Raw genomic sequence first — 72,089 nt, forward strand, 5'->3', positions numbered from 1 at the left:
ATATCTGAATTGATCTAATACCAAAAATTAAATTTAGTATAATTGTTTTTTAAGATACATAAAACAAAACCAAATTTAATTGAATCAATGTATGATCATGCATAGTCAAAGTTTTCATAAAAATTAACCAAATGTAGTAAAAAAAAAAAGGAGAGTTTACTTAAAATATTGGTCTAAAATTCATAATTAAATAGTAAAGTTTATTTTATAAAAATATATTAGTATTATAAATATATATAATTAAGTATTTTTATATACTTATTATTTTCTTGAAAAAATAATAATTAAGTATAAATTAATAAGTAAATAACAATATAAAAATATATATTTACAAAATTAGCTATATTAATTCATTTATTTAAATAAAATAATAGTTTTTTTAATATATAAATTTAAATTACCGTTTTTTATTATTTTTTATATCGTAAAATTGAGTGAATTCATAAAATTGGATAAATTTAAAATTATAAAAGTTTATGTATTATAATTTAAAAGTGTCATCTAAAATTTTAAATTTTAAAAGTAGATGACTCAATTACTATTTAAAACTCTAATTTTAATCGTTGAGACTTGAACTTTTAATTGTGCTATATAGGGCTTTTAACTATCATATTTTACTTTTTAAAGTTTTTTCACAAACTAATAAATTTTCGCCTTCTTACTTCGTTTTCTTAATTAATTTATCATATATAATTTTTTTTAAATAGCATTTCTTTTTTCTTCAACTTTTCACATATTAAACATTTTTTAAGGCATTCAAACCATATTCAACGGATTTGAACACGTATATCTCGAAAAAATATTTATTCTAAATTACAAATACGTCTAAATTGTTATAAAGTATACAATGTTATGTCGTTATAAAATTACTAGCATAATGCATTTGCATTGCAAGGATAAATAAAAATCATATTTATAAAGTTGAAATAAACAATATTCACCTCTTTATGGTCGTCATCATCATTTTCATCGCCTTAATTATCTTCTTCGTCGTCAACATCTATGGTCTGAACATGATGGTGCTTTAATGTTTGGGACAACCTAGTGATCGTCTTCCTCGTCTCATTCATCGTTATTTTAGTTATTCATAAAAAAAAGATAGAAATTTGATAAGAAGAAATTTATTTAACATTTTTCTCATCAGCACCAACCTCTTCCTCTTCATCTTCTAAGTTTACTCTTTTTTCTCGGTTAACCAACAATATCCTTCCTTACCTAATAAACTCCTCATATTATTAATCTTGTAACCTTACTTTTGCACTCAATCATCTCAACAGTACCAACATTTTTTACCATCATTTTTGATAAACTGACCATCTCATCATATCATTAACCCTTTAACTCCACTTTTTCGGTAAACCAACAAATTCATTCATATATTTAGCGACAAGTATTTGTTGTTCTACAATGAGCACCTCACTATTAATCTCACTAATCTCGTGACTTTACTTCGAGTATTTTGTACCTCGACCATCTCATATCATTACAATGATCTCTTTACCAACACTTCAGCACACCGACCACCAATCAAATTAACCTCTCATCTCTTGAACTCACTTTTACACTTCGGTCAACCAATCATCTCAATCACATATTTAACCACCAATATTCTTTTTCTCAATAGACATCTTTTATTACTAATATTGTAACCTCGCACATGTATTTTATCCCTCATCAAATCAACCATAAAAATCTCAATTGACCTCTCCAGCTCGTGACTTCACACTTTTAGACGTCTCTTATCATTTGGCAAATCAACCACCAATATCAATCGATCTCTAATATCGTGGCCTCACACTTTAGTCAATCAACATCTCATTCACATATATTTTTAACTACCAATCACAATCGACCTTTAATCTCGTGATTTTATGATTCTTTGTTACCCGTCTCTTATCCTTCAACAAACTAATCACTAATCTCAATCTTACTAGTCTATTATCCATTGACAAACCAACCACTAATCTCATCTCGTACCTCATACTTTCACATGTTTTTAATCCCTCGGACCTCGACAAACCAACTACCAATCACAATTGTTCTCTAATATCGTGACCTCACACCTCGGTCAATGAACATCTCATTTATATATATATATATATATTTAACTAATAATCACAATCGACCTATAATCTCGCGACTTTACGATCTTTTTTTATCGGTCTGTACAAATAAAAATATAGGTCGATTTTATCCTTCAGCAAAACAACCACCAATCTCAATTTTACCGGTCTCTTATCCCTTAGTAAACCAACAATTAATCTCATTGACCTATCATCTTGTGACCTCATACTTTCACATGCTTCTAATCCTTCAACAAACCAACTATTAATCATAATTGACCTCAAATCTCGTGACCTCGTTACTTTCACACGTCTCTCATCTCTCGTTAAAACAACCACCAATCCCAATGAACATTTAAATCTCATGACATCACACTTTCACATGTCTCTTATCTATTGGCAAACCAACCACCAATCTCAATCACACTTTCACACGTCTCTCTTATCTATCGGCAAACCAATCACCGACTTAAATCGACTTAGGCATTTCTTTCCTCAAATTCGCAACTACCATCATCATTGTCATTTTGGTCTTTATACTTTTCATTCCCCATCATACCATCCGTCCACATATACCATCACACTTTCTCTTAAACTCGCGCTAGGTGGGATTCGAATTAGGCATGGAAAAATGTCGGGTTTTGGGGATTCGAATTGGACCCGATTCTGCCCGGAAAAAACGGGTCCATGATTGACCTGAATCTGGCTGATTTCGACTCGATGGGTATCCGACCCGACTCGGACCCGTTTTTTAAGAAAAGCCCCGAATTATTTTTTATTTCTTTTTAATTTATTTAATTTTTATCAATTAATATTTTAATATTTATTTTCGCTTCTTAGTAAAAAAATTCAATTAATTGACTTTTTGGTTAATTGTAATGCAAAATAATATGTATCGGGTGATATTTTACTTTTACTCGATATATTTTTAAGTTTCATTTCAACCCTAGATGACAAATTGTATCATTTGTAGGCATGAATTTTTAAGTATTGGGTAAATTGAACGAACGAAATCTGACTCGATTTCACCTTTAAAAAAATCGGGTATTTAAGTGAGCCGAAATTTTCTGTGAACCTGCTGAGATCCGGACCTGATATAAAAACTTATTTTTTTATAAAAGTTTTTTTGTTTAAAAAAATATATTTTATAAATTGGAACCAAATTTATATAAGAGCCTATTTGTTTTATAAAATTTTGAATTTTTTTGAATTATTAAATATTTTTCGACCCATAAATAAATAATTATTTTTAGTAAATAAATGATAGTTATTATAATATTTGATATTATTAAAAATGTTTAAATTAATGTCGTAAAATATTTAAATAAGAAGAATTATATCAATAATATTAAAATTATATTATTTTTAAAAGGTAATAAAAAAAATATTACTAACAAAACTTATATTTTGAATTATAAAAGTCTTGGAAAAATACAAAATTAAATATGATTTCATTTAATTATAAAATGTTAAACTTTCCATACATCTTTATTATTTTATTTAAAGATTGAAAAATTACAAATCTAATGAAATTATATCTTGAACTTAATGAATATAACTTATTTTTCAGTTTTTTCTCCCCATTACTGACAAGTGAAGACTCTATACATTTTTTTTTCCAACAATGGCAGTCTCTATCTTCTTTGAGCTGTAAGAACCGAAACAAATTAAGTAGGAACCGAAACAATTTCTGTAAATTAATTATCAGGTCTCGGTTCTTCTATCGGGTACCTGGAACCGAACAATTCCGACCCGAAATAGCCCTGAACCGAAATGCAAAAGAAATACTTGAACCGATCCGTTCGGTTTCACATCGAGGCGCAGCTCTCCTGCCTAACTCCATAATAACTCAATTATAAAGAAAAAAAATTATTTAGAGAGAAAAAGAAAATTTTAAGTGGATGAAATTTAAAATATATATATATATATACATATAATATGCATATAAGGAGGGGGGAGAAAATAAAAATAATAAAAATTAGAAGAGATAAAAGATTAATAATATTTATATAGGAGTGTTTAATGATTTATAAAATGTTTGTTTTTAATTATAGTGTGTTATTATATAAATAAAAGAAGTATTTAACATTTTATATATAAATATAAATATAAAATTTATTTATAATATAATATATATTTTTATATTATTAGTGAGAAAAAAATATATTTATATAAAATTAATAGTGAAAGAGAATATAATATATATATATATATATATATATATATAATTAAACCTTAATTAAAAAAGTTAATAAAAATTTAAAAATAATTTGAAGTTAAATATTATATTTATTTTACCCAAATTTAAATAAAAAAAATAAAATTATTTAATTATAATTTTAAAGATATATTATGTGTAATTTATGACTTAAAATAATTAAATAAATACTCCAAAATATTCAAAAATAAAATAAATGAACAATATTTTTTATGAAATTTTTGGTGAAGAGAAACCCATGAAAGGGTTAAAAATTCGATTTCAAATAACATTTTATATTCAAAATAAAATTGTTAATCTAGTGTGGCCGAAAATAATAAAATTCATTCCAGCAAGATTATAGGTTATTGGATCAGCGCTGAATTTTCATCCAAAGCTCAAGTGGACGCCACGCATCCGGATGTAACGAAATACGCGCGCACCTAGGGCCACACTAGATTGACTAACGGAACGTCAACCCGTTAGCCAAAAACACCCAGAGGCAAATGGAATGCCAAAATGACGCGTTTCGATTAAACAAAATGGTCGTGTCGTTTTACCCTTCTTCTTTAGGGGATCGTCAGAAAGGCGATCAATGTTGGCGTTTCTTCCAGAAACCTTATCTCCACCTACAACCATCCTTATCCCTCAAAAAATTAACTATGTGCACGTCTCTTCCTCGCCATCATTACCCCTAAGATAAGATTTCAAATATTATCTTAAATCGGATTGGCAAGACAAAACAGAAAGGGAGAAGAAGCATTTCGGAGGCCAAATTGAACTTGAATTTGATGACAATAGTCGACCTAGTTAAGCATATATACTCTCTAGGGGATCATCTTTCAATGAATAAAAACAATAATCACATATTTCGGTCTAATTCGAAGAATCGAGAATTCCAGCGAAACTAGATTTTTGTAAAAATCTTCTCCGGCGATTACAGCTTCAATCCAGGCTTTAAGAAAGCTTCCCATACATCACTTCAATTATTGGTATGCTTCTAGATCTACTATAATTCAAATTGTGATTGAAAATTGAATCTTTTCAAGTTTGATCTAGTTGATTATTTCCAGAGCTCAATTACATATTTTCTTTGTTTAGAATCACTTCCTAAATGATTTATAACTTTTGTTGAAATAAATTTGATCAAATCAACTAAAACGAATAAAATAATAATTTGGTTTAAAAATCTAGATTTTTTGAATTTGATGTTATTAAGCATTATGCTCGAATTTTGGTTCAAATAGTTGTCTAACATGTTTGTAAACATGTTAAGATGATTTATAAATCATTATATCAACATCCCGATCATGTTTAATCAACTGAAATTTTTAAAACAATGAGTTTGAATTTAAGTTTTAAAAGTTGTTACAGAGCTTGATTGATGTTCTTGTTTTGATTGTGTTCGACTATAATCATCATTTCAAATTTGTTGGAACAAGAATTAGGTCAAGAGATGACATAATTCAAAATATCTCAAATTTTGCCCTAAAAACGGTTTTAAGAAATTGATCATTGTAAGGATCGATTGATATTAGGGTTAGGGGTTTTAATCCCCGCAATCATATGAGTCATTTGCAACTTACAAATCATTATTCATGATTTGTATTAAAAGATATGACACCTACAATTTTTGACCTATTCAAGAACACTCGGTCCTCTTAGACCGAGGTTCTTAGTTTGGGACCGAGAACGAGGACAGAGGATCTTAGCCGAGACCGAGAAAACAGACTGGACCAAGACCAAGGACGATGTTCTAGAGTCAGGACCAAGACCTAGAACTGGTGTTCTTGAGTCTGGACCGAGACCAAGGACCAATGTTCTTGAGTTAGGACCGAGACCTAGGATCGGTGTTCTTGAGTCAGGACCGGTGTTCTTGGACAAGGACCGAGGATTCTAACCTCACTCTGACTTGAGACCGAGACTCTCAGGTCCACGGCCGAGGAAGCTGTTGGAATTTTAAACTAATTCATAAATTCCATTAATGAATGGAAATGAGAATTTGGGTAAATAAAATCAAATTAAATTCAAACGAAATTCACATGAAATTCAAACGTGAATTAAAGTAAAATTTGATCCAAATAATTAAATTATTTTGTTAATGATGTAATTAACATTTAATGGCTTGAAAAACAATTAACAAAATTAAACATATTTAATTTGATAATTGTTTTTCAAGCCATTAAATGTTAATTACATCATTAACAAAATAATTTAATTATTTGGATCAAATTTCACTTTAATTCACGTTTGAATTTCATGTGAATTTCGTTAGAATTTCATTTGATTTTATTTACCCAAATTCTCATTTCCATTCATTAATGGAATTTATGAATTAGTTTAAAATTCCAACAATCCCCCACATTAATGGAAATTGAAAGATTAACCCGGTGAAAGGTTCAATAGTTGAATTCTACATAGGATAGGTAGGTGTAACCCTTTGAACCTTCCCTTATGAAAGTATATAACTTTACTAGCCGATTAGTAGACTCGATGTCCTTGAACTATTCTGCCATTTGTGTAAACGATTACACACTTTCACATAAAATTCTCCCTGATACATGTCAAGCTCTCATGGTTGTGTCCATTTTGGCATGGAACACGTGCCTGGTTCTGTGAGAGGGTCTAGAATTGAGCCGTGCAATTCTTTCGAAGCGGCCCCACTTCTCCCTCACATAGGTGATCTCTTTTTTCACAAAGAATCATTAAAAACGATATGCTTATCCTCGTCAAAATATATATTGTTTCGTTATAGGATTAATCCTCAACAATAACTTTCCAAGTTAGTACAATTAGGTTGTCCCATTGAACCTAGTTCTTGGGATCTCCAGTCTGCATAGGTTGGGTTTTCCTTCATACCAACTTATAGTAGGCTGATGTCTCATAAGACTTCAAACTATCTCTCTATTCAATAATTTGATTAGTGGATCCACAATGTTATCTTTGACTTACATAGTCAAATTTGATAACTCCATTAGAGAGTATAGTCTAATGACATTATGTCTAAGACGTGTATGTCTAGACTTGTCATTGACTCTAAGTTTATCTAATTTCAAATTATTATTACAATAATTAGAAATTTCTGATAATCTTGGAATATCTTCTAATAAGAAGCATAGTCAGTCGTACATGCTTACCATTTAAACATTTTATTTTTTATGAAAATATTGTTTACTTGGCTAACTAGTAGACAAAATGTCTTTGAACTATTCTGCCTTCGTGTAAACGATTATATATTCTACATAAAAATATTTTATTTTTCGACATAAGTCAAAAATATAGATTATAACGTTTAATCTATCCATCATAAGTTTATTAGAAGATTTCCATACGTAGATTGCACTTTTAAGTGTAAACATATTCACTTTAAGACGTAAAGTCTTTCATTTAATAATATCAATATATCATTTGATAACAACATGATATTTCGTTTAGTGCAATTCATATCCTTTATGGATTTAATCATTTTTATCGTAATTTTCAACGATAAAAATATCGTACAAAAGACACGTAATGAAATAATTTTCATTGTCTTCATGATATATATAATTGTCACATCCACTTTTTAATAAAAGTATGATCAAATTTTCATATCATTATTATAAAATTTGTTATAAGTCATATTAAGACTTTATAAACTTTCTTTTTCATTTATTTCATAAAATTCTTTTGAAGACATTGGTTCTTCAAAATTTTATGAAAATAATGTCAAAATATGACACGTTTCTTGATTTCAAAATCCTCAATTCTAAAATATCGATTTGAACACCAACTTAGCAAATATAAACAAGACATTTCTTGTTATTTTATTTCTTTTTATAAAGTTGCGCAACTTTATCTTTTATAGAGAACATGTTTCTCTAACAACAAATTATTTTAACATTTATCATAATATACACAATAATTTTTGTGTTATAATCAATAAAAATATTTGCCCCCACATTCGTGTTGATATCCTTTTTAAATCACACACATTTGTATAATTTAAATCAATGATTTTCTAATCAAGAAATTGTCACACAATTCTTTTACAAATTTCTTTTGTTATACTTATATGAATAAGATAACTATATCATAAATAATTAATTGAATAAAATATAATTTCTATACAAGAGATTAGAATGTTTATTCATATATAAATCATTTTTCACATAATCTCCACATAAGAAATTTAATCAATTAAAATATTTATTTCAACACTTAATTTCTATAAAAGAAATTAGAATATTTAATCAAATAAATATTCACCATATCACATGATTTCTACAAAAGAAATCATAATGTTTCAAGCATCTTTGGCCAAAGCCGCTTAAACATTTATTTTCGGTTGCACGTTTGCATACCGCAATATCGGCACGTTTGCCACATTATTCTCAAATCAATCAAGACTTTCCTTGTAATTGTTTGATTTCAAGATTATCAAATTAAGTAAGTCTTAATGATGCAATTGAACAATGTATATCAAATATATTATATTAAACCAAAATTAATATATCCATATATATATGATATTATATATTATTGCTTCTTTCATTTTAGTCACCACAATGACAAAACAACTATAATATATATAGTCAATAACATAGAAACGTAATCAGATAAATAATATGTCATATATATTATTAAATAAATATATATACAACTTCATTTATCATTAAAAATACATGATAAATAATTAAAATATTAATTATTACACTTAATTAGAATGTTGATCATTTATCTTTAATCAAATATAAAACTAACTAATTATATAAATAAATATTCATGTCATCAATTATTCATTTCTTAATTAATTAGGTGACCTTTAATATTCTGTAACAAATCTTTGTCAATCAAAGAACACATGTGACAAATTTCAAAATTATCTATTAAAATAAAAATAGATAGAAAATAAATCTTAATTTATATATATATTTGTTATTTTTCAAGACAAGATTTCTAACAATCTTAAAACACTTTCATGTGCTAAGTTATTTAGTAGCTTTTGCCATCAAAAATCTTTGTCTTTGATGTTTCAGAAATACGAGTCACGATGTTGCAAAAGAGATGATGGCTCATTTCGACAAATTGAAATTATTCATCTTAATAACAAGAAGAATCGACTAATAAAGATAAGTATTTATTATACATGTATGATGTTAATTTTTAATATTTTTCTTGTATTATTAAAAGCTTAATTTTATAAGCTGATATATGTTTGACATATAAATTTTCTCAAGAAAAAAATTGTATATTCAATATACAAATGTTATCTTGAAAATAATTTAGAAAACAATAATTTGTTTTCCTTTTCATTAAAAGTTTGAGAGTTACTAGAATTATTATTATTAATAAATGAAAAGGTAACTAAAAGGTTAACTTATAATTTTCAAAATAAAATAAAATTTGTGGTTATATTTAATAGTAATTAAAATTAATTATAATTGAAACATATGGTTTCAGTTTTAAAATAATTAATTATAATATATGTACATTCTTAAATTAATTAAGCGTGATAATTAATAAGAATGTGATATGTTGATTATTAACGAAATATAGTCTATTTATATATGTACATATAAATTGTCTTATATATTTACCGTTTGATTATGATACTTAAGTTATCAATTTTGTTTGACAGAGTTTAAGTCAAAAATAAGAGAAAAATAAGTTTCTCTAAAGAGAAGACAAAAGGTCGTAAACAGTAATACAACAATAAAAGGGCGCATTGGCACAGTGGTTCAAAGTTCAGACGCAAGGGTGTGAGGAGGCGAAAGGTCCCTAGTTCGAATCCCATTTAGCCAATGATTTCTTTGACGGAACCATTCAAATTTGATGAGTTATAAAATGACACTAGTCATTTATGATGGAACCATTCAAATTTCTTTTATAGAAATTATTAGATGAATGGAGCCAATGATTTCTTTCATAAGAAATCTGATGTGTTATAAAATGACACTAGTCATTTATGTTGAAACCATTCCAATTTCTTGTGTAGAGAGATGAATGGATAGTCAATAACTTTTGATAGAAATCAGACTAGTTAAAATGACTTTAGTCATTGATGTTGAAACCATTCAAATTTCTTGTGTAGAAATTATGAGATGAATGGGTAGCCAATAATTTCTTGGTAGAAATCAGAATTTTAAAATGACTCTATATGTTGGAGATGAATGAGGTCGATAATGATTTCTTATAAAAAAAACATGATTTGTCTAAATGACATTAATTATGAATGTTGAAATCATTATAATTTCTTATGTAGAAATTATGAAATAAATTGAGTATAGAAATTTTAATTTCTTAAGATTAAATAAGTTGTTTGTGTTAGAATTTATTCTAATCATGCATTGAAAAAGACAATTATGTAAGTCGAAATATTTTCGCAAGAATTATCTCGGTGAGAATGATCCACCTAGATTTGTCACGTGGATTATTGTTCATAACACGATAATGTAATTACTTCGATTAAGACATGAGGTACATTTGTAGTTATGTTTTATTTGATTATATTGCTAAGTGATTATTTATATATATCATGCATATTAGCTAATAATATGATGATTCATGTTCTTTCATAATAAGTATGATTTAATGATGTAATTAACATTTAACGGCTTGAAAAACAATTATCAAATTAAATATGTTTAATTTTGTTAATTGTCATTGTAACCTTCATGATATTATTGCTATCAATTTATTAGCAAGAAAATCATGTAACGTGTATTTTCTATCGAACAGAAAATACAAAGGGCAATGAAGAGGCAATCAAGGTCAGCCGTTGGATCAAAGATTAATGGTTGATTTTATTTTTATGAAAGTTTAACTTTTCAACAATATAAAACCCCTCATCTCTAATCTCAAATTTTCACATTATCTTATATTTTTTCTCACACTAGAATTCCAAAAGTCTTCTTCATGTTTTGTGAGTGTTCTTCAAGTTCTTTGTTCGATTTTTCCGTTGAAACCCAGTGATAGTTCAGGTACTTTATCAAGCTCGTTGTGTAGTGATTTCGGTGCTGAATCACTGCTAGATTCGTTGTACCCTGGGAGACAGCCATATGTGATAAGCACATGCCTCGAATCAACAATTTATTCGGTGATATTGTTTTTCATATATTTTATTTATTTCATCTATTTGTAACATAATTTATATATATATTTCTGTTATTTTTCAAGACAAGATTTCTAACAGAAGCTAAACCTGGGATTGAGCCTCCCAGACCTAGTACCGAGCCTCCTAAGCCCCAGGACCGAGACTTTTGGTCCCTTGACCGAGTGTTTCGAGCCTTGTTGCAGACCACCTCGGTTTAAACTGAGCTCATCCGAGCCCAGATCGGTTAAAATGGACCCAAGCCCTAAAACTCCGGTCCTAAGGCTGTTTGGTTCCACTTTTCAAAATCTAAAATTATTTTTGTAAATTTGGAACCCCAATACATTTTTAAATAATCCCGAAATGTCAAAAAATGATATTTAAATATTTCCGGGATATTTTCTAACAAAATATTTTTACTAAGGCCCCGTTTGGAATTTATTTTTAAATTCTAATACTTTTTCTGATATTTTTCAGGGTTTTTACTCAGACTTATATCAACGTAATCGTAGGTACACTCTTTTAAATAATTTTGTACAATTATTTACGAAATCTAACAGATCATTATTTAGGACCCCCGTATTACTAATTATAGGAAATAAATGTTATAAATAAATCTTTCAATAGTCAGACTTTTACTTAAGAAATAAAACACTCTTTTGACGGGCGCAAAGGACATAACGCGAAAACTCTTTCCCGATCATAACCCAAAAATGAACCCCTTATAGAAACTCTGGCATAAAGTACGTTTATGCACGTACTTTTTACTGATCTAAAATCATTTGGCGACTCTATTTTCAAATAAATAATCTTTTAAATTAATTATATTTAATTAATTTAAACCGAATTTTAATTAAATTATTATTTTATCCCCAGATTATTAAAATTTGAATAAAATTAATTATTTTTATATAATTAATTTTTAAAAGCTCTTTCAATTTTTTTTAAAGTAATATTTTTTAAATGATGTCTTACATGTAAATCAAAGTTGAAACACATCGAACCTCGAGTCACATCGGGTCTCCCTCTTGTATTGTCATGGGTCATCCAAACACATGCTAAGCTACTCAGTAGACCACATCCGAGGTTCCAAATGTGTTGAGTACGTGTATCAAATCTCGAATTTTATATTTACACATTATTATATATATATATAATAAATATAAAATATTTCTTTATACAGTAGTCATTCAACCCAACTTTAACAAATTAAAATATATAATTCTCGAAAATAATACGAAAATAATATTTAATTTAAAAAAATATGTTTAAAACGTTTCTAAATAACATTTTATTTAAAAACGTGATAAATTATTTTTTAAAAATAAAAATAAGATAACACGATTTTGGCCATTTAACCTCAAATAGTTTAAATTTTGATAGTTCGAACTCACTTAGAACAATCGAAGTTCGAGATATATTTGGTGAAACTTACACAAATTCGAGCCTAAAATTGTAAAAATAAATTCAAAATTTTAACATTTTTGACGAACTAGCCACTCTTAACCCATTTCAAGTCCCAACCCGCCAATCTAAAGCCCTAACTTTTTTTCATCCCAAAACGATACGGCCGCACCTACTAACAAACAACACTACTCTACTGTAGCTCTTTCTCACCCTGTCCACTACCGGACCGCCATAACTGGCCGCGCACTGACACACACACTACTCTCACTGCAACCTAACTCAACTTGACCACCATCGGGCGTCCGCCATCGTTTGAAGCTCCCTGAATCATGTCGAAGGCACCACAGCTCGTTTCATTTCAGGTCTTACGGAACTTTTTGAGGAAACTAACTTCTACAAATCCATCATTTTCTTCGAGTTCATTTGTCTTTTCGAGAACCCCATTCTCACCCTCAATCTCTCGCGACCCACCGTCGCTATTCGCTAATGGAACTAGTATCCGCCATTACCACGACGGAAGGCCGAGAGGATCGCTCTGGAAGGGAAAGAAGCTGATTGGAAAAGAAGCTCTCTTCGTAATCTTAGGATTGAAGAGATTTAAAGACGACGATGAGAAAGTCGAATCTTTCATTAAAACCCACGTCCTCAGGCTCCTGAAGATGGACATAATTGCTGTACTGGGAGAGCTCGAACGCCAGGACGAAGTTAATCTGGCTCTCAAGGTTTTCCCCTCTTCCATAAATTGGTTCACTTTGTTATTATAAAGTTGTCTTCTGATTCTGTTCTTTTTCATCAGATATTTAAGAGAGTTTTACAGCAAGATTGGTACAGGCCCGATGCTTATCTATACAAGGATTTAATCATTTCCTTAGCTAGAAGCAAGAGAATGGATGAGGTTATGGAACTGTGGGAAAGCATGAAAAATGATAATATATATCCAGATGCTCAAACCTATAGTGAGGTTATTCGTGGGTTTTTGAAGTATGGATCACCTGCTGATGCCATGAATATCTATGAAGATATGAAGAAATCACCAGATCCACCTGAAGAATTACCATTCAGGATATTGCTCAAGGGGCTTTTGCCTCATCCTTTATTGAGGAACAAAGTCAAGCAAGATTTTGAGGAAATTTTTCCTGATCAAAGAATTTATGATCCTCCAGAAGATATCTTTGGACCAAGTTAAAGGTGTGCAATTTTTTATTTTTTTTACATACATTTTGAACTTTTTGATTGAAGGTAATACTTAATTTCTCATGTTAAACTTTTGACCATTGATTACTGATTAGAGTATGATCAAGAACTACTCAAGCAATTTGCAATGAACTTTTAAATGGCCGTATCGAGAAAGTTAAGGGAGTGAATGGAGAATTGGCTTTTCTTCATCTATTTTTTTTGGTATAATGGTTTATTATGTGGAGGAGATTGATTAACACAAGTCCCACATTAATCATAGTGTTCTTAGTGAGAATCAAATATTAGATCTCTTAGATTTTAAAAAAATCCACTTGTGCTACCCTGTTGAGTTAGAATTGACCTATTTAATCTCCAAGAGTGAATAGTGATGATTCTAGTCCATAGGTCAGTCATGCTACTTTGAATACATTATACAAATGGGTTTCTAGGATAGAATATCAGTTCCTAAAATCATGGGATTAAGGATAATTATCCTCTCAACACTTTCTACCCAAATTATATTGGGATTTATCCACTAAACGGATATTCCTCTAATGATTAAAATTGGGACATTCCTCTACGTCAGTCGAGATGGAGGACACTGCTCAATTCCTCGTTGATGATGATGTGGACAATGACAGACATTCATCGAATGAGGGCCGTGGAGCAACCTGCGGTTGTTGATCCCCCTTTGTTGAACGTTGCAAAAGCGATTGTTTATACTAAGGCCCATGAAGATGCAAGAATTAGGGACAAGTGGATACAAGGAATCTCCACGAGAAGAAATTGGTGACGATGAAATATGTGATCAAGATGGGTTGGGATCATCACATGTAGATAGAATCGTAGAGATGAGAAAGTCATTATTAAGATCACCTTTGGTTGTGACTTGGGAGGGTGATGAAGACTATAAGGTTCTTATACTGTGAGAGTCGTTGAGAAGAAGTAATAGAAGATATCGAAATCACAAGCTTTTAAAGAAGCTTTGATTCAAGAGGGCACTAGCTCTTTTGATTTGTTGCTCTTTATGTCAATTTTTTATGCTGTTTTGGTTTTGTACTTTTGTTTTGATTGGAAGTATTTGTTATTGTAAACTAAAATTGGGATATTCTTTGCTCCCTTCAAGCTAGGTTGTAAGATTATACATGCCAACACCAAGCTTGCAACTAAGTTTTTCAAATATTGCCTTGGCGGGTGCTTTAGTTAAGACTAAGATATTTGCATTCTTGGTAATGGCTATATGTTGGAAATTGAGATTTTTTTTTGTTTTTATATTGTAAGAAGCTAGCATGACCTCCCACCATCATAACCTCTGCTTCAATTTAAAGCGTTCTAAGTGAAAATTGAATCCATGACATTTGGTTTTTTAGGCACCGACTCTTGTCACTTTAACTACCTTAGTAGGTTGTTGGAATTTGAGATATTCTCCTATTTGTTTGTTTAATAGTCACAATGAACATGGTTTTAACCATTCTCAAAACAGACTGGTTGTCACAAGTACTTGGATTGGAGATTCCAACAGTCTTTGGCAGCCACAACAGGCCTCAATTCAAACTCCCACTTCTTGAGATCACAACATACTTCTTGCTTCTCCAAGTTACTAAATCTCTCCGAGAAAAACCAAACCAGTACAAATTATGACATGTGTAATCATAAATAACCAATAAATTCGTGTCAACACCAAGTGAAGCATTGACTTGCTAAGCTTAGTGCAAAACAAATATTAGGCCTTGCATGTTCTAGTTAGATAAGTTCACCTACCAGCCTTTGGTACATTTTTTTTGCTAACACAGTCTTTGGTATTTTCCTTTATCTACTGGTGGACTTTATAGATCAGCTTTCATAGGTGTATCAGCTGGTTACAACGCATCATGGGCTTGGATCTTAACACTTAAAGATAACAAAATCTTTCCATTATATTTATATCGGTTTCATTGTTTCTTGATTGAATTAGACTCATCACAGGTAAACAGACAAGCTTTAAAGCTACATTCAGTTACCAATTTGAGGGTCTGCAAAACCTGCAATGACATGGCCTCAAATTTTCAAGAGCTCCATTCTCTATCTAACACAAAATAGAATTGATCTCTGTATTGATTGAAATATATGTAATTCTTGTTCATGATTCCACTGCAGGGTATATATGCACTTTCATCATTTTTTGACGAGCCAACTCTGATAGTAGTCACAATCATTCAGAAATGTCTCCAATATTGCTTTTAATTGACTAGATGTGATGAGTTGTGAGTTCTGGATTTCACTTTCTGCCATGTATGTGAAAAAAAAGGAAGCTGTCTAGGAAATGGTATTTATACACATTCATTGAGAATGTAGTAGCTTTGTCATTGAAGTATGTAAAAGACTGGTCTTTTAATGATTTGTAGCTCTTGCAGTGCATGGTTTAGACCAAAATTGGTGATTACTACTAGTATCCATCACTATAGTTTAAAAGTTGTGGAACAAAATAATGAATTTTACAAAATTGGCAAGTTTCTTTGATTGTAGGTCATGCCATGACACTCATTTCAATTCATGAACTTTCATTACGAACTGGTTGTTTTGCTTCCTCGACTTTCGTCAAAAACCTTTTCAGTCCTTTTAAACGGGTTCAATTATTTTCAGTCATAGCTGCAAGTGTATAAATAATTTAAAATTTTAGCCATTTCTTAATGTCTAAGAAGCAAAAAGAAATTTTAATGTAAGTTGAAAGTAAAGGTAACATGAAAAAGCATAAGCATGAGCAAGACTTAGAAGGTGGCAATGTCTGCATCACACACCAAGATTAGACCAAGCAAGAAGAAGAATCTGAGAACAAATATCAATAAAGGAAGAAGGAAACCAGTTGCCATGGACCATTGCCAAGCTAAAGAATCTCTTTCTCAAACCCCTTTATTTCCTTGTCAAATTTGCAATTGAAAGAGACCAATTGTGAGGAAAATAAAAAGCATCCCTCCATAAAGAGAAATATGCTTTCTTTGAAAACAAAAACAAAAAATACAAAATGTAGAAGAACATGAACAAAAGTCAATTAATACCAAGCATATTTTGTTAAATTTAAAAAGCATCAATTTGATATATTAACCAGTACTAATAAGTTCTCCTAACACAATTCATAAAATAAATTACCAACTTGATTATCTCTTAAACATCTTAATAGTGATTATAACTTAAAATGGATTATATCTGTGAAAAGTGTTATTCATTTTCTAAATTCAAAAAGGACGATAATAACGGTTTTTTCTTAACATTACACTAAAGTTAATGTTTTTAGCTTTAAGAACACGGTTCAAAAGTTATCTTTTTACTAAAGTTTTTGACTTACCTTCTTAATTTAGATATTCTTAATTTAGATATGTGACTTTCAGTTTGGGCTCTCTTATGATTTTTAAAAGTACCATTTAAAAATATTTGTTTAAATTGAATCTAGTTTGAAAGAAAATTCAAAAAAGTATATGTATAATTAAGTTATGTTTTTTTTAATTTAAATTAATATTTAAAATATAGACTAGATATTAACAATCAAACAAAAATATTTTCCAAACAAATTTAGTAACATTTTTTCTTCCAATTCCATACCCAACTCCAAAATTTGTGTGAGAAATTGTTTATAGTAGATAGAAACCTTATAAAAAAATGTCATAATGTTTTTGTACCAATTCTTCTCTCAAATTCATACTTATTTTTGTGTGATATTTAGGCATTTAATTTGAATTTTATTTAATATAAAATTCCCATAAATATAAAGTTATAAATTGAATGCAAAATAAAAAAAAAAATTGTATTGGAAGTGAAGTGAAGTGGTTTTGAAAAGATTTGATTTTTACTTGGAAAAGAATACAAAATGTTAGTATCGCAGTCGCAGCAGGTCTGTGCAAAGAAAGGTTAACCGACCGAGTCCAAAGAAAAGGGGACTGACTGCTGATTGAGCTTCAGTTTTAGCTCGTAATCCTCTGAATCTTCTCTCTTTTCTCTTCCAGAATCTGATCATAGTTTGCTCAATTCAATAACCCATATTTCTACTTCATGGATCTGCCATTTTCCGCTCCTTTCCTTCTCAGTTTGCTTTCATATCCGTCTAGAGCTACCCTATTTCTCTGATTGTAATTCTTGATCGAGCAGCGTTTGACATAGTGAAGAAGAAGAAGAAGAATAAGAACAAGAATGAAGGTACCCAGTTGCTCGGTTTGCCAGACAAGATATAACGAAGACGAACGCAGCCCTTTACTTCTCCAATGCGGTCATGGGTTTTGCAAGGATTGTCTTTCTAAAATGTTTTCCGCTTCGCCAGACACTACCTTGTCGTGTCCGCGTTGCCGGCATGTTTCTATAGTTGGCAACTCTGTTCAAGCCCTTAGGAAGAACTATGCGATACTAGCCCTAATTCATTCTTTATTGAAAACATCTCATGTCTTAGACTGCGATTTAACCGATGACGAGGAAGATGGGGAACGGGATGATGATGTGATAGGACAGAGCAGTCGACAGTCTAATGGTTCAAGCTCTGGTTGCGATGGAGGTGGATCAGTGATCGATCTCTCCACTCATAGTGACTTGAAGCTGATTAAAAAAATTGGGGAGGGTACTAGACCTGGTGTGGAGATGTGGTCTGGAGTTCTGTCTGGAAGGTCCGGTCTTTGCCGCCATCAAATGGCGGTGAAGAAAGTGGCAATTGGGGAAGACGCGGATATGGTCTGGATGCAGACCCAATTAGAGACTTTACGACGAGCGTCAATGTGGTGTAGAAATGTCTGCACATTCCATGGGATTATGAGTAGGGAAAGTGGTCTTTCTCTTATCATGGATAAATGTTATGGTTCCGTCTTGACTGAGATGAAAAGGAATGAAGGTCGGCTAACACTTGAGCAAATTCTGAGGTTTTTTAACCAGATTTCTCACTTTGTTTCTTTGTTCGTTTTCATTTTGATAGATTCTTATTGAAAGATATGATCCAATGAATTGAATGCAGATATGGGGCAGATATAGCTAGAGGGGTTACTGAGCTTCATGCAGCAGGTATCGTTTGCATGAATTTGAAACCATCAAATCTTCTTTTGGATGCAAATGGGCAAGCAGTTGTTTCAGATTATGGACTTCCAGCCATTTTCAAAAAACCAAACTGTGGGAAAGCTCAACTTGAGAATGATTCCTCGAGAATCCATTCATGTATGGAATGTACAATGTTGAGTGCAAACTATACAGCTCCAGAAGCATGGGAGCAGGAGAAGAAATCATTGAAACTTTTTTGGGATGATGCTATCGGAATTTCTACAGAATCCGATTCTTGGAGCTTCGGTTGTACATTGGTTGAGATGTGCACTGGCTCAATGCCGTAAGTGTTGCATTTTTTTTCCGTTTATTTTCTTTCCTTTTTTTCATTATCTTTCATTATTGCAGGTGGATGGGTTTAAACGAGGAAGAAATCTACAAATTTGTTGTGAAGGCAAAGAGACAGCCGCCTCAATACACTAGTGTTGTGGGAGTTGGAATACCTAGGGAGATTTGGAAGATGATTGGCGAGTGTTTACAGTTTAAGCCGTCTAAACGACCAACTTTTAATGCAATGCTCGCGATATTCCTTCGTCATTTGCAAGAGATTCCCCGTAGCCCTCCTGCAAGCCCTGATAAGTAAGATTTTTGTCTAAGTTTCTTTCGCGATCAACAGAGTTCTGATCTATAATCTTTTTTTGTTTTTCTTAAAATGCAGTGAGGTAGCCAAACTCACGACAACTCTCCGACAACTTTCTCCTCTTTCGCACACGGTTGTTTCTCGACAAGATCCAAACCATCTTCATCAGCTTGTATCAGAGGGTAATATAAATGGAGTCAGGTCAGTTCACATTGTTGTTTCATTTGGGTAATTTTTTTTTAGTTTTGATGGTCTTGTCACGAGTAAACCAGAGGTACACATGAAGACCTACAACTGATGAGGATCAACCCTAGCAGCTGTAATAACAACCTCCAGGCCAATTGGCTTGTAGGATATATTTTTAAGAGAAAAACCCATTAGAGCAATTTTAGCGATGAATGATAAAAAATGTCTCTAACAGATTAAAGAACTCTCAAAGCTACCTAACTGAACCTGATTCTACAAAGACATTCCCTTTGTAATAACAAGATTTAATCAAGAAGAGGGAGAGGGAAAGGAAAAGGAGAAAAGAAGAATAAATTAAATTAAACTAAAGAGCTATTTTGGTCCCAGTTCCTCAATCAGGTCCACAATATCCCCTGTAGAAGTTCCACTTTTGATTTCCGTCAAGTCAGGAATATGGCCTTATATGTGAATGTATTCATGGCCTTATTAGTGAATGCTCTCCTGTTTCGTTCAATCCAAATTATCCACAAGAAGATAATAGGAATATGATACCATTTCTTGCTGAGTCTAAGGTCTTTGCATATTCCAATTCAAGTTTCCCATACCTTTCCTCATGAATGCACAATGAAGTAGAATATGCGTGGCTGACTCCTCCTCCATACAAAAGTGGCACATGCTTACAATAATGGCTCATTTCCTTTTACAGCGGTCATCTGAAAGAATCCCTTCATGTAACACGCACCACCCAAAAAAGGACATTTTTTAAGGGTTGTCATCCAACCATATTGTCACATGGATAATTTGGTGTGTCTTCCTGGTTTAAGTGAAAATGACTATGGCCCACACTATATCTTTCAAGATTCTGGCTAGAAGGATATATTAGATTCTCTTTTACTTTAATGACCTGGCAGTAAGTTGTTAGTTCATGTTTCATTGGAGTCGTGTATTCTCTACCTCTCGACCTATATTCGATCTAAGTCTCTCCTTTGTTCTCCATGTCTCGCTCTCTCTTCCCTCAGTTATCTTCATTTTAAGTTTCTCAGACTTGTTACTGTTCTAGGCTAAAACATACAGTTATTTGTGTAGAGAATTTCTAGAAAAGGGTGCAGCAGAAGATGGAGGTGTCTCGTTTCGTTTGCTTCTAGAAGCTCAAAATGCAGATGGCCAGACAGCTCTTCATCTTGCATGCAGGCGAGGCAGTGCAGAACTTGTTGAGACGATTTTGGAGTATGATGAAGCAAATGTGGATATAGTTGACAAGGATGGAGATCCTCCACTTGTATTTGCACTTGCGTCTGGCTCACCAGAATGTGTCCGTGCTCTTATCAGACGACGTGCTAATGTCAGGTCTATGCTGAGAGATGGATTTGGACCTTCAGTTGCTCATGTTTGTGCTTATCATGGTCAACCAGATTGTATGCGCGTAAGTAAAATTTGGATCGAATTGAAAGTTGGACAAAAATCTCAATGATTGACATGATTGTTTTTATGGGCAGGAGTTACTTTTAGCTGGAGCTGATCCTAATGCGGTTGATGATGAAGGTGGATCTGTATTACATAGAGCTGTTTCTAAGAAATATACAGAATGTGCTCTTGTCATACTGGAATGTGGAGGCTGTAGATCAATGTCCATCTTGAATTCGAAACAATTGACGTAAGTGCAACATTGTTTTTTTCTCTGGTTCCTTCGTAGTAAAAAAGTTCATCTATTTCAGGCTATTATTCCTACTCTTTTTTAAAACCAGGATGTATTATTTGAAGAAGCTAACAAGATCTCCCACTTCAATCAAGGTCTTCTTAGTGAGAATCCATCAGGACAGGACAACTCAAGTGGAAAAAGTCTTGTCTAAGAAATGATTCTTACTAAACGCCCTGATTAAAGTGTGGGGGTGGGTCATGCTAGCTTCCTTCAGGCTTAAGAAAAAACAAAACAAAAAAGTAGGAACAATAGTTTGAAATGCTTTTATTTTTATATTTTTTATCATTGGTGATATGCATGTTCTTATGATCTTCCAGTGGATCAATGTTTTGGATCAGTATCTTGTTCTTTTTATTTTCTTGGGTAAGGCTGGAGCCTATTTTAATAAATGAAAAGTCCCTTCGCATGTATAACAAAAATATATACCAAACAGGCCGACGTATTGCAAACATAAAGAAAAAGCTTAATCTGTGTAACTGAAAATGAAAAAAAAAACAAGTCAAACAGATCAAGGAAAGAATAAAAAATAAGAAAGACGTAAACAAGTCGATCTCTCATACTTGCCTATTTAGCACAAGGCATTAAATTTAATTGAGTGGTTGTGTTCGATAACATAATTTATCACTTCATCTATTAAATTAAGTACTAATTTGAAATAAGTCCGGTTATTTAAAATCACTTAACTATTTAATTTCATTCCAAATTTAGCTAGAATTCCTAGCTTAATTCGGTAAGTAATGAATGACTTCACTCGGTAGTATAATCTGAGTATATTAAAGACAACTTTAACCCTTAAAAAATTAATTAACTTATGTCACAATAAGGGTAAAATAGTTTTTAGAACTTTTTCGACATTAATTTTAACATTTAATCAAATCAACTTGCATATCAAGTTCTTAAAATTCAAACATTTTCATTTAATTTACTTAGCATTTAGTTTTGAGACACTTGTCACATTTAAAATTTAGTATTCAACAATCAGTACTTAATGTTTAGTTTTATCAACCACACCCTAGTATCCATCCCCAATTCTCAATTTTGACCACTTTTGTAGGAAACATTAGTGGCCAAAATTGAGCATAAAAGCTAGTTAAACTGATTGTTCCTGTATTTATTCTAGTTTTTAATTTGAACATTGCAACACACAAAATAGATTTTGTTCTTACGAGAATTCGTAATGAAAAAATGTGAACTCTTATAACATAAAATATATCGAACATTTACTTTTTAACAAACAAAAAATAGAAATGCAAAAAAATAACAAACATAGCAAAAAGAGGAAAGATTAAATCCAAATCAACTCAAAATTACATCTGATGAAGTGAATAAATTTTACTAAAGAAATGTGAGTAACTTGATAATTGAATGAAAGGGATAACATGGTGTACACATTTGATTCTTGCTCCACTTGTATATATGTATAGGGTCTTTTGTCATCACCATGTGTATCATCCTAATGATTCTGAATGTCATATCTTTGGTCTCTTCACAGAATTTGTGCTGAAAAACAAACAGGATTCCTCCTCTTGTCCAATTCTCTGATTTCCATTTACATGTGGTGTGTCAGCTTCCAAAGACACTCTAGATGCATAATAATGAAAATAAATGCCTTACCCATGCAACATAGTAACATAAATTGTTTAACTCTGCATTTGTTTGGTTTTTTGAACAATGGGAATTTCATTAACACTATATTCCACCTGAAAATCACAAGTTACTATGGGAAAAATAGTCTGGTGTGAACACAAGTCATGACCTTTATAGTCATGAGTTACAAAAGGAGTGGGTGATGGAAGACATCAGTAAATGGATTAATGACAAATGTGGAAATAAGTTCTAACATGTTACGATTACAGAGTAGAAACTGGAGAAAATACACGAATAATCATAATAACTGGATGCTACATAATCACAATTCTGAAGTATTCTGGTCTTATAAATTTTGCTTTCCTTGTTATTTTCTTTCTTTCTTGTGATACACAGTCACTTACAAGTAGCGGTCTAATGTAATAATTCTAGTGACATGTCGTGCCATTTTACTTGTGTCCATCCTTTCTCCATCATATTAAAATTAGTAGCATTTAATATTGATTCCTTTGGACACTTTAATATGCAGACCTTTGCACTTATGTGTGGCAACATGGAACATCGATGTTGTGAGAAGGTGGATTGAGTTAGCATCCAAGGATGAGATCGCTGAAGCAGTTGATATACCAAGTCCTATGGGCAGTGCACTATGCTTGGCAGCTTCTTTGAAAAAGGATCACGAGGCTGGTAAAGATGGAATTTTTTATGTCTGGTTTATGTATGATGAAATAAGTCATGTCTTTAAACTCTAAACTAACTTTTGTATAGAGGGGCGAGAGCTGGTGCAATTATTGCTTTCTGCTGGAGCAGATCCTTATGCTCAGGATCCTCAGAATGGTCGAACCGCACTGCATGCTGCTGTTATGGCTGGTGATGCTCTGTTGGTTAAGGTAAAGTGACGATTATAATTCTTTTCATCAAATTTAGTCTAGATGATCGAGTTTGCAGATTGGAATAACATAAAATTTTACCATTTTTTGATTTTTTTTAAAATCTAGGCTTTATATGCTTAAATTAATTTTATTCCTAGATATATGTTCGAATAAATTAGGTGAGAGATTTAAGGTTCTTAGTTGATCCTAATTGAGGGAAATATTAAGTAACTTATTATGAGAAATATAGCAAAATAAAATAAATATCTTTATCTCCATTTTCAAAATCAACCATCATCCATTAGTTTCTTTGACTAGGTGCAACATGTCGATGTGGTGCTGCTAGAAGGTATCCAACTGTTAAGTGCTTTGTTTTTTTTGCCATTTATTTCAGTTTATTAGAAGAGAAAAACAGTTAGATTGATATTTGCACATTCATCCGGAAGAAAACAAGGACAAGCCAACTATTTGGGTCATCTCTTTTAGGACCGAATAATTATACTGGAGTGTTTAGCATAGTCTCAGCAGATGCTTAATTTTATTTTATTCATATATGTATATATATATGAGTATCTATTAGGTGAGATATTTAAGGTATGTGAAGGCTCAAACTCATTACCATGAGCCTTACGCTCTACCACAGGGTTAAATGAGCTGTCGGTATCATAGTTGATCCTAATTGAAGGATAGTTATCTTCAATATTTGTATATAAATAGGTGTAACTTATTTTGAGAAATGTATAAAAAGATCTCAGTTATTCCATCTGTAAATCCCACGATTGTAAGTTTGCACTCTTGTCCTATATAAGTTGACTTATTGAATATAATGTTTTTGTTCACATGTCGAGTAGATTATTCTCGATGCTGGAGTTGATGTGAACATTAGGAATGTGAACAATAGAATACCTCTTCATATGGCTTTGGCAAGAGGTTCAAGTTCATGCATTGGATTGCTTTTGTCTGCTGGAGCAGATTGTAATTTGCAGGTATGCCAATACCTACATTTGTAATTTTCCTTCATATTGGTGCATTATTAATGGAAATAGCTGAGGACATATACCCCTTTTGGAAATACATTTTACTTTTGTTTCTATATCTTAATTGGAATACAGAAACGTTTAAAAACTAAATACAGTGAGAGAAATATTTAGAAATTTATTTTTGTTTCTGTATCTGAATACACGTTTAAAAAACTCCCAATACAAATTACTATGAAACGGGAAAATTGATTCTTACATCCAATTGAATTGCTAAGAGAAGAAAATATGAGAATTTCTCTCGTTCTTGCTTGTTATGACAGGATGATGAAGGAAACAATGCTTTCCATATAGCAGCTGAATCTGCACAAATGATACGCGAAAATCTTGGATGGATTATCGTTATGCTCAATTACCCAGATGCTGCTGTTGAATCTAGGAATCACAGGCAAGATAATTCCCTTTCCTTTGATTTCCTTCCAAATGAGGCATCTGTTTTGTCTTTTGGTCTCATCATATTAAATTTTGATGGTTAACAGTGGTAAAACGCTTCATGATTTCCTCGAAGCTCTTCCACGTGAATGGATTTCTGAAGATTTAATGGAAGCTCTGGTGAATAAAAGCTTTTACTTATCTCCTACAATGTAAGAGAGACAACATTTCTCATTTCTTTAAATTATTACAACTCCATATTGTTTTATACTTTTTTTTATCCAAAAATGTCTTCAGTTATCAAGTAGGGGATTGGGTCAAATTTAAAAGAAGTGTAATAACCCCAACTTATGGGTGGCAAGCTGCAAACAACAACAGTATTGGGTTTGTGCAAAACGTTCCAGAAAAAGACGAACTATTGGTATCGTTTTGCACCGGCGAAGCTCGTGTATTAGCAAAGGAGATTATTAAAGTAATTCCTCTTGACAGAGGGCAGCATGTAAAACTTAAAACAGACGTCAATGAGCCCAGGTTTCGATCTTAACTACTATAAATTGTTTTTATCCCTGATCCAGGGTTATCTCAAGTGATAAAAGTCTTGAACTAAGAGGTTGAGATCTCATGTTCAATTCCTTAGAGCTCGTAAGATGTGTGATCTTTTGTTTTATTTGAAGGTTAAGAAAATCAAAATCTTGTTTGATGAAAAAATAGTGTTTTAGGATTATTTGGGTTAAATTATTAAAATGTTCTCCTGTATATAAAATTTATATTTAAAAAAAATAAAATACTGATATTTTAGTTGATGAATTAACCCAAATAACCCAATATCAAACAAGCTCCGAAAACACTTTGATTCAAGTGGAAGTTATGGCAACAGTTTCCTCTTTTGAGAGAGATTATTTTGATAAAATCACCATTTATTTATTTAATTTTATCATCAGGTTCGGTTTACGTGGCCAATCACGCGATAGCATTGGGACAGTTCTATGTGTTGATGATGATGGGATTCTTCGTGTTGGATTTCCGGGAGCATCGAGAGGTTGGAAGGCTGATCCTGCAGAAATGGAAAGGGTTGAAGAATTTAAGATCGGGGATTGGGTACGAATTCGCCCAACTCTTACTACAGCTAAACACGGATTGGGTTCTGTAACACCAGGTAGCATCGGTATAGTGTATTGTATTAGACCCGACAGCAGTCTTCTTCTTGATTTAAGTTACCTTCCAAATCCATGGCATTGTGAACCGGAGGAGGTTGAGCCAGTTGTCCCATTTAAAGTAAGCATTATATTTCTAAAAAAACAAATTATTTTGGTTTTCAAAATCTCAATGTCCTTTTGTTGGTGAACAACAGATAGGCGAACGGGTTTGTGTAAGACGTTCTGTTGCTGAACCGAGGTATGCTTGGGGCGGTGAAACGCACCATAGTGTAGGGAAAATAAGCGAGATAGAGAGCGACGGTCTCTTAATACTCGACATACCAAACCGACCTATTCCATGGCAAGCCGATCCTTCTGACATGGAGAAAGTCGATGATTTTAAGGTAATTTTTTTAGTTTATGTTTTTATCACTAGGTATTAAGAGAGCTAGAACGGCCCTCTACTAACTATTGTGCATTGACGAATAATTTCTTTCTACGTTCATGTTTTGAACAACGTAATAAGCAGGTGGGTGATTGGGTGAGAGTAAAAGCTTCTGTGACTTCTCCGAAATACGGTTGGGAGGATATCACGAGGAGCAGCATTGGGATAATTCATAGTTTGGAAGACGACGGTGACATGGGCGTTGCGTTTTGCTTTAGAAGCAAGCTTTTTTGTTGCTCAGTTACGGACGTAGAGAAAGTTCCTCCTTTTGAAGCTGGACAGGAAATTCATGTCCTGTCGTCGATTACCCAACCGCGACTAGGTTGGTCAAATGAAAGTCATGCCACCGTTGGAAAGATATCTAGGATTGATATGGATGGAGCTCTAAACGTAAGCATATTCTTTTTCTTCTTTATAATTCTAAATCATATCTAAAGACTCATTTAGCTGAATAGGAGAGCACACAATTATGTGTAGATTACGAGTTTGAATCTTCATGATTGGACCATTTAAAATAAATAAATGAATCAAAATCATATCTAATCTTTTGCTTAATTGATATGTAGGCTAAGGTTATCGGAAGAACTAACTTGTGGAAGGTATCACCCGGTGATGTTGAACGGTTATCCGGATTCGAAGTTGGTGATTGGGTGCGATCCAAACCTTTCATTGGAAATAGGCCGAGTTACGATTGGAACAATTTCGGAAAAGAAGGTATAGCGGTTGTACATAGTGTACAAGACACTGGTTATGTAGAACTCGCATGTTGTTTCCGCAAAGGGAAGTGGATCACTCATTACACCGACATTGAAAAGGTCCCGAGCCTTAAAATAGGTCAACACGTTCGTTTTCGGACAGGAATGGTCGAGCCAAGGTGGGGATGGAGGGGAGCCCGCAACGATTCTCGAGGCATCATCACAAGTATCAACGCCGATGCAGAAACGAGAGTCGCATTTCTCGGCCTCCCGGGGCTGTGGAGGGGAGACCCTGCTGACTTCGAGCTAGATCAAACGTTTGATGTCGGAGATTGGGTTAGAATGATAAATGATGTCGGCAGTTGGAGGTCAGTTGTCCTGGGGAGAATCGGTGTCGTTCAAGGAAACATCTACGAGGGAGACGTGTGTGACGGACGTGATGTACGTGTAGGGTTTTGTGGTGAGCAAGAATGTTGGATAGGTCCATCTCTATATCTAGAAAAAGTCGATAAACTCGCGTTAGGTCAAAAGATTAGGGTTAGAGTCTCGATTAAACAACCTAGGTTCGGTTGGTCATCACAGACCCACGATAGCCTCGGTACAATTTGCGCGATCGATGCAGATGGAAAGCTGAGAATACACACACCCGCAAGCACAAAACCTTGGATGTTAGATCCATCCGAAGTGGAACGAGTCGAGGAAATAGAAATAAAAATCGGTGATTGGGTTAAGGTTAGCTCCAAGGTGCCCACATTGACACATCAATGGGGAGATGTTACTCACTCGAGCATTGGTGTGGTACATAGGATAGAAAACGGGGACCTTTGGGTTGCGTTTTGCTTTCTCGAGAGGCTATGGCTATGCAAATCATTCGAAATGGAGAGAATACGTCCTTTTAGAGTCGGAGACAAGGCGAAAATCAGAGATGGATTGGTGATGCCAAGATGGGGATGGGGAATGGAAACTCACTCGAGCAAAGGTGTAGTTGTGGGAGTTGATGCTAATGGAAGGTTAAGGATTAAATTTCAATGGAGAGAAGGGAAACCATGGATTGGTGACCCTGCTGATATTGCAATAGACGAGAGCTAGATTTGATTCAAGGTCTTTCTTTTTTATTTACAAGGTAATTGATAGGAGTACATAATAAGAATAATCACATTATCATCATTTTGTTATATTAATGTAATGTTTCCAAATTTTCTTTCTACCATATATTTAATTTACATTAGTCTAGATTCTTTATTGCTAATATATTTTGTTATAGTTACTTAATGTATACTGTTATAAAATTTCTTACTATAAATTTATGGCCAATTTTTTGGTCCATTTGGAATCACTTGTTGGGTTGCCACATGTCAATTTTGATGATTAGTTTTATTTGGAAACATATGGATCCAATGTTGAGTTTGTTTTAAAAGAAAACTAAATAATTTTATATATATATTTTTTCAAATTCAAATTAGCTCCAAATCTGGTTTCAGCCATATGTAACAATGTTTTTGTCCCCTACTATCTTACTTAATAATAAGAATAGACTTTTATATTATTTATTAAACATTAAACACATTTTAAAATTTTAATAAAAATATGTAATTAGTTTAACATAAATTTTTATGTCATAATTTGTGTATATATAACTCGTTAGGATAGTTGAAGTGACTAAAGTTATTATTAAAAATTCAATATTTATTATACACACGTTTTAAGTTAAAATGTAGCCTATAAGGTGAGAGATATGAATATTAATAGGGGCTTGAGAATTTTTTATCATTTGGGTCCTCTTTTACTTCGGAAATTTTTATTAATACTATTCTCGTCCCGTTTTATTTTGGAAATTTTTTTACTACTATTCCTGTCTAGTTTGGTTTTGAAAAATTTCCGCAAGACACCGATTATACCATATTCTTTATAAAAAAAATTATATAAGCGATTTTTTTAATAATATATATTGAAAATTCATATTATTATAAAAATAAAATAACCTTAAATTTCGTATCAAATATAAATAATAAATAAATATATTAGTGATTTTATATATTTAATTGTGTTCTTTAGTGTTTCGGACATCTTACTGATCAATTATTAGTCCAACTATAGAAAAATTTCCCTGAACAAATCAATTCGAATAAAAAACAACGATTTAAAAATAATAATAATTTGTATATATATATTCTCATATATATATATATATATATATTAGTCTAATCAGTAATAAATAAATATATATATATATATATATATATATATATATATATATATATATATATATATATATATATATATATATATATATATATATTTATTTGAAAATGCAATCCCTTAACCAATTGTGTAGTTCCACTTCCAAGAATGGTATGGTGTAGAGAAAATCAACATCGAAACTGTATGGCTAATGTAAACGGAAGTACACATAATCTTCCTTAAAAAACAATATTAATATTCTAACGTCCAAATTCACTGCATCAAAATATGACATATATTTTTATATATTTATAATTGATATTGTTCTGATACGATCTTTAGTCTTATATTTAGTTTATTAAAGAATTATGTGAAATTCAATTCTAATACTTTGTAACTCGTGTTAATAATACTTAATTAAACTAGCTAGGACTTAGAGAATAAAATATATATGCTAGTCTAAGTATAAAATCATACTCCATGAAGTAATTGCCTAATGATAAGAAATGATTTTTTATTCTTGTTATTTTTTCGGGTATAATATTTGGCAATAAGGAATAGAAGAACTCTTTATAATAATTTATGTACTCATATAATGATTTTTAGTTGAATGAACATTATTTTTTGTTGTGTTTTCGATGTCTTGTTTTCTATGATGTCGTTTTTATTGTTTTCATTTGTTTCTATCGTTTTTTAATCAAATAACATTTGTTCAAAATATAAAAGAAAACAATACAAGACAAAGACAACATTGATAGTGTTAATGACTTGTCATAAATCATTGGCATTTTTTTTTACACGTTGAATGTCCACAATTCCATTATAACACATGAAGATTGAAGACACATTTAGGTGAAAAAACAAAATAAAGTATAAGTTAAGTTATAACAAGAGTTATGATCACAAATTTATCAAAATATAAATAAAGTATTAAAAACAAAAAACAAAAATTAATGTGTGACCCATATAACATCTTTACTTACTTAAATTATGTTTTAAATGAGAATCAATAGAACTAATTAAAGTCTTTGTTAAATTGATTTTTTTTTAATTTTAAATCATAATTAAATATTATTGTTTTCACTCTCTCATCCTTTTTTTCACCGAATCATCTACAAAGCCTTGTTCGGATTGAGTTATTATAGTAACTTAGAGGGGGAAAATAAATAATGATCGGTGATGATTTTGAAGAAGTGATAATATTTTTGGTAAATTATTTAAAGGGTATTAATATATAATAATAAAATAATAAATAATAATTAAAAATAAAGAATATTTTGGTATTTTAGGTAATGAATTAAATAATATAATACATTAGAGGGGAAATGAAAAGATGTTTGAGTGTGTTGAGTTATTTAAATAATCAAACCGAACCAGACCCAAGTTACATTTATGAACTTAGGTTAAAAAAAACTCCCAAGTCTATCTTTCGCTATGAATTTGTTACTGGTTAATTCTTATTAAAGACAAATAAAATCAAACTTGATAAGTACGTGAATCTTTTTCTCCCTTGACACTTGCTAACACTGCTTACCTAAAATGGCTAAACCATATAATAAGAGATGCCATTATTAAATTCCAAGTTCTTATGGTTCATTGTATTTGGAACATTAATTTATATTCTCTCTCTTCCAATATTTGTATGATTCAAAAGTATTATTGTGGAGAGTTTCAAGGTAGATTCTCTTATTGACAAGTTGTTTTGTTTTATTTTTCCTTATATTTTTATTGACTTGTAATTGGAGCTTCAAAAATTAATTAATACATTCATTCTTACAACAATCAAAAACCTAATTAAGACACTTTAATCATGGCTTAATTAGTCTCACTAATAAAATTAAACAATGTCAGCCAAATATGATAGCTCAAGTTAAAAAAATGTCAAAAAATGTCAAAAAAGAAGCAAAAATTTAATATGTGATTATTATGAAAGATCACTGAGGTATTGTCGTGTGGTTATTGGGTTTTACCCGAATTTTATTCTAAAATGCAACTATCACTTTATATTCTAATCACTATTTTTTTCAATCAAATATTAAAATTATTTAATTAATTTTCAAAATAGATAGGAAAAAATTAAGAATATTTTTATCATTCAATACTAAAAAAAACTATTGTTTTTAAAATTTAATCAAACTGGTTTTTCAGAAGAAAAAAAAATAAACTAGTAAAAAAAAAACAAAGATCAAACTAGCATGATAAATTCATTAATCAAAACCAATTTCTTAGTATTTTAGGGATGGTTTAGCATGATTAACCATCAAAACCATCATTATAATTTAGCATGATAAATTCATTAATCAAAACCAATTTCTTAGTATTTGTATCAGGTGAAAGATCATAATTAATTAACAAAGACAAATTAAATATCATTTAACTGTTCTCTCATTTAATATATCACTAAATTCATTAATTAAAATATTAAAATATTTTTTATTTTAAATTATTACTTTTTATTGTTTATATATCAATATCTTTTAAATATTTTTACCAAAATTTATTACTTTATTAAAATTATCACACACCATTAATTTTTTTTTTATCTCTCTTAGATTTTAAATAACTAAATACGAACGAACCTTTAAATTGAATTGAAGAGTCTTCCTCTTTTTTTCAAGTGATAAATTTTAATTTTAGGGATAAATTTTGAACAAGTTAATTATTGAATAGACAATAACTAATTATTGAACAATATATTTTTTTTAAATAATTTATAATTTAGGCGAACCACTTCTACCATTAATTTTTTCTTAATTGGGAGGATTATAATAATTCAAATGAAGTAATTTTATAAAAAATAAATAACATGAATTTAAATAAAATAATATTTTTAATAATATTTTAAAACATAACTCAATTACCATACATAAATTAAAATAATAATAAAAAAGTGTTTCCAAATAGGTATGTATTACAATTGGAGCTAAGTGGGGAAGATCATGTAGTGACAACATTTCCATCAATCGGTCATGAGAGTGTGATTATTTCAGTGTTAAGTGCATGTTTTGTAATAATAATAATAATAATATTATAGGTACAAAGTAGTCTTTTTTATTTTAGACTATATGCAATGGTTCTAATGATTTGAGTAAAGATATTATTACGATTCTTATCTCTTCCTCACACAGCTTTTATGCACCAAGTTGCTTAAAATTAATTCTCTTAATTTGTCTTTAACTTTTTCTTTTCTAAAATTGAGTTAAATTATTCATGAAGATTTTAACAAATATGGTAATTTAAAGAATAAGAATGTGGTTTCTTATCTTGCTTTTTTTTTTACAAACAACATAAGTTAAAGTAGAGAGGGTGCTAATTTTTTAAATAAAAATAAATAAATAAAATGTATTCTTAAAACTTGACTAAAATATCTTTATTTGCTTTGATTAAAAAAGAAAGGAATTTAATAAATATTGATTAAACTAACTATAATAAAATATATGATGATATATAGTTCAATACTTATATATTACAACATTCAAATACTTTTATTTTATCATTAATTATGCAAATATCAAACAATTTAATATTTAGATTTACTCAAAATTAGACCATGGATAATGCTAGTTCTAAAAAAAAATTATATAGCACTACAATAATTGAACAAAATCAAGATCACTTAACCTAAACTATTTAAAGACAATACTTGATGGTGGGATTTTGGGTTTTTTTATCAAAAACAATCTTATCCGATTTTATTTATTTTTAATAATTCAGTCATTAAATTTATTAAGTAAAATATCAAAATATTATCATTTTAATTTTATAAATTTTAATAAACAAAATTCATTTATAGAAAGAATAAATTTGTTATGCCATATTAACACCCATGACCCAACCAATGTGGGCGATGAAGATCAAAACCGAATAAATGAGAACTAAAAGTAACATTTTTATCTTAATTAAATATTATTATTATATAATTTTTTAATTAAGGAAAACTAACTTATTAACAATAAATTCCGACTTTTGGAATGCTGAATTTATTAGATAAAAGGTCGACGCGGGCTTTGCCCGTCGCTCTGATGATTCATGATAGCTCGACGGATCACACGACCTTTTTGCCGGCAACGCATGATTCAATTTTTTGCCCTATTAACTTTCAATGGTAGAATAGTGGCCTAACATGGTCGTGACGGGTGACGGAATGACCCAGCTTGAGGCGACACATTAAGAAGGTCCAACCATCATTCTCGAATTTGAAAACGTTCCCTGACTAAATTCCAAAAATCAGAAGAAACTCAAACCAAACTAAACCGGTGTCATCCTACCGTCATGTCTTTCCGCTTTTATTCAAATCGCTTCTAGATGGATCAAATACTTGATCTCTTAAACTGAATTTTATCACTGACAACTAGTGGAGTTTATTCAATAATTTTTTTTAACCCAATAAAAATTTAGTAACTCAACATCAAACAACCTTTAATAAATAATTATATTAAACATATAAAAAATAAAATCAATTTTCAATTATAAATACACCTTTTAGTTCTCAATTTTGTCAAAACTAAGTTGTCTTCCCTCTACAAAACAGATATAGAGAGAGAAAAAAGAAAGATGAAGTTAATGAGTATGAGATGTGGGTTGTTCTTAGCGGCGGTTGCGGCGTCGTTACTGTTCTTGCCGCCGATGCTGCCGCCGTTATCTCCGCCGCCGACAATGCTTCTGTTCTTTCCGGTAGGGTTAATAATGGCGTTCCTTATTGTCTTCGCAATGTCTCCATCTGACCCAGCTATAACCTACATTGTACCTTCTTCTTCTTCTTCTTCATATACGACAGTGTAATTAAAAAACAAATTAATGTTTTTTTTCTCAATCTTGATTATCCATTAATGGTAGATTAATCAATCTCTTACAGTTACTGAAAGCTCTGTTCTGTTCTTCAGTTCCTCCATCGGATAGTTCGGTTATAAAAGTCGGTTTAGAAGATGAAAATATCACGAATTCGAAGAAGAAAATGTCACAAATTCGATTTCAATAAAACCAAAGGAGTTTTGAGTTAAAAGGGAGTGCATTAATTCTTAATTCTGATGATTCTCTTTCGTATAAAAAAAATCATTTAAATAGAGATTAAGTTACTATTTGGGTACAAATAGACACTTATTTTGAATTGTTTCACTTTAAGTTCAAATTTTAATAAAGAAGGATTCATATATTGTTTTAAATAATAAATATATGATATTTAATAATTATGTGGTAAAAATATTATTACATGAGAGTTAATTGAAGTTAAGAAAAAAATTCAAAATTGTTATAGTGTGATTTAAAATTTGAACCTTATAGGATAAAAAATCACAAATTCAAACTTCAATTAGTAATTAAGTCTTAAATAAAAATATATTAAATAAAATTTATCTTATGTTAAAATGATAATTTGGTTTAATTTAAGATGTTTAATTTAATAAGGCAGATAATAAACATAAATTGAATCAAAATAAAGTCTAGTATTTTGTAAGAGAAAAGAAGAAAATAATATAGAGTATAGGATTATAGAAGACTAATTTAATTTAGTGGTGACAGTAGATTTGAAGCTTCATGAACCATTTTTACATCAAGGAGACTAATAGAATTATAACTATATATTTTTTATGGTCAGTGTGAAAAAGACACAAAAATAGTCTATTCAAAAATATATTTTGTTGAGCTATATATAACTCAATTTTGATAAGAAAATGTCATAATTTTTTTAAATTTTTATCAAATATCTTATTTAAACGTTAATTAGATTAAATAATATTATGAAATATAACTTCATTAGACATGTATTCATATACACATTGTTTAGTTGAAAATAAACACATATTTAACTCTAAAAAATATTTTCAAATCAATCTATTTACCCAAATTGAAACTATCTAGACCCAACCCGGACTATTAAAATTCCATTATTCTCACTCGGATTATAACCACTGCGAAAACGAGTTTTTAACTTCTTACCAAAAAAATCAACATTCAATGTAAAAGTATTATGAACAATTAGAAAACCTAACCTATTTGCTTCATGATCCTTTACCCATCTCCAATTTTGTGCTAATCAAGAAGCCCACCAAGTTTGGTATGGAGAAGTTCACTTGAAAGAATGACTTCAAACTTCATAATTGAAAATAAAGAAATGTGTTTTGAACTAAAAATTATACTAGATTATAATCAAATATATATCAATTAACTCTAAATAATAAAAAAAAAAACACATTTTGAAGGTAGAAGATCTTCATCAAAAAAAACTCATCTTTAGTTCTTATGATTCAAATCCTTACTATGATTCCTCCCCAACTAAATACCAAGATCTATAATTCCATTCAATTCTCAATATATATAAATAATTATGATGTGATTTGTAATTTGTTACATAATCATACTTCCTCTTCATATGTTAAATGAGTTATTGAAAATTATTTATCCATGATTATTAAACAATATTATAAGATCATAGATTTAAATAATTCTTGAATCTTGATGATCAATTTCTTCCCATTCTCAAGGAAGAAGAATCAATATTACCTTTTCCAGCCCCTGCAAATATCCTAGCAATTTCAAGCTGAGTATTGGCTATAATTTCTGTTCTTTTCAACTCCATTTCTGCTCTCTTTGTCTCTGCTTCACTCCTCATCCTCTCCACTTCTCTCATGGCTTCTGTTCTTGATTCTTCTGCTCTCACTACAGCCTCCGCCAGCCATCTTATACTCTTCGCCACCTCCCACTTCCTCTTTCCATTTCTCCGACCACCGGTGCCGCCGCCGGCGGCACCTTTGTCATCTTCCCCTTCTTCTTCCTCCTCAGATGATTTCCTTCTTCGGTGGTTTCGTCTTCTTTCTGTCTCTATCCTTATCTTTGTTTCCCCTCCCTTATCACCATTGCTGTAAAGAGCCGGAGTGCTGCTGTCGGTATCCACCGGATTCTTGTCGGAGGACTCATAATTCGTCCCTACCACCACTCCATCCTCCTTTTAGTTTCACAAAATTGAATCATAAGAACTAAAGTAAATAAAAATCCAATCTTGGAAATATAAAACAGAGAGATTTATAATAAACCTTAGTAGTCGTCGCCTTATCAATTCCGTTAGACCCATGTAAATCTAACGCGATCGTAGTCGCCGGAGGAGGAGGAGATGGAAGTTCAACCACCAGCTGCGGTTGTAGCCGCAGAGGAAGAATCGGAGCGGGGGCGGGGACGGGGGCGCTGCCACGGAGCAAATGATCAAGCCGGGGATAAAGAGGCCAGGAAGAACCATCGACAGCTATGGATTCCGACCGGTATCTCTTCTTCATAGACTCGATCTTGTTCTTACACTGAGTTTGTGTCTTAGGAGACTTACCGGAGTTAGCACGTGATGACACGTGTTTAGCAACATCTTCCCAATCTTGTCCTTTAAGTTTTGCTCTGTTTCTAAGAATCCATTTTGCTTCATAAGCTTCTAGAAGACTTGAAACAGCTCCTTCACTCCATTCGTCTCTCTTCAATCTATCTCCCACGCCGCCGCCGCCGCCGGCAGCGGCAGCTCCGGCGGGTACAAGCTTCTTGGTTGGTGGTGGCGCCGGAGGTGAGTAGGTGGTGTTATTGTGATCATGATGAGGGAGGTCTTTATCCATAAGCAAGGCAAGATCTCTCTTCTGTTTCTACCTAATACTCCATTGTTAAACTGCTAACATGAAACTCAACAAGTTAAAAAGTATATGAAAACCGGCCTTTCCTTTTTCAATCAAAGAAGGGAAAGATAGCTAGAGAGAGAGACTGTCCACTAGCATCAACCTATCCTAGAGAGAGAGAAAAAAGGTTCCATTTTGTGGGTTTTTTTCTTGTCTTTCTTGTTAAATTAATACTTGTTAACAAAAAAAATATTATAAGGGTTAAAGAAAATAAACCCATTATTGAATAAAGGATGAATTAGGGTTGAGTATTAGCTTTGATCAAATTTAGAGAGGGTTGTGACTTGTGAGAGTGGATTGATAATTAACAATGAAAAACTAAAGAAAAGAATATCAAATAAATTTTCTAAGATTTTTTTTTTAAAATTAAGAATAATTATTATGACACTCTATCGCGAGTCCCGCTCCCATTATTAAAAGTCTTTCTAAATGTAATTGAACCCGTCAACTCTTGATTTATTAAAAAGACTCTTATCACTGGACTACTTTGATAAAAAAGAAATTTTAAACATAAAATTTTAAAAAAAAACTTAAAATCATTTATTTATATCTCATTTAAGAAACCAACCAAATCATTTAATTTCAATTTTTATTTGGTTGGTAAAAGATTACTTGATTACAATCTCTATCCTTGTAGGTTAACTTGTCTACTTATACTTTATTTTCCTCTTCATTTTTATTCTCGATTAATGTGAATATGTGACAGTTAAGACATGGACAAACATTTTATCTTAAGAATGTGTTCATTTAGCAATTAGATTGCTTAATTATATCATTAACAAGCTTTCTTGATACAAAAATTTGGATGATAGTGTTGATGAAGAAGAAGCATATGGTAGTGGCTTAGTGGGCAACCCAAAATGATATAGGTGAAAAAGAAAGCACTAAGAAGCAATGTATTTAGTGAGTGGCCAACCAAAGAATTAGAGTATGTGTAAGAAGAGTATACAAAGGAATGATAAAAATGAAAACCCATTTATTTGCCTTTCTTTGTAAAGCACTTTTCGGTGGATGTTCTCTTTTCTCTTTTGGTGGTAAATGTTGGGTTTTGGTTTTCGTTCTTTTACTAGTACAAGACAGAGTTTTTGTTTTGTGGGTGTTAGCGTTCATATCAAGCCAATACCCAATTGGAGATGGATGATGTAACTATATATTTTCTTTTTTCTTTTGAAATAAATCTCTCAAATATTCTTTAATATTGAAATTTAACCCTTTAAATTTCAAATGAATTGAATCATTTCACTTATCTATACCAGTTTTTTATAGTGTAAAAACATGGTAAAATTGATAAAAGATATCAGTTCTGATAGAAATTAGAGTTTAATGTGACCATAAATTAATCAAATATATAAGACAAACCAAATCAGCAAAGACTCAAAAGGCAAATAAGAACAACCCAAGATACACAAACATTAGGATTGACACATATTGTGAAGCCATTAGCTGCTTTGGTGAATGACTGTCGACTGCATCATAATTGATATGTATTTACGACCGATCTACGACGACCTTCCTGATAATATCCATAAATGACTCGTTTTTGGTAAGAAATGAATATTACCATAAGTAAATTCCGCTATATAATTTGTCGCTCCTCTTTTTACGTTTAGGCTTTCTAATGACTTAATTTGTTGTTCTTTATTGAATTTTGAGCATCATTATCCTTGTTCTTATAAGATGTTTTTTTATCATCTATATATTTTTAAACATATTATTTACCTTCAAACTCAATAATATATTTTTTTACAAAGTAATTCAAACCAGAAACTATTTTTATATAAATTTTCTTTTAAAATAAATGGTTATTTTATATAGGTTGTCAGATGAGTTATTTACAAAAACAAATGAAATAACTTAGAAAAAAAAAACTAGGCAAAACAACCAAACTCATGGAACATTCCCAAATTAATTAATCCATCATATATTAATTTCATAATTTACCGGGTTGAAGAGACTTGAAAATTGAGATATAGAATAAATATCTTCAAAACCATTTAAAACAGAGCTAAACACCAACCAAGTTAAACGGAACCTTATTTAAAAAATATCTTTCAAAGAAATTTGGCTTGAGCAAAATAATTTTTTTTTTAATAAATCTAGACAATTAAGGATTATCAAGAGTTTTCTAGTTATCACATTGATTGAGGTTAAAAACAAAATAATGACATCATTATTTGGTTTAATTATATATTTCTTTAAAGGGTTTTAAATTTTAACTTATGATATTACATTTGGATCTTTTTGCAATGAAATGAAATACAATATGGGCAAAAAATCACAACGGTCTATTTTATGATATCATACATATTTAGTTTTGTTTTGTTTTTGTGTGTTTAAATAATTTTTATTTTTTACTTGAATCATTAACAAAAATAAGTTTTAAGAAAATATATTTTATTAGAAAGCTAACACAACTTCGAGATATTTTTTCTTTAAGACATTTTTTTTGTTACTCAGACTACTATAATGAGTTTGAAAGACTTATAAAATAAATAAGAATTTAAGGGTGAATTTACAAATTATGAATAATTTTAGTGCTTAACTAGAGTTTTTATGATTTTGTTTTATTAGGAGGACAATAAAATTACTTTTTTTTTCTTAGAATAACTTTATTATTTCCTTTTGGTTGTAGACAATTCTAATTTTATAAAAATGTTATTCTCATTTTATAATTAATATTAGTATTTTCTTTGAAATACTGTGTAAATAAATGTATATATATATATAAATGTATAAATGTAACAAAGACAATGTCACGAATTCGACTGCCACATATGTAACATATATAGGAGAGAAAAAATAAAAAGTTATTTATTTATTATTTTTCCTTACCCGCGCACCTCTTCGTCTTCTCTTCTCTTTCTAAAAAGAGATGTTTCTAAAATATCTTTTGTTCATTTATCTATCCGGGACGGCAGACGACTTCCTTCTTCGGCGTGACAATTTCCTTCATAATTTGAAATAGTAAGTAGGCGTTGAACATTAGAAACCATATTTTTGGTTTAGACTCGAAATCCCATTTTTCCGCATTTATCTCGTCGTTGTGTTTTTTAACTTTTTAGGAACAAAACAAACTTTTTGGAATCGCTTCCAATTCAGCGTCAAAATCAAAAAAAAGTTATTTATAGGTTTTTACTATTTATATTGTAGATTTAGTTGTTAGAATCGTGTTGGATGATAGTAGATCATACTGATGTTTATGATAGTTAGATTAATATGTATTTGAATGTCATGTTATTATAAAAATATGACCTTGTAAAAACATGTTCTTGTAAAAACACAAGAACTATATATATTTTTTTTAAAATTTAATGTTTAGCCTATGAACGCCATGTTCAACGCCTTTTTCAGTTATGAATGTCATGTTCAACATCTTTTTCAATTAAAAATATTTAGTTGTTTTTCAAAAGAATTAATGTTTAGCGCCTATGATATGAACGTCATGTTCAATGCCTTTTTCAATTATTTTTTTTCAAAACAAGTTTATATTTATTTTTTTAAACTGAAAAGTAAAAAAAAAATATGGTCATGTTCTTTTAAAAAAAACATGAAATTGTTTAGAAAATAAAAAAAAGTTTAAACTGAAAAGTTAAAAGAACATGGCGTTGATAGGAGCTGAACATAGAGTTTATAGGCGATGAACATGGTGTTCATAGGTACTGAACATTGAGTTGTAAGGCACTGAACATTAAATTGGTTTGAAAAAAAAAACTATGTTTTTTTAACTGAAAAATGCGTTGAACATGGAGTTGTAAGGAGCTGAACATGAAATTTGTTTGAAAAAAAAACTAAGTTTTTTTAACTGAAAAATGCGCTGAACATTGAGTTATAAGGTGCTGAATATGGAGTTGTAAGACGCTAAATATCAAATTGTTTTAAAAAAAACTAAGTTTTATTAACTGAAAAAGTCGCTGAACATGGAGTTCATATCATAGGCGCTAAACATGAAATTTTGGGTTGAAAGAAAACTAAGTTTTTTTACTAAAAAAAGCGATGAACATTGAGTACATAGACGCTTAACATGGAGTTATAAGGCACTTAACATTAAATTGGTTTGAAAAAAGTTAAGTTTTTTTTTTTTGATAACTGAAAAGTTAAAAGAAAATGGCCTTATAAGCATGACTATGTTCTTAAAATACATATTAATCTAAGGCCTTGTTCGGTATGGGTTTTTAAAAAAAACTATACAAAATCAAACATCACTTCACTCTTTTTTTATCAATTACATCACTTAAATTATTAACCAAAATACCTTTTATTTTAAATTATTATTTTTTATTTTATTTATATATATCAATACCTTTTAAACATTCTCTTTAAAATCATTACTCATTATTTAATTTTTATCTCTCTTGTTTTTTTTAAAAACCCACAACCGAACAACCTGATTATCACCAACATAACTTCATATTGTGCTGAAACATTAAATTATGAGAAATGATTGGGAGACAGGATGACGTGACGCAATTTGATTTGTCGAAAAAATAACAATTTTTTTCTTTTTTTCTTTCTCTCTCCTCATCATTTATCATTTTTCTAGTGATACAATGACAAATCATTCTATCATTCATTTCCCCTCTCAAATTTCTTCCCTCTATCACTCTCTTAAATTATTTAGAAAAATACAGTTTTTTTTAAAAAAAAAATACAAGAACATGGTCTTTTTCTTGTTTTTACAAGGCCATGTTCTTATATGCTTTTCAACTAAAACATGGCCTTGTTCGGTACATTTCGGTTTCAACGAAAAATTTGATCAATTTTTCATCTTTTCCGACGTTATCTCTGTTGCATTCATAAATATTAAAGTCGAATAAATTAGACGTTATCTATTAATAATTATTTTTTGTATAACTAAAGCTGAAAAACTATTACGACAAAAAAAAATTGTAGTGTTTTGAGTTCACGTAATGAATATATTTATGATTTTGGATTTAACGACGATTTTTGTCGGAGAGAGTCGAGAAAAAAGATGAAATAATAGAAACGTGCTGAGAATGAATTTAGAATTTCTTTTTTCAAATTTTTTTCTCTTCTACATATATGACAAACACTTTAGATTCATGATCTAACTCTAGTTATGAATTACCCGTATCATCTCGTATAAATAATAAAGTATTTTTCTTTTTGTGGGTGAGGAAATTATAAATAATAATAATAATGGACAGCCATGACTCATCATAAGTCATGACCCATTTGTTGCTGTTCCAAAAGTAGAAATGCATACGAAAAGTAAAAGAAACATTTGATTGGGAATAATTCAAATTTCTTTTTCTTATTTAAAAATCGGCCTTTTCAATCAATTTACATGATTTGTTCAAAATTCCATTATTCTTTAAATTTGTTTAGAATTGTTGTTGCATATGCATTTTAGAGTACTATGTTGTTAATTTGGCATCAATTTTTTTTTTAATTGTTGTAATAATATACTGTATGTAGGAGATAAATGTCTTTAAAAATCTACTTTGGATTATTTTGAGATTCATTAAGTCATGTTGAGTACCATCGGCATATGACGAGGATCATTTTTTCGCGATCTTTTGATAAATTGTCTTGTTTAAGTGAAATAACATAACTTTTAACAACTTGGGTCGTTTAACTCATAACGTCGTCTTTATGATCTTGACTCAGGTGCATATCGAATTTGTAATTAAATTGATAAACTCATCGTTGATCTGAAAGACCTCACTCCTCGTTGAGAATTGAGATATATGTATGGGTTTTTTTGTTGCTCATTATAGTCTCTTCTTTTCTATCTGTTGTTTATAAGTTTTTTTTTTAGTTTTTTTTTTAATTTTTTTTTTCTCTCATATTGTGCTATATTGTGCTTAATTGTTATGTTTAAATAATTTTGTATCAACTATGTATGCACTATCTTTAAAGAAATAAATTAAAAATATATTTAACTTATAATTATATTAAATCTATTTTTATTTTGTAAATAAAATGAAGTGTTAACTATGATAGATAGTCTCTTCTAAGGTTTAACACATAACATATTCATTTTTTTTTTTAAACTAATTATATTTTTCTTATTAAAAATGTCCTAAAACTGTTTTTCGATGGGTAAAATAAATATTTGCCTTACAATATTTGAAATTTTTAAATAAAAAGAAGTAATTATATCGGAATGTTAAAAAGAATACATAAAATGAATGTAAGAATCTCGCGTTATACTGAGTGATCGGTATAATTAACATTTAGACTATGTCGTAATCGAGACAATTGTTTGAATATATCGTCAAATTTATTCGCTTGTCCGTCTAACCTCTACGAAGAATCTTGTGTTTTTTTTTTACCAAATTTGATATACTATATCTCCAAAATTATTTTGATGATGTTCATTATAAAAATGTTGCTTCAGTCTTTTTCAGTAATATATTTTTGAAATATGTGACATTTCTTTTGAAAATTAATCAAATATTGTTGTGACGAAATTTGTTCTCATAGACTAATTAATTGTTGTAGCTACCTTGTTTTAAAATGAGATAGACATCTTATCACTTTAAGATGAGATATCTTGTTTATAAATATATATATGCATTACACAATATAAACATAATTCCTATTTATTTATTTTGTGGTATTTTCAACAAATTAAAGGAATTTTTTTTTATAAATATGATAAGAAAAGTATCATGCTTTTGGAGTACAAGTACCAACCGCCAATCATAAACAAACGGCCATGCAAATGGGGTTTCCAGTTTGTACTACTTAAGCCCAGTCCACTTCATGTCTAGTACACAGCCCATCTGTCTATTATGCTATTTAAATTAAATAATTATACTTGGTTAAATAGAATATTAGTTTAATTACTTAGTAGATTAGACATATATTAATTGAAATTTGAATAAATTAAGATGATCTTATTCTTTTATATTAAAATTACTCTAGATAACCAAAAATGCCATTAATGGTTGTAACAAAAATAGGGGAAGAAGATGATCACTATTGTATGTATATTTTTCTTTTGTAACTGGGCTTTAGTCACAAGTTATGATATTACAATGATTTCATTGGAATTAATATTTTTTTGTTAAATAATTTATTTATATAAAATAATATTTTAAATATAATTTAATTAGCCATATATTTATAAATTTATCAATATTTTAAGTTAATACTCATTTAAATATATATTTAAAATTAAATAAGTATTTTTAAATGATCTTAGGCCTGGTTCGTTTTTAGTTATTTAAATAACCTAAAAATATCAAACAACATTTTACTTCTTTTTTTATCTATCAAATCATTATCAATTTATTAATTAAAATATTAAAATCCTCTTTATTTAAAATTATTATTTTTTATTATATATATATATTAATATCATTTAAATTTTTTTATCAATTTTTTTAAAAAAAAATAAAATCTTTACCGTCCCAAAATCATCCTTAATTTTTCTTGCCTTACTACTAACAAAAAAAAATAAAATAAAATAAAATAAAAAATAAATAAATAAATAAATAATTGTATGTATACATCATTGTCCTCTTACAAATTTAATAAAGAAAAGATATACAAAAATGGAAATAGAAATAGAATTGGAAGTGACCCGTGAATGAGAGCTATGGCACTAAACTACAAAAGCTCTTCTATCAATGAAGAGGAATCTGATGGTCTATTATAAACATTACATCATTTTCACACCATTATTTTTTTCACCATTATTTTTAATAATAGTACAATTCCTCTCTTTAGAATATTTTACTTGCTTTAACCATATTTCCTACTTTTTCTAAAAATAAATATATTTTTTTTACCATATTTCTACCTAACACTTTTCTTCTATACTTCAAACCATATTTCTACCTAACACTTTTATTTTAATGGTCTGAAAAAAAAGTTTATTTAAATAGATTTGAATTTATTTAAAAAATGTTGATATATGATTTTGAGTTAGAGAATATTTTTTTTAATTTTTTTTGAAAATATATTAATATATAATTATAATTTAAAAAAATAAATAATATTTTAATTAATAAATTGCATGATTTGATTGATAATAAAATAGATAAAATAATTTTTGATTATCATTGGATTTAAAATTTCAATCGAACAAAAGTCAGTCATTTTATGTACAAAGTTTAATCAAAATATTATTTCAACAATTTCTTTTGAGTTCATTAGACATCAATGAATAAAAATAACATATTTACAATTCTACTAATAATATTTTAAAATTTACAAAATAACTAAAATTATAAAAATGTACCTTTGGACAACTCACCTTACAAAATTCTGATATTCACTTCTGCATCATGGTTTTATTATTATTTGAAATAGTTTTTTTAAGAATGATTATTTTTTTATTTTAATTGTCCTTCCCTTCCCTTCCCTTCCCTTCCCTTCCCTTCCCTTCCCTCCACATTCCAACAATTATTGACTTAGTTAACTTTTACAAAGAATGACTTGTAATTCAAGATTGAATAGTTAGAAAAGTAAGAAATAATATATTTGTAGCTAACACTCTTTAAGAGTAACTTTGGAACTATAATATATCAAGTTTGGTGAAAAAGAAATGCAAAACCTTCTTAGGAGTTAGATGGACACGAGATATTAGAAAAGATGTGGACGACATCATTCACATGTGTAGACTAGTCTCGATCACCTAACAAAACTGAGAAATATATCAAAATATGAGTATTAATTATGTCGAAATAAAAAATTCATCAAATATATATTCACTTTATGTATATTTATTAATATTTCGATATAATCTCCTCTTCTATTTTAGCGGTATTAAGAGATGAATACTAACCCTAAGTTCTTGGGATTGAGCCCGTCAGACGAAAAGTTCTACGCCTGACTAAATAATTAAGTGTGATTGCGGACTACATTCTTAATCCGTTTTTCCATTTTTTTAATATTTCGATATAATTGCATAATTCTGTTTGAAAATTTCAAATATGTTGATGTTAGGAATTTCAAGTTGAATAATACTTTCCTATTGAAATCAATTGATCTGATTAATTTCACAAGTCAACCAAATCATACTAGCAGATCAACAAAGTAATAAAGAACACCAGATTTACGTGGAAAACCCTCTCAACACGGAGGGTAAAACCACGGGGCAAAACCAACAGATTTCACTAATCAGTAAGAAACCGATACAATTGTTTTTCTTAACTTTAAACCTAAAGTTGAGGTATACATACAGAGAAACTAATTTCATTCAAACCCAAACAAATCTAGGTTTGAGAAAACATGAAATTCCCTTTACAAATAAGAGAGAAATGAACCTGAGAGAAATCAAGACAAAGAAGGTGATACTCTGTTCTCCTTCTCTTCTTCTTCCTCTATATCTTCTTCTCTTCTTCTTCCTCTGTATTTTCTTCACTCTGTTTCTCTTGATCTCTTCACAGAACTCTCACTGAAAATTGTTGTAGAGAGAGAAACAAAATTAGGATTTATTTGGTTTTTATATTGCCTAATTGGGTTGGACCCATAAGGCCCAACAGTTGAGGCAAATGTTTGTTTTGTCCAATTAAATCGATTATATTGTTTCCCTACTTAAACATTTTTAATTAATGAAAGAATTATAAGTCAACTTCTAAAGAAAATAAAAAAAATAATTGGCCTCCTTTGCCAATCCCGACTCCTTTGCTTCAACGAAGATTGTCAGATGACAAAAACCAATTGTCTTCGCTCAAATGACTATCACTACGAATTTACGATTTATTTCTGAATTGAACAAATTATAAAATCTAAACATCTATTTGTTTGCCCATCATTCAATTATGATTGCCTCATGAAAATTTGAATGGATGGATTACCATTAATAAAATTAAGATTAATTAACTATGACAATGATAATTACAGTTGGTAGATAAACGAATCATCAATCATAGGACAAGACCTGCTAAACAACAAAACATCAAATTATGAATCAGTTTTTTTTTTCTTTTTTTCTTCGTAGTAGTGTTACAAGGTATATACGTTATTATTATTATTATTTTTTTAATATAGGAAGCTAAAATGACACCCCAGTGTAATAACTTCCATTAATCAAGACGTTCTGAATGGAATCGAATCCGTGACATTTGATCTCTTAAAATCATTCTTAGCATTTGAGCTATCTAATACACAACGAGTCTTAGAAATCTCCTCTTATCCAATTATTTATTCCTTCAACATGGAAAAGTTAGCTCCATTCATATCCAAAGATGGAGTGCAATCGAGTAGATTAACTAAAACAAATTTCATTATCTCCTTATAATTGTAACAAGCCTGATAATATTTTCATCATCTTCAACTTTTTTTTATAGTTTATTTATTTTCCCCTAAACTATGAGTCTCCATATTTTGTGTTGCATCTCTAACAATCAAGAAGTCATTTAAATTTTTGTTCTAAAAGACTTACAACAAAGTGAAATAAAACCCTAAATTCTAACACCCCTAAATTATTTGTTGTCGCCGTTTAGCTAGGTTGATACAAATGTTCTTAAGACTAGATTTCTTCCGTGAATTATAAATATGAGAAACTTTAGTGCATTTTTAATCGAGGTGTAAATTTAAAAATGTTATTTAACTCACCTAACAAATTGTCTTACTTGGATATGAAGAAAAATATATCTTCAACTAAATTTAATTTTTAAATATTTTAATAAAAAGTGGTTTTAAATTAAGTTAAGAACAATCTTAACATAGTACTTTAACCTGAACTTTTGGATAAGATTTAATATAAGTGTAAAATGAACACCTAAACATTATTAAATAATTTACAAATTTACTCAAACAACATTTAAGATTATATATATATATATATATATATATATATGGTTTTGAGCTTAATTTTTTTCCTTTATTCACTTCATAAAAAACATGTGATAGCACGGACAAGCCAAGAATGCATCAAGATTTTTCTAGAGGAATACTTTGATTAAATTCTTAGTAGAAGGCTAGTCATGAAATTACCCTCCTAGCCAGGGAAAGGTAGTTCAATAGGAAACTAGGTAGATAGAGAGCTTGTTTCATGTGGATTTATTTACAAATTAAAATCTTACTTTATTCCCATTGAGTTGTTTGAATATTTTTAAAGAATTACCAATCTTATTATTTGTATTCTACTTAATCAGAATATTAAATATCCTCTATTATTTTTTTAAAAATAAATTTTTACTATAATTTATTTTGAATGTTATAAAATAATATATAAATATATAGGATATTCCAATGGATAAACTTAGTAATTTTATATTTGAATAAATGATATATATTTGTGTTGATATTGTATTTTTTTGGGTGACCCATATTGTTTAGCTAGATTGGATTTTTCATTATAAATTTTTTAATTTGAATAATATTTTTCATCATTGTTGAGTCATAAACTGCTCCTACCCTCTAACCGTTTTAATAATTATTTTTCAATTTTTGAGTCGTGTTCGTTCTTTTTTTAGCAGCAAAATAGATGAAGTTACTTGATGTAGAATTATTTTTTATTTTTTCAATAAAGAGTCATTGGAACTAATATTTTAGTTGAATGCCTTTTTACAAGTACACTTCCATTATTTTTATGAGTTTTAACATTTTTTTGACGATATATATAGATGATCAGTTATCACTTAACACAACTTTTTTCAGTATTAATTACCAATTCTCGGTGAAAGACAATTTTTATTGTCGCTCAGAATATTTTATAGAGATTCTTCCAACATCGTTTAATTGGTTTATTCAGGTCTTCAATTTTATTAAAGACTCTATAATTAAAAACACATTAGTCTCTTACTTTTCATAATCTTCTATCTCTTAAATAGATTTATAATCTTTACATATTCTAACTCTTTAGTTATCCTTATTTTTATATAAATTCATACTCTTGTAATTATTATCACACATTTAAAATTTATTTTTAATACACAACAACTACTTTACTCTTTATCTTAGCTTAATATTAGAGCCATTACTCAATTTTAATAAATGGCCTCTTCTTCCTTCTCTTATGTTTCAACCACCCATTTCTTTCACAATCTCACATCCAGTAAACTTAATCACAGAAACTTTATTCTTTGGAAATCTCAAATCTTACATACCCTAAAAGGTTATGACCTCTATTCATACGTTATTAGAACTAATTCTACCACTGAAGCTTTTCTCCAAGCGGACACTGTTGATGGATCTAGTATCCTCACTCTAAATCCTATTTTTACCATCTAGGAGGAACAAGATTAGAGGATCTTTTCATGACTTCTCTCAACCCTTTTAAAATCCATCTTAGCCTAAGTGGTTGGTGAAACTTTCACCACATATAAAGCCTTTTGGTCTGCTTTAGAACGCATATTCGCCTCTCAATTCCAAGTTTGTCTGATACAACTTCATCTCCAGCTCCAAATGTTAAAGGGCTCACTTTCAATGGCCGAATATTTGTAGAAAATAAAATCAATCATTGATAGTCTTGCCGATGCTAGACAAAGCACATCTGTAATTCTTGGAAAAATCCTTTTATAATATTTTTGCGAAAAAGTTCGAGGTTTGAGAATTTTAACCTCGGTTTGCATGTTAGAAAATTTCTTTTCAAATAAAACATTATTTTAAATGATCCCTGACAGCTTTTGAAATTAATTAAAAATAATTAATTTGGGATTTCATTTTAAATAATTTGGGGATTTTAGATAATCAAGTTACAATTTGATTTTTAGAAATCCGTTTGTTTAAATTAATTAAAAATATTATTATTTTGAAATAGAGTCCCCAATTGATTTTTGAAAATCAATAAAAGTGTCGTACGTGTACAAACGTATTGACCAAATTTTTTTAGTTCATATTTTAGTGATACTCCAGAAAGGACTTTCACACTTCATCCTCCGTACCCATTTTTAAAAACGATCTCTACTTATAATGTTGACTTTTGAAATCAGTTGTGTCACGTTTAAGTTTTAACCGATTATTCTTTCGGTCCTAGTCATGTTTCAAGGTTTTAGTGTTATTTAAAATATTGAAACATTAATATTTAAATGCTGACACCTATTGTTGAAGATAACTAAGGAGGATTATACCTGAAGAACATCAGTAATTTTAAGGGTGTTAGGGTTTAGAAATAAACACCAAACATGCCTTAGTCAAAACATTTTTTTTTGAAAATATCCCAAAAGTATTTTGAAATCATTTTCTAATCACTTGGGATTAAAAAAAATGGTTTAGGATTCTAAAATTACAAAAATAATTTTGGGTTTTGAAAAGTGGAACCATTAGGACCAGAGTCTTAGGCCTTGGGTTCGTTTTTGTCGGTCGGGGTCTAAACCCTCGGTCTAGGTCAAGGAGCCTCTCGGTCGAGGCTTGGGATCTTCAGTCGGAGTGTCGAAGTCCCTTGGTCGAGGTGCTAAAGACTCTTGGTCATTGGCTAAGATCATCGGTCAAGGTGTATAAACTCACCGATTTTGGATTAGTGATAAGTGAACCTCATCGGTCCTTGGTTTAGGAATTCTGGGTCAAGATTACTCAATCTTAGGTTTAGACATCTCGGTCCGAGATTAGACATTTAAGTCCTAGATATAAAAATCCTCAATCGGACCTCTCAGTCCTAGCTCAAGAACATCGGTCTTAGCTTAAGAATATCTATCAGACATGTCGGTCCTAGGTTAGACCTCTCGGCCCTGGATATAAAAATCCTCGGCCGGACCTCTCAGTCCTAGCTCAAAAACATCATTCAGACCTCTTAGTCCTAGCTCAAGCACATTGGTTAGACGTCTGAGTCCTATGTTCAAATTTATTGGTCCTAGGTCTTGGTCCAGACCGATGGTTGTCGATCGGAACTCTCGATCCTCAAGAACACAAAAGTACATGTTTTGTAATTTTTGTTTTAAGCTTGGATTCTTTGATCCAAGAGCTTGGGTAGATTCACAAAGCTCTCATAAACAGGTTGATCATCATCTCAAGGTATCAATAAACCTGGATGATGATCGAATTATTCAAAATAGTTTGTGATCAAAAATTAGATTTTTAATTGTAAAGTTATTTTGATGAGAAATGAGCTATCCAATAGCTTCCTTATATCTCATACACTTGATTGATACCAAAACAAGAATACTGGATATTCGTTTAAACCAAAATCAAGAACTCAAAAATTTCAATTATTTTGAAAATTTTGGTTTTGATCAAACATTATCCAAACATTTTCCAACATGATTACAATTATGTTAGAATGTTTTCTGGATGTGATTCAAGAGAATTAGCCCAAGAACAACAATCCTATTTTTTTGATTTTTAAAATTCAAATTTGGATATTTTTGGTTTTAAGGTTGATTGATTGTTTCTAACACATCTAGAAAGTTTATAAATGATATTAGGATTGATTTCCAACCATAAAATACCATAAACAACAAGCATACAAGCTTATGTAATTTGAAATATAAAAATTTCAAATTCAAACTGTAAATATGAATTAGAAGATGATTGAAACCTTAACAAGGATTGGAGAACAATTCTATATCCTTAGGGAAGCTTAATTTTGGGATGCTAAAATCCAAGATTTAAGGCCTTAAACAAAAAATTAGAAAAATCCAAAAGCTTGAAGCTTTAATGATGAATTTCTTATTTTCTTTGATTCAGGGCTTAAGATGTTATCTATTCCTTTCAGATTTGCTTAGAGGGGCTATTTATATCTTCCTAAGGTTGGTTGATCCATCCAAGTAGATTGAATCATCCCAAAACCATTAATGGTGTTTTGGTTGTTCTTGAGTCAATAGGCCAGATTATGGTGATTCATCCCTATTCTTATAGGAGAAATCACCTTGGTAGGGTGATCATTTCACATTTCGAATCAGCCATTTTGGTGGACTAACGGATGAGTTCTACTTTTAGAAAATCAAAAGTAGCGGCTGTTCTTATCATTCCGGCGTCGCGTTGGAGAAGTTGATTGTAGGAGGAAATGACACCGTTTCAAGAGAAAACATGGATGAGGAGTGTTAGGATTGGGTACAACGATAGAGACGGGGTCTGACTATGTTAAACACTTACACACTTTGTTTGATATTAACTCTGTTAGAAGTTAATATCCATTTCTATTCTTCGCAAGTCGTCACAAACTCTTGAACGAGAATCAAGTGCGTAACTATTTGTTTAAACTTAAAGCAACAGGTGAATGAGAATAAAAAAAAATGAACACAAGAGACAAAAGATTTTATGGATGTTTAGAGTAAAAAACTCCTACGTCACCCCATCTTCTCAACCTTGAGAAGGATATTCACTAGAAGATTTGGTTTGAATACAACACTTGTACAAACCTAGTCGGACAACCAGGATTTAGTCATTGTCTGTTTCCGAATTCCTAGCACACAAATACTCTGTTGAACAGAAACAAATTCTGTCAACTCACAACACAGAATAAACAGTATGCAATATAACTTTAACACTCTAGCAGACTTGTAAGCTCTTTGGACTTTGATAACTTGAGAGAGTAGTGAGAACACCTGTGTTTAACTTGTAAAGCGGTTATAAAAAGCAGTTGATGGTTGAAATGGTTTAAGGAAGTTTCAAAAGCTTGTGTTCTCTTAATCAATCGGTTAAGCAAAAGTTAAGCCATGAAGCAAACTATCCTCTATCTTTTCTTAAATAGTCAAATTGCAACAGACATATAACAGACAAATTTGCTTCAAAAGACACCGGTCCTAATTTGATTTGATGAGTTCCAGAATAGTACATTAGGGAGGATTCTCTTTCATCTTGTCTGTACTTGAATGATAATAAGCCAAAATGTTCATTAATGGGATTGTGATGTACGGTGAACGTACAAATCAGAGGGTTTGACTTGTCTTGATTCATAGTAGTTTTTTGTAGGTCTGATTCTGCTACCGTGTCAAACTGCTCATAATAAATGCTTATTTGAGAGCTAAGATTGATTAGGTACATGAAAGCTCTTATTCAAAATACTGAACATGGAAATTACCGAAAGCGCTTAGTGTAGAACCGAAGTGATAAAATACCCGGGATGCTTAGTATAAAGCATAATTGGTAAATTACCGGAGATGTTTTTATCCAAAAACCGATTTGTATAAACTATCGAGTGTCCCTCTTAATAAAATACCAATCTTTATAAAACCGAACGCGCTCCATAAAATACCGAAGTTATATAAAATTGGATGCGCTTCTTAATAAAACCGAACTTGCAAAATACCGGACGCGTCTTTTATAAACCGATCTTACAAAATACCTATTTCATGTAATACTGGACGCGTGCTTATATAAAACCGAATTTGAAAAATACAAATTTCATATAATATCGGATGTGTGCTTATATAAAATTGAACTTGCAAATACCGATTTCATATAATATCGAAGTTGTATAATGCCGATTTGGAGATAAAACTGAAAGCGCCTTTTTGCAGAAACCGAAGTTTGATCAGATGTCGGATTTGATCAACTACCAGACAATTTTTCTTTCAAGTTTTCCTTAATCTGCACAGAATTAATTAAAAACAATATAATTCTTCCCTTGCATATCTTTTTTGTCTTTCGGTAATGTCTTCCATGACCTGGTTCACAATATTGCCACTAGTTCGACCGTCAGAGTTCCTTCCACGACCCCTTCCTCTTGATGAAGTAGGGAGGATATAGACAAGATTAGAGCCATCAATCAATGTAGCCTTCGTCTAGAGCGAGAGCTGCATGGGACATAATTTTCTTGTTGACTTGCCATCTGTGCTATGGTAATATTGTCCTCTTTATCAGCTTCAGCAATTTGTTTAGCAGCCTCAATGACTGCATTTTCTTCATCCTGAAATCGTTGTGCAACTGCCTCCACTTCTCTTAGTTTTTCTGCATCGGCAGCACTGTAGGACCTAGCCATCTCCATCACTTGGGACGTAAGGATATCGATTGCAGACTTGCTTTCAGTATGGAGATCGAAGGTTTTGTCGAAGAAAGGTTCCACCTTGTTTAACTGTTGTCTCATTTGATACATTTTTTGATTGTTTGTCAAGGTTGCTGTCTGATGCTATAAACGAGCTTTCTATCTAGTCCAACCTTGAGCTGATAGTTTGAAAAGTATCACACCACAGAGCCATAGCCTCCATGACTATGCGTCGGATATTCTCAATTTGAAGAGACTCTTCCTTAGAGTGAGACTAAGTGGAGATATGTGAGCCAATCAGAGCATATCGGAGATGTCTAGCATGATGAGAATTAACCTGAATAGACATCTACGGTTCTGTTTGAGCATTTTGTTGACCGACCAGTTTTTCAACACTCTCATCTCTGATTTTACGAGTATAGTCTGAGGCTTCTTTAGATTTTAAAGATTTACCCGAAATAGAGTGAGCAGGGGTCGGCTACATGGATTTATGAACTTTAGCCTCATTTTCAATAACCACCTACTCTAGAGGAGGAAGATCACTACCGGTTGGATGTGAGTTATCAATTTGATGAGAAGAGGAGGGACCCTTGTCGGCTACGGACGATGGATTCGAACGAGCTTTATCTTGCCTATCCTCTTTCTCATTTTCTTCACACTCTGAGGAGAAAATACTTGATGCTACTTTGTTAGTAGAGGTAATTTCCAAAGCTACATGAATATGCTCCCGGTCTTGCCTTGGAACACAGTGTTGCTCTTTAGTACTAGGCCCCCTCACCTCATAACCATGAAACAATTCATGTTCATCTGCATAATTTCTTTCCTGCTCAACCAGATGTTTCTTTGATGTTTCAACTTCTTCATCAAACATCTACTCAGTTTTGATAGTTTGAGTCTTGCCTTGAGAAGTAAGCATATCTTCAACGAAGTCTATAGGCTCATCCTCGTCGTCATGATTTAGATCGGTTCGAGGAGAGGGAATTCTAGATTCTTATAAATTAGAAGATTCACCACTGTCCACATATTTGAGAGTAGTAGAAACATACTCCTCCAAAAGCTAGCTTAAAAGATTAATGACGTCTGCGTCCGTTCTTGCAGTATCAATAGACAAATCATAGTTCTTTCTGCAGTCTGTATAGTAAGGGAAGAGGGTACGACCTCTTGCATATGCTTCCACAAATTCACTTCTTCTAATGGCTTTGGCAACAAATTTAGTTTTAGTTAGGAAAAAGATCACCTTTTCCAAACTCAGCAATTCAGACCACTTTTCATCTTCTGCGACATCTAGAAGCACATAACTAAAGCTTGTGCCTAATCTGATGCCTACCCAAGTGTTGAACAGATCGACCTTTATTTTGGAAACAGCTTCAGCCTCTTCGAGAATCAAGTTAATAGAGATTTGAGCCTCTTAAGTAACGTCAAGAGGCGAGGGAAAAGGGGGGTCAACAAGACCTTTTCTAGCTCTTGCAACTTCAACGCGTTTAGGACTCGGAATAGGTTCTCTGAACTCAATTCCTCTCACTATTCTCATTTGAGCAAATGAAGATAAGCCCATTGGGAGTGTTTTCACTGGAACATCATCTGTGACATTTACCACTTCTATGTCGAGTGCAACCGAGGAATATAGAATCCCTTGCGGAAAGGACGTGATAGGAATAAAATCGTCATTAATGGCTACATCAGCCACCTTGTTAGCAACAGTTGAGGAGACTATAACCGGAGTTGGAACCTCCTTTTGAGTGACTAGAGCATTATCGGTTTGACCGGTTGCAACAACTTTTGGCTGGCCGGTTTGTAAAGCTTCAGATCGATCAGTTTGGGCAGCATCAGACCGGTCGGTTTAAGGAATATTTGACCGATCGGTTTGGAGAACGGTTTGAAGACCATCATTTAGCCGGTCGGTTTGAGAGACTTCCAACCGATCAGTTGCAGCATGGTCGAACACCTTGGTTGTAGTATTAATAACTACTAATTGAACCTCTAAAACTACAGACTCAATCAGAGTGACAAGAGGCGTTAAACTTTTCCCTTGAACTGGAATATTTACCGGCACAAAAAAGGCATTAAAAATTGGAGGAATATGAATGTTTACCTCAAACCGAGTTCTCTTTCGAGATGATATGATTTCACCAGATTCTCCAGGTCCGGTTCTGGAAATGCTATTTGTACTAGCAGATGACTCAACCCCTGATCTGAGTCTTTTTGTAGACGCGACACAGTCGGAGGTGTTTATACGCTTTGAGCCGCCCATCAATTTTCCGCCTACTGATTTTGCAACGGTTGTTTTACCACCACTGGATTGTTGTCTAGAGGCCTCGGAGTTAAAATCATTGGTTTTCTTACTCTTGGTGATATATCGAGCGATAGTGACAAAGGACATGACCTTGTTAGGGTTTAATGAAATACCTTGACTGGTGGGTACATATAAGTACTACAATATCCATCCTATCTGAACTAAGAAACCCATACTCCTTTTGGTGTGGGGAGACACCATTTCACATAGAATGTTGAAAAATACGTATCCCCAATTGATGTCTTCACCCCTGACTATAACAATCATCATTTCGAATTTAGACTAGGTGATTGAATCGAAAGCTCCTCCTTTTCCCTAGAGCGCTTTAGTAATGATATCGCAAAGAATGCGATACTCGCATTTCAGGTCCTTTTTCTTTCCGCCGCAGCTGACCGGGACATCGCTATCGGAAAGATGAAATTGCATTGCGGATAATACATTAGATGAGATTGCCAGAAAGAAGTCCTGACCTTTTATCGGGAGCTTCAGAATCTTAGCAAACATTTCTTTTATAAGAGTGAACTCCGTATCATTCACCTTGACATAAATGGAATCGTCGACTATCTTCGCCGAGTTGAAGAATGCCCGTACTGCTTCATCGTAACTCATAATGGACCTTCCAAGAACTTTTTAAGGCCGTAAGCCTCGATAGATCGGAATAGCGTCGCCATCTCCGGTATTCCTAATGCATAGATGGACTCACAATTCACTTGCATATCATTGTTAGAAAAGACATTATCTTTAGCCATAACGGTAATCTTAGAGGAACAAAAGAAGATTAAGACTATATTCTAGAGAGGAGGCAGAGAAAAAAAGGAAATTAAGGTTTACAAGAGAACGTGAAACTAAAATCTCGACATGCACTATGTATTTAAGGAAAACATGTTTCAAACCGCTCTAAGAGAAAGTGAACCGTCACTTTAATATCGCATGTTTCCCAAAAGCTATTAAAAGGAAAAAATGGCGCCATTTTTTAAAACAAAATGGCATCAATTTAATAGCGCATCATTTCAAATATCTTTTTAAAATAGACGTTTGTGGATTCTTTTTTTTTTTGGAAAAACGACTTAGCGTCATTTCATTAAAAATTCCCAAAAACGAAAAAAAACCACGAGTTTAAGAGATCATTCTAGACAGGCCTAGAATGATTTTGAAGTCGTAACATTCTGAATAAAAGCTAAAAACTAAAAACGTAAATGAATTATCTGATTACAATGTTTTCAATTATAGTGAGTTCAAAAAAAGGTAAATTTTAATTCCTGCAGATATTCCAGTTCTGCTCCGTGCTTGGAATTATTCTCCAAGTTCCCACAAGGGCGCTGTAATCCGATACAATATCTTTCCATAACTCTTCAACGCTCCTGCGAGTTCTGCCATATACCCTTGCATTCCGCTCTTGCCAAATGTTATACACCACTACTCCAAAGCCGCACTTGAACACGCTTGTTGCAAATCTATTTCTCTTGGCTTTGAATAGTGCCGTAGTGCTACTTTTTTGATTTCATTCCATTCGTTCAGGAAACTGATCAGCTCCAGGCTTTTATAGAATCTGTCCCAAAGCTCCGAAGCAATACAACAGCTCCCAAATAGGTGATCTATGGTTTCTTCATTTACTCTGCATAGAAGACAACTCACGTCCGGGATGCTCATATACTTGTTGATACGATCACGGGTGTTGAGTCTTTCCTAGAAGGCGAGCCATAGGATGAACTGGTGTCGAGGGATAATCTTCATTGACCATACAAGAGGAGCCCATTCTACTTTCTGCGTTTTTGTAGATTCTTTAGCCAGAAGAGATTTGGAAATGATGTCGTTGAGAAGTGAGAATTTGGGTTTCAAGAGGACTTAACCCCATGGGTTTCAACATAATCAGAGGTGTCTGAGAAGATTAGTGACATCTCGTAGATAATGTCATTTGGCGAAGGGGGAAAATCTGAGAACCCTTCTGTAGGACGTTTGAAGAATTTGGCAAAGTCTTCTTCGGAGAAGAATAATTCTATTCCTTTTACTTTTGACAGGATAAATTCATCATCAATTATCGTTGCAATCTTAAAGAACTCAAAGACACCGTCTTCGTAGATTACAGAGGATGTCTTGAGAAATTTATTTAAGCCTAAATCCTCGAAAGATTCGAACATGGAGACCATCTGTTCATCCATGATGGAAGAGACATATTCGAAGTCGATGTTCAAGGTGTTACGAGTAAAGGCCTCAATTTCTTGATTTTGTGGGAGAAGGATGCCTTTTGTTTGTGAAAGGGAGTTCTAGATCGATAGAGGATAAAACTTAGAATTACTTAAAGGAATTTTGAGACGCTTTAGATGGGTAGGTTTCTCTTTAATTAAGATATCATTAAATAGAGGGTAGACATTTAAAGTTCATCCTAAAGTCCATTGGGCAAATAAAAGTAACTGTTACTCATGTTATCATTCTTTTGAACATTGAAAGACACATGTCTTCAAGTTATTTGAGATACAACTATTTGGTTTCTAAGAGAGAATATTCATAGACAGATAAAGACAAAATTAAACAGCTGTCCCATTTTGATCCGAAGATGAAACTACTGAAACTTTCATGTAAATAGTCAAAATAGCTATCTACATATCCTGTATTTAAGTGATCGGTTATTTAAATTTGAGAAAAAACCGCTATTACTTAAAACGGAAATTTAACCGAGCAGTATTTGTTCAAATTATAAATAACCGATCGGCTTAAGTTCCAAGTTGCTTAAGCTGTTCGGTTTAATCTACAAATGTTTCGGTCGAATGATCTGGTCAGTTTCAAACGGAGAAAACCGCCTGGTTTATCTGTCTAATTGATTTATGAAGTCATTTTCTCTCTAAATTTTTGCAAACAAATATTTTATGAAATCATGCAATGAAGACATTTTGAGAAGCGAAGGCTTCTCCCTAAATTCATGTCGTGGTTTGCTTTATGTAGCAAAAATATTTTGAGAAGCGAGAGCTTCTCCCTGAATACATGCTTGGTGTTTTATGAACACAAATAATGTAATATTTTTTTTGAGAAGCGAAAGTTTCTCCCTAAGTGCATGCCCTGGTTTTAGAAAATTTAATTAAGGTCTAGGAGACCCAAAATATTTATAAAGTAAGAAAACTTAGTCTCTTGTAGTGTCTTAGTGAAGATATCAGTCACTTGTTGATGAGTTAAGACATAATCCAGCCGGATATAATTATGCACCACATGATCTCGGATGAAGTGGTGTCTGATATCTATGTGCTTAATCCTCGAGTGAAACACCGGATTGTAGGTTATGGAAATGACGCTAGTGTAGTCACATAAGATTAGGGATTCCTCAACATAGATATTGAAATCGTTCAATTGTTGTTGGATCCATAGTAGCTGAGCACATCAACTACCAGCGGAAAGATACTCTGCTTCAACCGTTGACGTTGCTATGGAGGTCTGTTTCTTGTTGTAATAGGAGATAAGTCGATCACCAAAGAATTGACATGTTCCACTAGTGCTCTTTTTTTGTCTATTTTACAACCTGTGTAATCTGCATCAGAGTAGCTAATCAAATTGAAACTGGAATCCTTCGGATATCACAGTCCCACATTTTGAGTGCCCTTAAGATATTTCAAAATTCTTTTAGCAGCTACGTAATGAGATTAATTAGAATTAGCCTGGAATCTCCCATAGACACCAACAACGAATAGAATAACTGGCCTGCTTGCTGTTAGATAGAGTAAAGAACCTATGATCCCACGGTAGACAGTAATGTCAACACTTTGACCATCTTCATCCTTATCAAGTTTGATTGATGAAATCATTGGTGTTGAGGAAGTAGAACAACTCTCCATGCCGAACTTCTTCAGAAACACCTTTGTGAATTTCTCCTGGTTGATGAAGGTACCTCCTTCAAGTTGATGAACTTGAAGAGATAAGAAGAAACTTAACTCTCCCATCATGCTCATCTCGAATTATCTGTCATCATATTAGAAAATTTCTCACTAAGCTTGGGGTTAGTTGACCCAAAAATATTGTCATCAATATATATTTGAACAAGCAAAATATGAGAGTCCTTTTCAAATTTGAACAAAGTCTTATCAACAGATCCTATAATAAAATCATGATCAAATAGGAACTTAGTAAGAGTATCATACCATGCTTTAGGAGCCTAATTAAGACCATATAATGCTTTATCTAATCTAAAATCATGACTCATCAAGGAAGGATTTTTAAAACCGGGAGGCTACTCAATGTAGACCTGTTCATTAATTATTCCGTTAAGAAAGGCACTCTTAACATTCATTTGAAAAATCTTGAAGTTTTTAAAAGCAACAAATGCTAGAAAATTCGAATAGCCTCAAGTCTAGCAACAGAAGCAAATGACTCCTCAAAGTTAATTCTTTCCTCCTGTCTATAGCCTTAGGCCACTAGTCTAGTCTTGTTCCTCATGACCAAACCATCTTCATTGAGTTTGTTACGAAAGACCCATCTGGTTCCAATGATAGATTGATTAGCTGGTCTTGGAACCAAATGACATACTTTGTTTCTTTCGAACTAGTTTAGCTCCTCTTGCACTACAAGGATCCAATCTGAATCAAGCAATGCTTCATCAACCTTCTTAGGCTCAATTTGTGAGATGAAAGCAGAGTTCGCATACTCATTTAACGATTGATGTCTGATCCTAAGAGGCATAAAGGGGTCACCTATTATTAGCTCAGGAGGATGATTTCTGTTCCATTTGAAGTTTGGGCACGAAACATTTTCTGACCGACCGATTATTTGGTCAAGATTTGATTGACCGGTTGGTTGATCAAGATTTGACCGACCGATTTGCTTAGTGTTATTCATACTTATATCCGTCTGTTGAGGTGCGGTCTGGTCTTGTTGAACTTTAATATTCTCAGACGTCTGGTCAGAAGCAATGTTTCGGTTGACCTCGACTTCATCTTCGCTATCAGATTGGAGATTGACATCATCCATTCTGTTAGACAAATCTATGGATATAGAAGTGATACTTTCGACAGATTCATCAAACACAACATGGGATGATTCTTTAACAATTAAAGTTTACTTATTATAAACTCTAAATGCTTTACTTACTGAAGAATATCCTAACATAATACCAACATCAGATTTAGCATCAAAAGCGGTCAAATAATTCTTGTCATTGTTATGAATGTAACACTTACAACCAAAAATCCTAAAGTATTTAACATTAGGACCTTTGACATGGTAAATATAATAAGGAGTTTTGTTAAATATTTTATTAATCATTGATTGGTTTTGTGTATGACATGTTGTGCTAATAGCCTCTATCCAAAGCTTTTGAGCCACTCTAGAGTCGTCTATCATTGATCTAGTCAACTCCTTAAGGGTTCTGTTTCTCCTTTCATCCAAACCGTTTTGTTGTGGATTTCTGGCACTAGACAACTCGTGTCTAATTTCAGATTCATCAAGGTAAGAAGACAGAATCCTGTTAGTAAACTCAGTACCCCTATCACTTCTAATTTTATTAGCGCTTACTAATTTTTCATTTTGCACTCTTTTAATCATTTTAATCAAATTAGGAGTAGCTTGATCTTTGGAAGTTAAGAAAATAACCCAAGTAAACCTAGAGTAATCATCAATAATTACTAAGGTATATTTCATGCCTCCTAAACTGGCTACCTTAATCGGACCAAAAAGATCCATATGCAGAAGTTCTAAACATCTTTCAAATTGAATGTTACCTTTACTTTTAAAAGTTGACTTGATTTGTTTGCCCATCTGGCAAGCAGAACAAATTTTATCTTTAGAAAACTTCAATTTAGGAATCCCTTCAACTAGCTCTTTAGAACAAATAGAGTTAATAGTCTTAAAGTTTAATTGATTAAGTCTCTTATGCCAAAGCCAATTTTGATCGTTCTTAGCTATCATGCAAATAGGATTACGTGATTTGTTTTTCCAGTTGACCTTATAAACATTACTTGTCCTATTCGTTGTCAACAGAGAGTACTTCCCTATTGATCCTTAACTATGCATGCTTGCTTATGAAATTCAACAATATATCCTATATCACACATTTGACTTATACTAAGCAAGTTATAATACATATTTTCAACAAGTAGAACGTTGTTTATGGTTAGATTACCATGGACAATCTTACCCTTGCCCACGGTCTTACCCTTGGATTTATCACCGAATGTGATTCTTGATCCAGATTTCTTCACAACATTGGTTAAAAGCTTGTTATTTCTGGTCATATGCCTTGAGCATCCTTTGTCCAAATACCATTCTGAATCCTCCAGGAATCTGACTTGTTTACCCTGCAAAATAAAGATACTTACACATTTTGGTACCCACTTTAAATTGGGTCCACGGTTGATCAGTCCTTAGGGGATCCATACTTGTGTTATTTTGATGAACCTCCCAATGTTAGTTTTAATAATTCTACTTGCATTAGGCTTGACATCTCTCTATCTACCTTTAGATGAGTCATAATATTTTGAGGATGAGTTTTGATGATACCTCTTTAACCGCTTGTCATGTTCATGTCCACCCGACCGACTGACTTTCCTTCTCTCAGGATTAAGCCATTGTGACTTATCAGTTGGCTCCACATATTTTAGTTGCCTTTTAGTTACTGACTCATCGACATCGTTACTTGCTTGAATGTCAATTGAGGTACCCTTGACAAAACTTAAGGAAGGAAGTTTGCCTTTCTTGGGTTTCAACTTTTTGCATGACTTGTCTAGGTTGCTATTGTCATAGCCTAGTACAAATTTATAGTTGGCCGGACTTTTATGACTCATCATATGATTGACCGCATCCCTAGACTTAGTTCATGCATCAATCACATAGTTGGTTCTCTCGTTTTCCTTGGTCAACAGTTGAACTATCTCCTTGAGCTTCTCATTCTTAGAGGAAAGTTCATTTGTTTTACCAGTTGTGTTATCTGGTTGGGTTGAAACGAGAACACATAGTTTCTTGTATGTCATTGAGTGTAGTAATTCTGTCATCTCGAGTGAACTCTTTAAAGACAAAGTCAAATACCTCTTTGTCATTGACGATGAAACATCTGACTTCTTCATCATTACTTGAGTTAGAGTCACTTTGAGCCCACTTGCTTTTGTTCTCTTTTGCCAACATTTCTTTATGATCCTTATTGTGATTGGATGACTTATGATCCTCCTTATGTTTCTAATCAGCTAACTTCTTGTAATCTCTCATTGACTTTCGGCATTCCGACTTGTAATGACCTAAAGTATCACAGTTAAAACACCAAATGTTAGCCTTATAATCATTAGAGTTATTGTTGTTATTGAAATATGAGTTAGATTGATTCTTCCTCATGAATTTGCCAAATTTCTTGACAAGTAGTGCCATCGCATCTTCGCTGAACTGTTCAGCTGACTTGATGGGTGCAGGGGCTGCTAGCTCCATAGATGACACAAAAGCTCTAGTCACATTCGAGGATGAAGGCTTATCTTCATTCATTCAGTTCATCTTGAACTCACGAGCTTTCAGATCATCAAACATGTCGTGCAACTGCATCTTGTTGAGGTTTCTGGATTCCCTCATCATCGTTGTGTAAACGTCCTAGGAGTTGGGAAGAACTTTCAACGCTTTGACTGTGATCTCTTTGTTGCCATAAACCTTTCTCAAAATGAAAAGTTCATTAACAATGCTAGTGAAGCGTTTGTCAAATTCGTTCATCATTTCTTCGGGATGCATTTTGATGTTATCAAACTTCTGAGTAACAACCATGATTTTATTCTCTCTGGTTTGTTCGTTGCCCTCATTGAGTTGAATGATCTTCTCCCATACTTCCTTGCGGTGACACATGCTCTGATCTTTGCGAACATGTTCTTGTCGAGAGTTTTATATAGTGAATGCTTCCCCAAGTTATCAAGGTTGTTATTCCTTTTGTCTTCATTGGTCCACTCGCATCTTTCCTTTTCAATCTTTATCGGGCCGTTAGTGTTAACATACCACATGTCGTCGTCTTGTGGGGCCAAATACTCTTGCATGCATAACTTCCAATCAATGAAGTGTTCATTTCGGAACATGGGGGCTTATTGGAGGAAGACATGATGATGTTCGAATGCTCGAGGATAGAAACTAGCTGCTCTGATACCACTTGTTAGGATCTGGTACAACGATAGAGACAGGGTCTAACTATGTTGAACGCTTACACACTTCGTTTGATATTAACTCTATTAGAAGTTAATATCCATTTCTATTCTTCACAATTCGTCACAAACTCTTGAACGATGTTGAAGTGTATAACTGTTTGTTTAGACTTGAAGCAACATGTGAATGTGATTAAAAAGAAATGAACACAATAGACAAGTTTATGGATGTTCAGAGTAAAAAACTCATACGTCACCCCTTCTTCTTAACCTTGAGAAGGATATTCACTAGAAGATTTGGTTTGAATACAACACTTGTACAAACCCAGTCGGACAACCAGGACTTAGACACTGCCTATTTACGAACTCCTAGCACACAAACAATCTATTGAACATAAACAAATTCTGTCAACATACAATACTGAATACTCACAAAGAATAAATAGTATGCAATACAACTTTAACACTCTAGCAGACTTGTAAGCTCTTTGGACTTTGATAGCCATAGAGAGTAGTGAGAACACTAGTGTTTAACTTGTAAAGCGGTTGTACAAAGCAGTTGATGGTTGAAATGGTTTAAGGCAGTTTCAAAAGCTTGTGTTCTCTCAATCAATCGGTTAAAAAAAAGTTAAGCCGTGAAGCAAACTGTTCTCTATCTTTTTTTTTTAAATAGTCAAATTGCAACAGACATATAACAGACAAATTTGCTTCAGAGGACACCGATCCTAATTTGATTGGCTGAGTTCCAAAATAGTACATCATGGAGGATCCTCTTTGATCTTGTCTATACTTGGATGATAGTGAGCCAAAATGTTCATTAATGAGATTGTGATGTACGAGGAACGTATAACTCAGAGGGTTTGACTTGTCTTGATTCATAGCAGTTCTTTTGTAGGTCTGATTCTACTGTCGTATCAGACTGCCCATAACGAATTATTAATTGGGAGCTATGCTTGATTAGGTACAAGAAAACGCTTATTCAAAATTCCGAACTTGGAAATTGTCGTAAGTGCCTTGTGTAGGACCGAAGTGGTAAAATACCGAGGACGCTTAGTATAAAGCCGAATTGGTAAATTACCGGAGATGTTTTATCCAAAAATCTATTTGGATAAACTACAGGGTGCGCCTCTTAATAAAATACCGATCTTGATAAAACTGGACGGGCTCCATAAAATACCGAAGTTATATAAAATCGAATGCGCTTCTTCATAAAACTGAACTTGCAAAATATCGGACGCGTCTTTTACAAATCGATCTCACAAAATACCGATTTCATATAATACAGGACGCGTGCATATATAAAACTGAACTTGTAAAATACGGATTTCATATAATACCGGATGCGTGCTTATATAAAACTGAACTGCAAAATACCGATTTCATATAATACCGAAGTTGTATAATACTGATTTGGAGATAAAACTGGAAGCGCCTTTTTGCAGAAACCGAAGTTTGATCAAGTGCCGGATTTGATCAACTACTAGACATCTTTTCTTTTCGGTTTTCTTTAATCTGCACAAAATTAATTTAACACAATTTAATTCTTATTTATACACTTATAATTAATACTTTGATTTAATACTTTCTCATTTTTTGATTATTTTAATTAAATATTCAAAACTTGGTAAGTTTATAATCGTTGTCTAATTATCCTAAGTTAATTAGCTATTTTGATCTAATAAAAACAGTTTGTGATTAATATTTGAGTTTTTGATTTTAAATCCATTTTGGGGGAAATGAGCTATTCAATAGCTTCCTTATATCCTATATGCTTGATTGATACCAAAACAAGAACACTAACAGTTTATTTTGACCAAATTAAGAACTCAAAAATTTCAATTATTTTGAAAATTTTGATTTTGATCAAACATGATCGGGATAGATCAAACATGATCCAAACAGTTAACCAACATCATTACAATCATGTTGGGATGCTTTTTAAGCTGTGATTCAACAAAATTAACCCAAGAGCAGTATATATATTGGTAATAAAAAATAAAAAAATAATTATACCTATAAAATGAAAAAGTAAATTACTAAAAATGATGATTTGTCTATTTAATAGGTAGAAAATGATGATTTACCTGTTTAATATTCGGTCAAAAATTCAATCAAATCTTATCTATAGGTATTATTTAAATTCCTAAATTTCAATACCTTTAATTATTATGATTAAAATAAATATTTAAAGTAAAATGTGTAAAATAATAAATTTTAAAAATTCACTAAATATTTAAAGTAGAGACCTTAATTACAATCGACATAGAGGAGTAAATGTGAAAGTCTTTTCCTGATTATAACCAAGCCCCAAACTGCAACAAAAACTCTAAAATTCGTTTAAATATGCAAAATATCTTTTAAATTTTTTTAAAAATTAGGTGGAGACTCTAAATTTTAAATTCAAAATTTCCAATTTATTTAAAAATATTTTCTAAAATCAATTCAAAAATTAAAAGAAAAACATTAAAAAAAAAAAAATAGCCAGAAAAATCGAGGCATTACAAATATCTTTTTTGAATTTCAACAAAATCATTGCATTGTCAAGGATAAAGTCACGAAGCGGGAACACCTTCGCGACACACTTAAAAATGAGCTATATCGACTACATTAAATTGTCAACCTATGTCCACTCTTCAAGCTCTTGTTGGAACTCGTTCATCTGCCAACTCTTGGCATCATTGTCTCAGACATCTTTCTTCATCACCTTCAACCTTTATAATGTCTTCTTTTTATTACCTATTATTGACTACAAAAAATAAATTTTTGTGACTCTTGTCAATATGGAAAAACACACAAAATTTACTTTCTTGTTTCTCAATCTCTTTGTAATGCTCCATTATAGTTAATACATTCTAACGACTGAGGTTCTACTCCTCTTTTATCGACTACCAATTTTTGATATTTTGTACAATTTATTGATGATTACATTCTTTTCACTAACTATATTCTATATATCGAAAACCCGATATCTTACCAACTTTTATCAAATTTAAGAAACTTTTTGAAAATCAATTCAACACATCTATCAAATTTCTACAATCTGATTGGGGAGACGAATGTAGGAGTTTTAAATCTTACCTTGAAACTCACATCATCCAACACCTTCTATCATGTCCATATACAAGTGAACAAAATGGTGTTGTTGAAAGTAGGATTCACCATCTTACATAAATGAGTCTTATTCTTCTTGCTCATGCCTCTATGCCCCTATCTTAATGAGATGATGTTTTTCTTACAAGTTTGCATCTCATTAACCGTCTTCCTTCACATGGTAAGTGTTAGGATCTAGGTCGCGGCTGGAGGACCGGGGTTGGGCCGGTTAGCGCGTCTCACTCAAAGGGTGGTGATTAATCCGGTTAGAGATTAACACCGGAGTTTCAATACTACACAAACTGTCACAAACCCTTGAACCAGGTTCAAGCGCGGAAGATGTTTGTTTCAGGTTGAAGCAGCACACTCACGAGATAGGTAGAACCGGTTTTTGGATAAGACAGGTTTGGAAGTTGCTGGGTCGGTTTTGTAACTTAGTGATTCGGTTTAGGTAGTGTAGAGTCGGTCAAAGCGATGTAGGTCGGTTATTATAGCTCGGTTATAAAATAAATCAGGCGGAAAGTAAATAACAAGACAGATTTTTATGGATGTTCGGAGATAAAACTCCTACGTCACCCCTTCCTCTCGAAACCGCGAGAAGGATATTCACTAAGGAATACAAATACAGTCCGATCGAGACTTATTTCCTGCTCGATAACACTCGTACAATTTTAACCGAAATTGTAGAATTACACTTAAACTTAGCACTTAAGCTTTCTAGAGATAGAACACACTCTTATCACTTGTAAATTAATTGTCCACTGTGTCCCCCGTATCCCACTTGTCCCGTGTTGTGTCCCACGTTTACTCTTCTTCAACTGCTCCTTTTATAGGTGAAATATGCCAACGGTCATATTTCACTTCCTTGAATTTGATTGGTTGAGCAGAGGTTCAGTAATTCAGACCTGGCGGTCATCTGTTCAGACCTAGCGGTCAACTTTACAGACTTGGCAGTCTGTTCTTCCAGTGTGTAAGACAAACCTGCTAGGTTTGTCTTTTACTCAATGTGGTGACTGTTGGTTAGACAGTTGTCTGTACTTGGAAGATTGCCTTTCTGGTTTATCCTGAAGTGGAAAGATCTTGTAGGACTGTCTTCTGCAGCCCGCAGACTTTCCTCAGACTTGTATGAATGTGGAAGTGTTCAGTCTGTTCCTTTGGTATCATTCTCAACAGATACCCGAAGTATCTTCTTATGCTAGTCGGTTATTTGTGCTAACCGGATGGCTTCCGGTTATTCCTTTGGCTTCTAAATGACCGACTGTTCAATGATTCTGGCCTTCTAATTTTACCGATCTTGTCTTTCTTGTTCGGTCAGGTTTTTGGTCGGTTTGATTGCTTGACCGGTTGAGTTTCTTAACCGGTTGAGTTCTTTGACCGGTTAAATTCTTTACCTGTTCCAGATGACTTCAGGTTTTTCATAGCTTCAGGTTAATTAGATGACTTCAGGTTTTTCATAGCTTCAGGTTAACCGGATGACTTCAGGTTTTTCATAGCTTCATGTTAACCAGATGACTTCAGGTTTTTCATAGCTTCAGGTTAACCGGATGACTTTAGGTTTTTCTTAGCTTCTTCTGGCCGGTTTGATATGCAACCGGTTAGATTTCTTGACAGTTCTTTCGGTTTACAACTCAACCGGTCTTGAACTTGAACATGTCCGGATTTCTGCACATAGGTTGAACCTGTCCGGATTTCTACACACAGGTTGAACTTGTCCGGATTTCTACACATAGGTTGAACATGTCTGGATTTTGAACTTCTTGACCGAACCGGTTGACCGAACTCCGGTTGACTGAGCAGGTATACATTGTCGAGCCGATCTTGCCTATAGGTAAATTTCGGATTTTGCTCAGCTTCCCTAAAATAGCAAAACTTTAAATATTATTTGCTGTCGGTGAGATTTAATCCCTGGTCAAATGTGTGACAGACAAGGGTGTTTACCACTACGCTACAGCACCTTCTTGTTATATTTAAACCAATTAATATACTTGATATGACATAACGGTTTATTTTCTAACAATTTCTCCTTTTTTGATTATTTAGAATAAATATTCAAAACTTGTAATCGTTGGCCGGTTTAAAATTAACTTACTTAATTTTTCTAACAATTTCTCCCTTTTTGATTATTTAGAATAAATATTCAAAACCATGCAAGAAGTAAGAAGTAGGCCGGTTTAAAAATCTTATGTTTGTTTGGCCGGTTTAAAAATCTTATGTTTGTTTGGCCGGTTTAGAAAAGCTTATGTTTGTTTGGCCGGTTTAGAAAAGCTTATGTTTGTTTGGCCAGTTTTTGGAAAAACAGTTTGGTTTAAGGAGAACATTATTTGAAGAAGAATTTTGTATGAAAATTTTTATAATCTAACAATTCTAAAATATTTCTAAGGGAAGAAAACTTAGACTCGAGAAGTGGCTTTGTGAGGATGTTAGCCACTTCATGCTTGTTCCCTTCATGTGATGTGTCTGTTAGCAGCCGGCTGTCCGAATGCAATGTTGTCTTTTCTAAGCCTTTGTCTTGATTTACCTACATTCATAGACAATAGAAAATCTGGTTTCCATTTTTCTTTGGGTCCACGGTTGATTAGTCCCTTGGGTATCTAAACTTTAATAAATCGGATAGCTTTCCCGGTTATGGTTCTAATTAGTTTTCCTGTGCAAGACTTGACATCTTTCTGCTGTCCTAAGAGTGCCTTATTTAGGGATGGTCTTTGGTTTATCCTATGCGGTTGAGAATTGGCTTGCCTACTTTTGAACCGGTTGGCTTTCCTTTCTCAGGGTGAAGCCATTTCTCAGAATCAGTCGGACCTACATAGGTTAATTTGTCTTCCGTATAATAGGCAGTTAATTCCTCTTCAGCGGTTAAGGAGCTTCTTATAAAACTTACAAAGGGAAGATCATTCTTTGTGAGCCTTACTTTGTCTAAGTGTTTTTGGCTTTGGGATCTATTGTTTTTGTAACCTAGACCAAACATGCAAGTAGGGTGTCTTTTGTAACTACACATTTTTCTTACCATTTCACTAGATCTCTTCCATGCGGCCATTCTATACTGGAGGCGGGCATTTTCTTCCTCGGTTAACTCTTGGACCAGCTCATTGAGCTGTTCGATTTCAGAGGATGGTTCAGGCGCTGACTCGGTTTCTAAGGTAGGGGTTTCATCAGGTTGTATACTCTTTGATTCGGTCAAGGTGGGTACTATAAGGTCGGCTCTAAAGTTGGGTTGCTTAGGTAATAAGGTTAGTAGGTTCTTATACTCTGCTACCGTATCATTCAATGCATTATATAACTCATCTTTAGTAAATTCTTCACAGGGAGAGTCAAATACTTGTTCCTCATTTGCCATGAGGCATGTGAGTTCATCATCACTGTCACTGTGAGCACATAAGCTACCTCCATCATCGGCTATCAGTGCTTTCTGAACCTCACTTCCTTCACCGGTTTGTTGATAGCTATTTCGGTTATTCTGATTATCCGGTTTCCGGTCATCCCTCCTCGGTTTTCTGCATTCCCACTTGTTTTCTTTGGTTCTTTCATTTCCCTCATGAATCTGAATAACCGTTTCCCATGTTTCCTTTGCGGTTTTGCAGTCTCTGATCTTGCAGTACGTGTTTCTGTCCACACCGTTGGAGATCCGGTTTCTAGCATGGTTATCCAGGTTATTTCTTCTCCTGTCTTCAGCTGTCCAGTCCTTTCTGTCCTTGTCAATGATTATCGGTCCTTCAACTATGATGAACAGCATTTCATCATCCATGGTGATTAAGTGTAGGTGCATGCGTGCCTTCCAGTTGGCAAAGTCATCACCTTCTAGCATTGGGGGCCTATCAAACGACATGCTTGCTTGAGTATTGAAACTAACTGCTCTAATACCAATTGTTAGGATCTAGGTCGCGGATGGAGGACCGGGGTTGGGTCGGTTAGCGCGTCTCACTCAAAGGGTGGTGATTAATCTGGTTAGAGATTAACACCGGAGTTTCAATACTACACAAACTGTCACAAACCCTTGAACCAGGTTCAAGCGCGGAAGAGGTTTGTTTCAGGTTGAAGCAGCACACTCACGAGATAGGTAGAACCGGTTTTTGGATAAGACAGGTTTGGAAGTTGCTGGGTCGGTTTTGTAACTTAGTGATTCGGTTTAGGTAGTGTAGAGTTGGTCAAAGCGGTGTAGGTCGGTTAGTATAACTCGGTTATAAAATAAATCAGGCGGAAAGTAAATAACAAGACAGGTTTTTATGGATGTTCGGAGATAAAACTCCTACGTCACCCCTTCCTCTCGAAACTGCGAGAAGGATATTCACTAAGGAATACAAATACAGTCCGATCGAGACTTATTTCCTGCTCGATAACACTCGTACAATTTTAACCGAAATTGTAGAATTACACTTCAACTTAGCACTTAAGCTTTCTAGAGATAGAACACACTCTTATCACTTGTAAATTAATTGTCCATTGTGTCCCCC

The 72,089-nt window shown here is 32.1% G+C and overlaps 3 protein-coding genes across 3 annotated transcripts; 2 read left to right on the plus strand and 1 right to left on the minus strand.

Annotated features, from left to right (window-relative positions):
* The first annotated feature begins 12,891 nt into the window (after positions 1-12,891).
* On the plus strand, positions 12,892-16,399 carry LOC124919485 (protein THYLAKOID ASSEMBLY 8-like, chloroplastic). Its single transcript, XM_047459731.1, has 3 exons — positions 12,892-13,461; positions 13,536-13,927; positions 16,052-16,399. The coding sequence occupies exons 1-2, from the start codon at positions 13,069-13,071 to the stop codon at positions 13,923-13,925; spliced, it is 783 nt and encodes a 260-aa protein (XP_047315687.1). The 5' UTR covers positions 12,892-13,068; the 3' UTR covers positions 13,926-13,927; positions 16,052-16,399.
* A 1,369-nt stretch (positions 16,400-17,768) lies between these two features.
* Positions 17,769-28,880, plus strand: LOC124919486 (E3 ubiquitin-protein ligase KEG). Its single transcript, XM_047459732.1, has 16 exons — positions 17,769-18,789; positions 18,882-19,244; positions 19,310-19,540; positions 19,620-19,742; positions 20,814-21,150; positions 21,224-21,381; positions 23,543-23,700; positions 23,782-23,903; positions 24,737-24,871; positions 25,186-25,310; positions 25,402-25,506; positions 25,592-25,825; positions 26,236-26,569; positions 26,646-26,834; positions 26,960-27,265; positions 27,442-28,880. Exons 1-16 carry the CDS (start codon positions 18,077-18,079, stop codon positions 28,657-28,659), a joined length of 4,851 nt encoding a protein of 1,616 aa, XP_047315688.1. The 5' UTR covers positions 17,769-18,076; the 3' UTR covers positions 28,660-28,880.
* Positions 28,881-36,045: 7,165 nt separating this feature from the next.
* LOC124922715 (trihelix transcription factor ASIL2) lies at positions 36,046-37,541 on the minus strand. The gene is made up of 2 exons (XM_047463432.1): positions 36,780-37,541; positions 36,046-36,691 (listed from the first exon to the last, which is right to left on the minus strand). Exons 1-2 carry the CDS (start codon positions 37,335-37,337, stop codon positions 36,209-36,211), a joined length of 1,041 nt encoding a protein of 346 aa, XP_047319388.1. The 5' UTR covers positions 37,338-37,541; the 3' UTR covers positions 36,046-36,208.
* Between the last annotated feature and the right edge of the window lie 34,548 nt (positions 37,542-72,089).

The sequence above is a fragment of the Impatiens glandulifera genome, chromosome 1 (genome assembly GCF_907164915.1).
Source record: "Impatiens glandulifera chromosome 1, dImpGla2.1, whole genome shotgun sequence".
Taxonomy (NCBI): domain Eukaryota; kingdom Viridiplantae; phylum Streptophyta; class Magnoliopsida; order Ericales; family Balsaminaceae; genus Impatiens; species Impatiens glandulifera.

Coding starts and splice junctions, on each gene's coding strand:
- LOC124919485 (XM_047459731.1), top strand. CDS start 13,069: ATGTCGAAGGCACCACAGCTCGTTTCATTTCAGGTCTTACGGAACTTT. Junction 13,462..13,535: donor AAGTTAATCTGGCTCTCAAG/GTTTTCCCCTCT, acceptor CTTTTTCATCAG/ATATTTAAGAGAGTTTTACA.
- LOC124919486 (XM_047459732.1), top strand. CDS start 18,077: ATGAAGGTACCCAGTTGCTCGGTTTGCCAGACAAGATATAACGAAGAC. Junction 19,743..20,813: donor GGTAATATAAATGGAGTCAG/GTCAGTTCACAT, acceptor TTATTTGTGTAG/AGAATTTCTAGAAAAGGGTG. Junction 26,835..26,959: donor AGAAAGTCGATGATTTTAAG/GTAATTTTTTTA, acceptor CGTAATAAGCAG/GTGGGTGATTGGGTGAGAGT.
- LOC124922715 (XM_047463432.1), bottom strand. CDS start 37,337: ATGGATAAAGACCTCCCTCATCATGATCACAATAACACCACCTACTCA. Junction 36,692..36,779: donor ATAAGGCGACGACTACTAAG/GTTTATTATAAA, acceptor TGAAACTAAAAG/GAGGATGGAGTGGTGGTAGG.